Genomic DNA, 71,344 nt, shown 5'->3' on the forward strand with positions numbered 1-71,344 from the left:
CTAACGCTCAAAATTCTCTCGGTCTGAGGAAGGGGCTTGATTTTATACTTTGGTTTAGAGAGGGAAGGAGGTGCTTAACTGTAGCAATTCTACAGAAGTAAAAACATGCACAAAGTTAAAAGGATAAACGGTTCCAGGAAAAACAAACAGTTCCAGGTGCCGGGGCTCTAAATTCAATGCAAGGTGACAGGTGTGGGGGCTCTGCCCGACACACACACGGGGCTTTATGGGGCTATCTCCCGAGTGAATTCCTGGGAACTACAGACATAGCTCGCCACGGCACCTTATCAGTTAATGGGACTCTTTGATATGCGGAGAGTCAGTTTACACAAGTTAACTCCTTGAGGAAGGCGGTGGGTGAGGAGCCCTTGATGTCTTGCAAATGACAGAGCCAGATGGAGTCCGTCTGGTTTTCTCAGCTAAGGGAGAGTGGATTCATATTAAAACAAGGTTAGGTAGCTAAGGGAGAGTCTATTCATGTTAAAACAAGGTTAGGTAGCTAAGGGAGAGTCTATTCATGTTAAAACAAGGTTAGGTATTACCCTACTTACCTAGGGATGGATCTGAGGCTGAAGATGGGTCTGAGGCTGAAGACCGCTTTTTACCATCCTAGAAGCAGGAAAAACAACTTAAACTCATCTTCCCTGCTGGGAGCGAGCTCAAGCTCCCTAAAGGCGTTACCTGCCTTCCATCATCATGGAAGCAGGAAATCTTTCCTTTCTTGTTGGAAGCAAATAAAACTCCAAAAAAGGAGAGTTATTCAGGAAAATAAACTTAAGATCTTGACCAAATTTTGGGAGATCAGGGATTTTCTGGAGGAGATGCTCCCAGACCTCAGCATGTTCTATTGGTTTGAGCCATGAAGTTGGCTCATGCTGGTATCAAGCACTGATAGGAGATCTGTCAAAGGTCAGGGGCATCTCCACTCAGAATCCCCCCATGGTTACCAAAATGTGAACCCCAAATATGTGAGATAGGTCTTGGTTAATTTAGAAAGTTTATTTTGCCAAGATTGAAGACCTGCACCCGTGATACAGCCTCAGGAGGTCCTGACACGTGGCCAAGGTGGTCAGGGCACAGTTTGATCTTATGCATTTTAGAAGACGTGAGACATCAATCAGCATATGTAAAAGGAACATTGGCTTGGTCTGGGCGGGACAAAGGCAGGACAACTGGAAGCACGGAGGGGGCTTCCAGGTCATGGGTAGATAAGAGACAAATGGTTGCATTCTTTTGAGTTTGTGATGAGCATCTCCAAAGGAGGCAACCAGATATGCATTTACCACAGTGAGCAGATGAGTGACTTTCAATAGAATGGGAGGCAGGTTTGCCCTCAGCAGTTCCCAGCTTGACTTTTCTTTAGCTTAGTGATCTCAGGGCCCCAGGATTTATTTTCCTTTCACACAGGAATGCAGGGGATATTCCTGGTGTTCTACAGGACCCCCACATTCAGCCCTTCCCAGTGACCCCCAGCGCCCTCATGGGGTCTCCATCTCATACCTCGTGGAAGGGAAAGAGCAGCACCACATGCAAAGGAGTCGAGTGGAGGCATGTGGGCCTTGGGTCATCCCAAACCCTGACAGGCATTTCTTTTTTTTTAGACGGAGTCTCGCTCTGTCACCCAGGCTGGAGTGCAGTGGCCGGATCTCAGCTCACTGCAAGCTCCGCCTCCCGGGTTCACGCCATTCTCCTGCCTCAGCCTCCCGAGTAGCTGGGACTACAGGTGCCCGCCACCTCGCCCGGCTAGTTTTTTGTATTTTTAGTAGAGACGGGGTTTCACCGTGTTAGCCAGGATGGTCTCGATCTCCTGACTTCCTGATCCGCCCGTCTTGGCCTCCCGAAGTGCTGGGATTACAGGCTTGAGCCACCGCGCCCGGCCCCTGACAGGCATTTCTGCAGGGCCAGTGCCTCGGTGGGTTGCTGGGACAGGGCTGACGTGCACGTTTCTGATGCTGCCACCCGTGCAGGCACAGGCTGCGCTGCCTTTCACTCAAGAGTGTCCAAGTTGGATGAGACATTTTACAGTCACTCTGGACATGGCTTTATGTCTCATGGAAACAGATCTCTTTCCAAAATGGCAAATTCATTCGAAACCCAATGGTAGAATCACCAACTCATCTGTTCCTTTTAACTGTTTGGTTTTATTTTACTGGTTTCCTTTTATTTTCACAACAGCAATAAATCGTGTTTCACTTGCCGTACAAAGCTACTGGGGGCTTCAGCTGGAGGCAAAACGACAGAGAACCTCGGTCAGATCAGAGGGCTGAGGGGAGATGGATTGTGGGGAGAGGGGCCAGTGTAGGGAGCAGATGCTGCGGACCTAGGAAAACAGGCCTTGGTCATGCTGGTTCCAGGGATAGCAGAGCAGGCTTTACAGAATCTCCCTACAGTGCCAGCCTCCCTCTGTCCCAGCCTCCCTCTGTCCCGCCTCCCTCTGTCCCACCTCCCTCTGTCCCACCTCCCTCTGTCCCGCCTCCCTCTGTCCCAGCCTCCCTCTGTCCCGGCCTCCCTCTGTCCCGCCTCCCTCTGTCCCACCTCCCTCTGTCCCAGCCTCCCTCTGTCCCGCCTCACTCTGTCCCGCCTCCCTCTGTCCCACCTCCCTCTGTCCCAGCCTCCCTCTGTCCTGGGCTCCTTCTGTCCCAGCCTCCCTCTGTCCCAAATTCCCTCTGTCCCGGCCTCCCTCTGTCCTGCCTCCCTCTGTCCCAGCCTCCCTCTGTCCCAGCCTCCCTCTGTCCCGGCCTCCCTCTGTCCCACCTCCCTCTGTCCCAGCCTCCCTCTGTCCCAGCCTCCCTCTGTCCCGGGCTCCCTCTGTCCCGGCCTCCCTCTGTCCCAACTTCCCTCTGTCCTGGCCTCCCTCTGTCCTGCCTCCCTCTGTCCCAGCCTCCCTCTGTCCCGGCCTCCCTCTGTCCTGGCCTCCCTCTGTCCCGCCTCCCTCCGTCCCACCTCCCTCTGTCCCAGCCTCCCTCTGTCCCGCCTCACTCTGTCCCGCCTCCCTCTGTCCCACCTCCCTCTGTCCCAGCCTCCCTCTGTCCCGGGCTCCTTCTGTCCCAGCCTCCCTCTTTCCCAAATTCCCTCTGTCCCGGCCTCCCTCTGTCCTGCCTCCCTCTGTCCCAGCCTCCCTCTGTCCCAGCCTCCCTCTGTCCCGGCCTCCCTCTGTCCCACCTCCCTCTGTCCCAGCCTCCCTCTGTCCCAGCCTCCCTCTGTCCCGGGCTCCTTCTGTCCCGGCCTCCCTCTGTCCCAACTTCCCTCTGTCCCGGCCTCCCTCTGTCCTGCCTCCCTCTGTCCCAGCCTCCCTCTGTCCCAGCCTCCCTCTGTCCCGGGCTCCTTCTGTCCCGGCCTCCCTCTGTCCCAGCCTCCCTCTGTCCCAGCCTCCCTCTGTCCCGGGCTCCTTCTGTCCCGGCCTCCCTCTGTCCCAACTTCCCTCTGTCCCAGCCTCCCTCTGTCCCAGCCTCCCTCTGTCCCGCCTCCCTCTGTCCCAGCCTCCCTCTGTCCCGGCCTCCCTCTGTCCCGCCTCCCTCTGTCCCAGCCTCCCTCTGTCCCAGCCTCCCTCTGTCCCACCTCCCTCTGTCCCAGCCTCCCTCTGTCCCGGGCTCCCTCTGTCCCAACTTCCCTCTGTCCCGGCCTCCCTCTGTCCTGCCTCCCTCTGTCCCAGCCTCCCTCTGTCCCAGCCTCCCTCTGTCCCGGCCTCCCTCTGTCCCGGGCTCCCTCTGTCCCGGGCTCCCTCTGTCCCGGCCTCCCTCTGTCCCGCCTCCCTCTGTCCCACCTCCCTCTGTCCCACCTCCCTCTGTCCCAGCCTCCCTCTGTCCCGGGCTCCTTCTGTCCCGGCCTCCCTCTGTCCCAACTTCCCTCTGTCCCGGCCTCCCTCTGTCCTGCCTCCCTCTGTCCCAGCCTCCCTCTGTCCCAGCCTCCCTCTGTCCCGGCCTCCCTCTGTCCCGGGCTCCTTCTGTCCCGGCCTCCCTCTGTCCCAACTTCCCTCTGTCCCAGCCTCCCTCTGTCCCAGCCTCCCTCTGTCCCGCCTCCCTCTGTCCCAGCCTCCCTCTGTCCCGGCCTCCCTCTGTCCCGCCTCCCTCTGTCCCAGCCTCCCTCTGTCCCAGCCTCCCTCTGTCCCACCTCCCTCTGTCCCAGCCTCCCTCTGTCCCGGGCTCCTTCTGTCCCGGCCTCCCTCTGTCCCAACTTCCCTCTGTCCCAACTTCCCTCTGTCCTGCCTCCCTCTGTCCTGCCTCCCTCTGTCCCAGCCTCCCTCTGTCCCAGCCTCCCTCTGTCCCAGCCTCCCTCTGTCCCGGGCTCCCTCTGTCCCACCTCCCTCTGTCCCACCTCCCTCTGTCCCAGCCTCCCTCTGTCCCAGGCTCCTTCTGTCCCGGCCTCCCTCTGTCCCAACTTCCCTCTGTCCCAACTTCCCTCTGTCCCGGCCTCCCTCTGTCCCAGCCTCCCTCTGTCCCAGCCTCCCTCTGTCCCGGGCTCCCTCTGTCCCGGGCTCCTTCTGTCCTGGCCTCCCTCTGTCCCGGCCTCCCTCTGTCCCGGCCTCCCTCTGTCCCAGCCTCCCTCTGTCCCGGCCTCCCTCTGTCCCACCTCCCTCTGTCCCACCTCCCTCTGTCCCAGCCTCCCTCTGTCCCGGGCTCCTTCTGTCCCAGCCTCCCTCTGTCCCAACTTCCCTCTGTCCCGGCCTCCCTCTGTCCTGCCTCCCTCTGTCCCAGCCTCCCTCTGTCCCGGCCTCCCTCTGTCCCACCTCCCTCTGTCCCAGCCTCCCTCTGTCCCAGCCTCCCTCTGTCCCGGGCTCCTTCTGTCCCGGCCTCCCTCTGTCCCAACTTCCCTCTGTCCCGGCCTCCCTCTGTCCTGCCTCCCTCTGTCCCAGCCTCCCTCTGTCCCAGCCTCCCTCTGTCCCGGCCTCCCTCTGTCCCAGCCTCCCTCTGTCCCGGGCTCCTTCTGTCCCGGCCTCCCTCTGTCCCGGCCTCCCTCTGTCCCACCTCCCTCTGTCCCGGCCTCCCTCTGTCCCGGCCTCCCTCTGTCCCGGGCTCCTTCTGTCCCGGGCTCCTTCTGTCCCGGCCTCCCTCTGTCCCACCTCCCTCTGTCCCAGCCTCCCTCTGTCCCAGCCTCCCTCTGTCCCGGGCTCCTTCTGTCCCGGCCTCCCTCTGTCCCAACTTCCCTCTGTCCCGGCCTCCCTCTGTCCTGCTTCCCTCTGTCCAAGCCTCCCTCTGTCCCGCCTCCCTCTGTCCCACCTCCCTCTGTCCCGGCCTCCCTCTGTCCCACCTCCCTCTGTCCAAGCCTCCCTCTGTCCCAGCCTCCCTCTGTCCCAGCCTCCCTCTGTCCAAGCCTCCCTCTGTCCCAGCCTCCCTCTGTCCCGGCCTCCCTCTGTCCCGGCCTCCCTCTGTCCCGCCTCCCTCTGGGCTATCCCTGCACAGCCAGCTGCTCTGCCCTGGGTCTGTGCAGGGGCCTGGTGTTTCCCCTCCACACTTTCCATCAAGCTCTTCTCTCCTGGGAACTTACTTTGCTTCTCTGTCTCCTCCTACTGAAACTTAACCACTCTATAGGGAAACGTCTAAAATTCCCCTTTACTCTTCCAACCTTCCCAAGACTCCATCCACAGCCCCCTCCTCTGCTGTGAGCTCCTCCATGACAACATAGATGAGCCTGGAGGACTGTATGCTCAGTGAAATAAGCCAGGCCCAGGAGGATTCATTCCACACATCTCACTCGTATCCAGAATCTAAAACACGCTCATGGAGGCAGAGCATACAAAGGTGGATCACAGGCTGGGGCTGGGGGACTGGGGAGATTTTGGTCAAAGAGTATAAAGTTTCAGTTAGGAGGAATAAGTTTTTGAGATCGATTGCACAGCATAGTGACTATAGTTAATAATCACTATATTATGTATAATATATTGTATTATATATAATATATGTATTGTATTCTTTGAAATTGCTAAGAAAGTAGATTCCTAATGTTCTCATCATTAGCTGTGGATGTTGGCCTTAGTGTACCAGGACCCAGTTCAGTCTTCCCCCATGAACAGGCCTTTGCACACTCACAGATTCCCCAGAAACGGGAGGAAGGCACCCCATGAATGGCCACATGGGGATGTAGTAGGGTCCTCTAGGAGGCAGAGGGAGCTGGGAAACGTGGACTGAGCCTGTATTGTGGTTTCTGTGGGGAGGAATGGGCAAGGCAGGGCAAGAAGGGTTAGGACCTGCCGGTCCGTAATTTCTGTGGGCTCTGGGACATAGGGACCATTCCTCACTGTTCTGCGGGCTCTGGGACGTAGGGGCCGTTCCTCACTGTTCTGTGGGCTCTGGGACATAGGGGCCGTTCCTCACTGTTCTGTGGGCTCTGGGACATAGGGGCCGTTCCTCACTGTTCTGCGGGCTCTGGGACATGGGGCCGTTCCTCACTGTTCTGTGGGCTCTGGGACATAGGGGCCGTTCCTCACTGTTCTGTGGGCTCTGGGACGTGGGGCCATTCCTCACTGTTCTGCGGGCTCTGGGACATGGGGTCGTTCCTCACTGTTCTGCGGACTCTGGGACATAGGGGCAATTCCTCACTGTTGGTACCTGCCCTGGGGTGAGTAGGGCAGGTGGACAGAGTCCAGAGTATGAGAGCCCAGTAAGGAGGCAGCTGGGGCCTGGGCTCTGGGTTGGTTGGTCTGCAGAGGAAAGATGAGTTCGCGAGCATCTGTGACTGTGTTTAAGAATGAGCCAGCCTGGGAGGGGCAGTCCTTCCAGGGTCAGCAAGGCCCCAGTGTGTCAAAGACATGTGGGCCAAAATCTCACATTGTTATTGTGAACTTGTCTACTTCCACTTCTTTTTTTTTTTTTTTTTTTTTTTTTTTTTGAGACGGAGACTCGTTCTGTCCCCTGGGCTGGAGTGCGGTGGCACGATCTCCGCTCACTGCAAGCTCCACCTCCCGGGTTCACACCATTCTCCTGCCTCAGCCTCCCGAGTAGTTGGGACTACAGGCGCCGCCACCTCACCTGGCTAATTTTTTTTTGTATTTTTAGTAGAGACGGGGTTTCATCGTGTTAGCCAGGATGGTCCCGATCTCCTGACCTCGAGATCCGCCCGCCTCAGCCTCCCAAGTGCTGGGATTACAGGCGTGAGCCACCGTGCCCAACCCTCTTTTTTTTTTTTTTTTTTTTTTTTGAGACGGAGTTTCATTCTGTCGCACAAGCTGGGGTGAAGTGGTGTGATCTTGGCTCATTGCAACCTCCACCTCCCAGGTTAAAGCAATTCTTCTGCCTCAGCCTCTCAAGTTAAAGCAATTCTTCTACCTCAGCCTCCCGAGTAGCTGGAATTACAGGCTTGCACCGCCACACCTGGTTTATTTTTGTATTTTTAGTAGAGATGAGGTTTCACCATGTTGGCCAGGCTGGTCTCAAACTCCCGACCTCGAGTGACCTGCCCACCTCGGTGCTGGGATTACAGGCGTGAGCCCCAGTGCCTGGCCTATTTCCACTTTTAGTTCTGTCAAGTTTCCCTTTGTATATTTGAGATTATATATGTATGTGTGTATATATATATTTTTGCTATATCTTCTTGGTGGGTGATCCTTTTGTGAAATACCTTTTTTTCCAGTTTGGCTTAATGCTTTTATGTCTGCTTTGCCTGAATTTAACATTTACTTCATCACATTTGTTGTTATTATTGGCAGGGTGTGTATTAGTCCATTGTTTTGTTTTATACCTGTTAATATCCTTAATTTTAAGAGAGATTTTTGTATGCAGTTTATGCTTTTTAAAACAATTGAGCCTGATATCTTCATCTCTTATTTGACGTGTTTAGTCCATTTACATTTAATGTATATATAATGTCTGGATCAGTTCGCCAGGGCTAACTTTTCATAGTACCACAGACGAAGTGGCTTAAATAATAGAAATTTATTTTTTCACAAGGAAACAAGTCAGTTTGGATTAGGGCCCACCCTAAGAGCCTCATTTTCATTTAATCACCTCCATTACACCCATCACCAAATATAGTCATATTTGGAGGTACTGAGGGTTAGGGCTTCAACATATAAATTTTGAGGGATACAATTAAGCTCATACCAATATCTGATATATTTAGGTTTGAATCCATAATCTTACTATTTGATTTTTACTTGTCCTACTTGGCTTATCTTTCTCTCCCTGCCTTTTTTGGGGGCACTTAGGAGAAGAACTAAGAAAGTGATATTTGGCCAGGTGCTGGTGGCTCATGCCTGTAATCTCAGCACTTTGGGAGGTCAAAGCAGGAGGGTGACTTGAGGCTAGGAGCTTGAGACCAGCCTGGCTAACACGGTGAAACCCCCTCTCTACTAAAAATACAAATATTAGCTGGGTGGTGGTGCAGGCCTATAATCCCAGCTACTCAGGAAGCTGAGGCAGGAGAATTGCTTGAGTCCAGGAGGTGGAGGTTGCAGTGAGCAGAGATTGTACCACTGCACTCACTCCAGCCTGGGTGACAGAGCGAGACTCTGTCTCAAAGAAAAAAAGTGGTATTTACCATTTATTTCTTCTTTCTCTAATAACTTAGTTATTTTCTTTATTCTTTAGGTGGCGACCTGGAAATTACAACCCACATACCTCACTTACTAGTGTCTCGTATAAAGATGTATTTTTGCTACTTCCTGGCTTTCATGAGGACCTTAGAACACGTTATTTCCCCCACTGCTCTGCCTTCTTTGTCATTGTTTATATGCAGTTAGATTCTACACATACCTTAAACCCCACACAGCCTAACTAACCTGATTTGATATTGTCAATATGCAGGTGGATTCACTCACACATTTGCCCTTTCTATCGTTCTTCAGGCCTCTTTGCATGCCCATCCTGTGGGATCATTTTCCTTCTGCTTCTGTTTGTAGAATTCCTTTTAGGGTTTTGTCTTTTGCTTTTTGTTTCAGTTCCTTTTTTCATTTTTGTGGTTTTGTTTTGTTTTGATGCAAATCTTCTGAAAGAAAACACTCTAAAGTTTTTCTTTGCATGAATTCATCTTTATTTGCCTTCATTTTAGAATAATATTTCTGTTGGAAACTATAATTCTACGTGGGTGGTAATTTTAATCCTAGACTTTAAAGGTGGAATTTTAGCTTTCATCATTGTTGTGTGTGTGTGTGTGTGTGTGTGTGTTGAAAAGCCTGCTGTTAGTCTTCTTGTTGCACTTTATAATGTAATTTGTTTTTTCTTCTGGATACTGGTAAAACTTTTCTTTTTGTTTTGATTATCAGCTGTAATGCTATTGTGAGCCTAGCTTGGACTTCTTTGTATTCATCTTGCTATTGGTTAATAGTTTCTTAATCTGTGACTTGATGTCTTTCATCACTTTAAAAAAATTGCTCCACCCATATATTTTTTCTTTTCTTTTCTTTTCTTTTTTAAATTGAGACAGGGTCTCACTCTTTTGCCCAGGCTGGAGTGCAGTGACACAATCTTGGCTCACTGCAGCCTCAACCTCCTGTGCTTAAGTGATCCTCCTGCCTCAGTCTCCCAAGTAGCTGGGTCCACAGGTGCCTACCACTGCACCTGGCTTAGTTTTCAATGTTTTGTAGAGATGGGGTCTCTCTATTTTGCTCAGGCTGGTCTCCAACTCCTGGCCTCAAGTGATGCTCATGCCTTGGCCTCCCAAAGTGCTGAGATTACAGGCATGAGCCGCGAGACCTGGCTTTTACCATCCCTCGGCTTCCGTCTATATTTTTAAAAAATATTGTTTGCATCCTATTCTTTCCTGCCCCTCTACTTTTGGGACTCCAGCAACATTGAAGTGAGACCTTGCTATGCCCGTGTGTTTCTCACACTCCCTTCCATGGTTTGTGTTCTTTTTTCTCTGTGTTTCAGCCTTGGTTTTGTCTGCTGACCTCATACTCAGTTCACTAACTATCTGTGTCTAAACTACTGCCAAATTCATCTGTTGAGTCGTTGATTTAGTTTTTGATACTTTCAGTTCTAGAGTTTCACTTTATTCTTTTCAAAGGTTACAGATGTCTGGTGAAATGATTCATCTTGGTGTTTTTCTCTCGAACATCGTGATAACAGTTAATTTAAAGCTCATGAATGGCAATGCCAATCTGGATCTCCTTTAGGTTTGTTTCTTTTTTTCCTTTTGAATTTGGTCCTTTTATCCTGTCCCTGGAATGCCTGGTAATTTTTTCTTGAATGGCAGAAAATGACACAAATAATCTGAAGCTGTGGGTAATACCCTTTTCTTCTAGAGAAGATTTACCTTTCCTTATGTGGGGCAGCTAGATGAGCAGCCCGTGGCTGATCCATGTGAACCTGCGACTGATGTGCGTGAACCCGTGGCTGACCCATGTGGACCTGTGTCTGATCCACGTGGAGCTGTGGCTGATCCACGTGGAGCTGTGGCTGATCCATGTGAACCTGTGGCTGATCCGTGTGGAGCTGTGGCTGATCCACGTGGAGCTGTGACTGACGCACGTGGACCTGCGGCTGATCTGCGTGGACCTGCAGCTGATCCGCGTGGACCTGTGGCTGATCCGTGTGGACCTGTGGCTGATCCGTGTGGACCTGTGGCTGATGTGCATGAACCCGCGGCTGACGCATGTGGACCTGTGTCTGATCCGCGTGGACCTGCGGCTGATCTGCGTGGACCTGCAGCTGATCCGCGTGGACCTGTGGCTGATCCGTGTGGACCTGTGGCTGATCTGCGTGGAGCTGGGTTCAGTCTTTGTGAGAACTGTCTGTTTCTGATTAATAATTACTTTTAGTGTGTAGTGTTCCTGGGGTCCTAGCCGGATGTCTGGGTGTTTTTTGAGGTTTCTAAACCCAATCTTTCCCTCCCAGATCTGTGAGATGACAAGAGGCTTTGCTCAGCTTCCCAGCCTCTGGGCCCTGTGCTGGGGATGAGTCAGCAAATGCCTGGAGAGGAAAAGCACCATGTAGTGTCCAGCTCAGCCGAGAACATGTCCCCGGGTCTCAGACCCTTGAGTTGTGGCTATTTTGGCACCTTTATAATCTCTTATAAAATTTTTCATTTTTAGATTTTATCCAACTTCTCCAATTGTTCTTATCATGAAAGTTGTTCTCATACAAACTAGTTCACAGTGGCTGAAATTTTTTTACTTTTTGATTTAATTTTGATTTTTAATTGTACAAAACATGTACTGAAGTCCAACTATAAAATAAAGCACACTTAAAGATGTGTAGTTTTAGCCAGGAGTGGCGGCTCTTGCCTGTAATCCCAGCACTATGGGAGGCTGAAGGGGGGATGATTGCTTGAAGCCAGAAGTGTGAGACCAGCCTGGGCAACATAGCACGACTCATCTCTACAAAAAATTAAAGAATCACCCAGGTGTGGTGGCATGCTCCTGTGGTCCTAGCTAATCAGGGGCTAAGGCAGGAGGATCTCTGGAGCTCAGGAGAGTGCCCTTACCTCAGGAGTTGGATGCTGCAGTGAGCCATGATGGTACTGCTGCACTCCAGCCTGGGCCACAGAGCAAGACCCTGTCTCTTAAAAAAAAAAACTAGTTTCTGTCTCTATCTCGTACCACATTTCTTCCCTCCTCCAACATGGAACCGTATTTATTAGTTTGCAATTATCCTTTTATAGTTGATTTTGAAAATGTAAAAAAAGCCTTGTTCATAGATTTCCTCCTTTCTCACACCGGAGGCAGCAGGCTGTGTTCTGTTCTGCACCAGGCTTTTCCCCTCATTATCTCCTGAAGATCACTCCAGTGCAGAAGAAGAAACACTCGATGTCCTTTTACAGTTGTACGGCACTCTGTTATGTGGATACATTATAGTTCACTCAACCAGTGTCCAGCGACCTTCCAAGTTCTCGTTATAGAGCATTTTAGACACATCCAAAGCCTGGAAGCATCGTATAATAAACTTCTCTGCACTCACCACCCAGTGCTGGCAATTGGCAGCTCAGGGTCAACACTGTTACGTCTACACCCCACCCACCTCTCCCTCTCCCCTTCACAGCTGGATTATCTACAAACAAATTTCAGAAATTATATAATTTCCTCAGTAGATACATCAGTGGGTTTCTCTAAACTAGCAAGAATAAAACATAATAATAGGATGAGCATTTAAGAATTCTTACCGGAGAAACATCAATAATGACGTCTCCTGGATATTAATGTGACAGCTGCTGCTTTCATTTTAGTACAAAAATTAGGGGAGTTTGACAATTTGAATGTCCTAGACTATATATATATATATATATTTTTTTTTTGAGACAGGGTCTGGCTCTGTTGCCCAGGCTGAAGTGCAGGGGTGTGATCTCAGTTCACTGCAGCCTTGACCTCCTGGGCTTAAGTGATCCTCCCACCTCAGCCTCTGGAGTAGCTGGGACCACAGACATGCACCACCACGCCAGATTAAACATTTTTAAATTAAGCTACTCATATAAAAGAGAGTGCCTCTATTTATGCAAAGTAGTTCTCCAAGTAAAAGAAATCGGTTCAGACATCCTAGTAATTTATTTGAGAAAAACTGACATTTCAAAGAGTATCCCCACCTCCCTTAAAATCTGAAAGGATGCATACTATGATTGCTGTTAGCAGACTCTTCTCCCTTCCCTACTGCGGGTCTCCAAGCTCGAAGTTAGTCTTGATTTAGGCTGTGTCAAGGGGACCAACACCGAATTGAATGTGAGATTCAAATTTTGATTTTCAATGGACTGGATTTTAGAATATATAAATGAGCCTTTGTCTTACTACCCAAAGTCACCAGAAAACTCTTGATCTGCATGAGATGTTATGAAGATGTGGAGAATGAATTGTGATGTCTTATTTAAAAGCAGTGGCTGTACAAAAATAAAAGTGTTTCCTTGTTTGCATGTCATCAAAAGTTCCCCCTGAATAATACGATAAAAGGCAATACAAGAGCTGTCAGCAGGCCGTGGACATACGCTGCCAGAGGAACGGACAGGAAGCCGCGGCAGGCGGAAGTCTTGGTGGATTGAGTTCTGGAGGAATTCTGGCTGGAGGTGGGCTTGAGCTGGGTCTTGGGGAATTAGATAAGGCTGAAGAGTAACAGAGGAAGAAGAGAGAGGAAATGCTGATGGGGAGAAGTGGCTGGAGAAAAAGTGTGAGTGTGGAAAGCATTGGGTGCATAGGAGGATAGAGGAGAAGGCTGGCATGGGAGAGGAGTAGGAGATGCTCCAGGTCCAGTCCTCAAAAGCCAGCCTGCACCACACCAGCTGCGAGGTGGCCATTCCCTTCCTCCCTAGTCTACCTCTGTCTGTCCCTGGTCTTCCTGCGTCTCCCTCATGGCCTCCTTGCCTGCATGTTCCTCAGACTCCTGCCGTAGCTGGAAGCTGGATCAGGGAGACGGCACGCACCAAAAGTGTGGTAGGAAAGACACCGGGGAACTGGAGATTCAGAAGGAACAAACGCCTCTGGTGTCTGAGCCGTGTGGCAAGGGGATTTCAAGCACATTGGCCCCTGAGAAAATGACCTGCTTCCGTGCGACATAAAGCCACAGATGACCATAAAATGCATCCTCCAATGTGAAATGCTCTTGAGAGTGGAAGGCAGGGCTCCCCAGGCCTGCACGCGTGGCAGCATCAGAACCGTGGACTTCAGCCCCATCCCCAGCAGACCATGAGGACAGACCCTGCAGAAACGCCTCTCAGGGTTATGATGACCCCAGCCAGGCCCCCACGCTCCACCTGACTCTCGTGAAGGGGGGACTGTTCTTTCCCTCCCACGAGGTTGTGAACCCCTTGAGCAAGGACTGTGTCCAGAGCCCCCCACCCAGTGCCTTGCATGTCACGGGAGATGTAGGCTGACTTAATGGGGGCAGGTGAAGGACAGGTGTGGGCTGGGGGGTGCAGCAAGGGCCCAAGGGACAGCTGTGACATGGAGACCCCATGGGAGGTGCTGGAGGTCACTGGGAAGTGGACGTGTGTGTGGGGGGCAATGTGGAGCACCAAGAATGTCCTCTGCGTTTCTGTATTCCTGTGTCCTGCATCCTTCCTTCCCCAGCTGGGTTTCCTCACACTGTCCCCACTGACCCTGGTCCTGTTCCTGTCCCCAGGCCCCTCTGTGGGTCTTTTTAATTGTAATCTTGGGAGTGCCCCTTCCAGGGCTGGAGTCTGTGGGGTCCCCTGGGAGCTGAGGTCTGAAGTCAGCTTCCCCTCCTCACCCCGTGTCTGGGTTCAGTACCTGTGTGGGCAGTGGGAGGCGGTTCTGCCACCTGGGCCAGAGCCAGGGTGTCCTGTAGGGAGGTGGGCATCCTGGGTGGGCTCAGGGCACCGCCACTGGTTCTGCCCTCCTGCCCAGCACCAGCTCCTTCCCTGAGCCCATTTCTCCCTCTGAGAGGAGGCTGTGGTCTGTGTGAACCACACTCTCTGAGCCTGAGGGGCCACCAGAGGTCGGGGGTGCCATGGGCTCCGCAGCCTGACGAGGAGTTGGCCAGAGCTGAGGAAGGAGGTTGGGGCTGGGGCTCCTCCCGTCTCCTGACCCAGTGGGAGCAAACACAGGAGGATGAGTGCATGACTCTGATGCTAGGATCTCCTCTGCAGGCGTCCCTGCTGAGTATGTTTCCCTGCAGGGGACCCACCCACAGGTGAGTGAGGGTCTTGTCCTGTTGCCTCCTCTCTCTTCCCTGCAGCTCCTGCTCCTGTTGCTGGTTCACATCCCCATTTGTCTTGTTCATCAACACTTGCTCTTCCTCCTACTGTCTGCCTCCATCAGGGTGTAATTGTTTTGTCTGGGTTTTTGGAGGGGCATCTCTCTGCTGGTGTGGTGTCTCTCCTCACTCTTTCTTCTCGTCCTCTTCCTTTGACCCACGTCTCTCTCTCTCTCCTTGGTGTCTTACTCCCCTTTTCCTGTCCCCCTCCCTCTGTCTGGGTTGGAGACTGGGCTCTGGGTCCCCGGGGTGGAGAGTGGTCCACAACAGGAAGACAAGGATGGATGTGTGGGGAGAGCGAAGGTGAAGGGGTAGGAAGGAGGGGGCTGACAAGGGATGGGGTCCTCCCGTCCCGGGGAGAATATTGCAGAGACGCAGTGGCTTCTTCTGTGTTGTGGTTTCTAGGAAGAAAAGTGAAGCCGTTAACTAAACACCCAAACGAAAGGTCTGAAGTTAGAGAGCAGGAAAGTGAGCCAGTGAGATGGAAGAATAAATTCTGTTGTATTTCATAGTACATTTTCTTTTTTTTTTTTGAGACATGATATTGCTTTGCTAGCCAGGCTGGAGTGCAGCGGCATGATCACTGCTCAGTGTAGCCTCGAACTTCTGGGCTCAAGTGATCCTCCTGCCTCAGCCTCCCGAGTAGCTGGGACCACAGGTGTGAATCACCAGGCCCGGATAACTGTTTCTATTTTTACAATAGAGACGGGGACTTGCTTTGTTGCTCAGGTTGGTCTCAAACGCCTGACCTCAAGTGGTCCTTCTGCCTCGGCCTCCGAAACTGCTGGGATTACAGGCATGAACCACAGTACCCAGCCAACACGATTATTATTCATTCAACATGTATTGACTGAGTGTGGCCGGCACGGTGGCTCACGCCTATAATTCCAGCACTTTGGGAGGCGGAGGGGGCAGATCACTTGAAGCGAGGAGTTTGACACTAGCCTCACCAATGTGGCAAAACCCATCTCTACTAAAAATATAAAAATTAGCCAGGTGTGGTGGCACAGGCTTGTAATCCCAGCTAATCAGGAGGTTGAGGCACGAGAATCGCTTGAATCCAGGAGACAGAGGTTGCAGTGAGCTGAGATGGCGCCGCTCCACTCCAGCCGGGGCAACAGTGAGAATGAGCACATAACAGACGTGCCAGGCACTGTTCCGGGAGCCAGGGATCCCGCCACGAGCACCCGTGGCGCCGGGGAACATGGGTTCTAGTTGGGAAAGCAGAGAACAGACACCCACGTGAGCAGCCTGGGGCCCGCCGTGCCCCTTGACCTGCTGTGGGAACCAAGGCGGGGAAGGGAGGCAGAGGAAGGTTTCAACTCTGAACGGGTGCTGAGGGAAGGCCTTGCTGAGAAGGTGAGGAGGAGGAGGTGAGGGAGCAAGGCAGGGCCGGTCTGGGAAGAGCCTTCTGCACGGAGGTGAGAGAAAGTGTCCAGGCCCTGGGGCTGGCCTTGTCCTGCAGCGTGGGAGCAGCTCCAGGAGGCTGGGGAGACGGGCAGGGAGGGAATCCTGGGAGAGGGGAAGGAAAGGCGTGGGTGGTGGTGGAGGGCTGCTGAGGAGTCTTGCATTTCCTCTGGAAGTACTTTGGCTTTATTCTTGCAGAGATGGGTCCACCCCAGGGCTATGTGACAGATAGACCGGGACAGGCTGGGGCGTGCCAGGGTAGACTGGAAGGCAAACGCAGTCGGGATCATTGCCACCCTCCAGGGACGCTCTAGAGGTGGTGGGGCCAGGCGGGAGCTGGCAGGGGTGCGTGCTGGCCAGGGGTGTGTTTTGTAAGAGCAGCCAGCAGGGGTTTCCGATGTCTGGGACATGTGTGTGGAGGGAAGGACGGGAGTCCTGGATGACGCGAGTGTTGTGACCTGTGAACCTGGACAGATCTGCCACTCACTGAGCTGAGAGGGGAGAACAGGCACATCTCCGGGGGAGAAGCCACTTCGGGTGGAACAAGCCCGTGAGGCAGCTGAGGGGAGATGCTGAGTGCACAGCGGGTGTGAGTCTGAGAGCAGGGGAACCACGCAGGAGGGAGGGAGAAATGGCATCAGTCAACCACGTAGTACTGCAGTTTAAGAGATTTGGGGAGGGGGAGTGGGGAGTGCACATCCTGGGAGGTGCCTGTGGCTGGTGCCTCTGGACACGGTGGTAGGGCTGGGCATCCCTTCTGCTGGGGGATCTGGGGGGACCCGGTTTGTTTCACTGCTTGGTGGAACCTGTGGCTGATATGGCTGAGATGGTGCTTGGTTGCTGTGGGAACAGATCTGCTCCTGTAGAAATCCCCTTCACATCACTCCAGGGGTCATCCGTGGCAAGGACCCCTGGGCACACCCTCCTGGGCACGAACCAGGACCAGCTCCCTTACCTAGGGACACAGATCAAGCAGCCAGCTGCAGGGTCCTGGGCCTGGGCAGGCCCATCCCAGTTTAGGAAATTCCCCGGGGTCTTGGCACAGAGAGTGTGGCGTCCCGTGGAGCAGCCGCATTTAGCCTTGCAGTGAGGTAAGGTGGACGTGGATACACCAGCGTGCAGAGGCCTCACAGATAAATGGCCGCCCTTATGTGGAGCAGGTCCTCTGGTAGAAACGATTCAAACAGCAAACTCCTGTGACACTCAGACCACGGCCAGTGAAGTGGGAGCCTTTCTGCAGAAAATGGAGATTGCAGCCACAGGTCACTCCATCACGTCTGACTTTATTCAGTCACCACGTATGGGTTGAGGTCCCGCTATGAGCCAGGCACCATTCTGGGGGCTGCCAAGGTCATGGCGAATGGAAACGGTGCCTTCACTCTGGTGGATCTCACAGACGGGCACAGTCCAAATACGGGAGCGTGTGCGTGTCAGATGGCGTCGGTGCCCTGGAAAAATGGCAGCAGAAAGGGGCTTGGGAGAGCGAGACGTTCAGCTTTTTCATCCGCTGCCACAGAACAGCTCTCTATGAAGACCTGCGTCTGAGGAAAGACAGGAAGCAGGGAGGGAGGGAGACCTGGGAAAGACCTAGGAAAACAGCAAAGCACGGAGGGCATGGGCACCCAGGCCAGGAGACCCGCGGGAGCTCTGTGAGCAAGGGAGGGGCCACAGGGGACCTCAGAGGGACGTGCGGGGGACTGTGTTTCCATATGTCTGTGTATCTGTGTCTGTGTGTGTTTCCACGTGCCTATGTGTGTGTCTGTGTGTTTCTGTGTATTTCTGCATGTATATTTTCATATGTCTGTGTGTGTGTATTTCCATGTGTCTGTATATGTCTGTGTGTATATCTGTGTGTCTGTGTCTATGTGTGTGCGTGTGTATTTCCATGTGTCTGTGTGTCTATATGTATCTATGTGTGTGTGTGTCTGTGTGTGTCTCTGAGTGTGTGTGTGTGATGTAGGACTTTACTTTCCACTGTAAGACCTGGGCTTTATTTGGAGTAATTTAGGATGTCATCGACATACTTTCACTAGGAAAGTTGCACAAATGCCTTACAGTTTAGCAGACTCTCTACAAATGCTGTGACAATAGACTCAAGGGTTGAAGGTCAGAAGCTGGGAGACCGGGGAAGAGGCTCCAATAACCCATCGGAGAGAGGAGGGTGGCTGGGACTCGGGTAGTTTAGGTGGGGGTGGGAAGAGCGAATTAGATTCTGAGAAACACTGAGGGTACGGCCAAAGGGCTTTCTGATGGTTTGGACCTAGGGAATTAAAGAAATAGAGAAATTGAAAATGGTCCCAGGATTTTTGACCTGAACAAAATAAAGACTAAAGAACATCTCACATCTCCATAATCTTTCCTTTTTGTAACACATGTAAATGATCTCTTGGGCATGAAATAGTCCAAGGCCCGTTAGAGACAGTGGACCAAACCCATGTGACCCCAGCTATGTGGAAAGCCTGGGCTTTGCTGGCTGAAGGAGAATCGTCCAACAGTCCTGGGGCACATGAAATGATCCCATTTCTACCCTCTGGGTTTGGACGTGCACGAATAACCATGTGGAGTCCAATTCCAGAGCTGGCAGAGGTCCTGTCACCTGTGTCACAGGAAGACGAGCGTGTCCTCCTGCATGTCTCGGAGCATATGCTGTTGAACGGAAGAATTTGGAGCACGATAGAGACATGTCTCTCAGTCTCATAATTTCTCTGTGTTCTCAGGTGACTGTGAACGACTACGCCATGGGAAGATGGTGAACCAATCATACACAGATGGCTTCATCCTCGTGGGCATCTTTTCCCACAGCCAGACTGACCTTGTCCTCTTCTCTGCAGTGATGGTGGTCTTCACAGTGGCCCTCGGTGGGAACGTCCTCCTCATCTTCCTCATCTACATGGACCCTCAACTTCACACCCCCATGTACTTCTTCCTCAGCCAGCTCTCCCTCATGGACCTCATGTTGGTCTGTAACATTGTGCCAAAGATGGCAGCCAACTTCCTGTCTGGCAGGAAGTCCATCTCCTTTGTGGGCTGTGGGATACAAATTGGCCTCTTTGTCTCTCTCGTGGGCTCTGAGGGGCTCTTGCTGGGACTCATGGCTTATGACCGCTATGTGGCCATTAGCCACCCACTTCACTATCCCATCCTCATGAATCAGAAGGTCCGTCTCCAGATTACTGGGAGCTCCTGGGCCTTTGGGATAATCGATGGAGTGATTCAGATGGTGGCAGCCATGAGCTTACCTTACTGTGGCTCGAGGAACGTGGATCACTTCTTCTGTGAGGTTCCAGCTTTACTGAAGCTGGCCTGTGTAGACACTTCCCTTTTTGACACCCTTCACTTTGCTTGCTGTGTCTTCATGCTTCTCCTCCCCTTCTCCATCATCGTGGCCTCCTATGCTTGCATTCTAGGGACTGTGCTGCGAATGCGCTCTGCTCAGGCCTGGAAAAAGGCTCTGGCCACCTGCTCCTCTCACCTGACAGCTGTCACCCTCTTCTATGGGGCAGCCATGTTCATGTACCTGAGGCCTAGGCGCTACCGGGCCCCCAGCCATGACAAGGTGGCCTCTGTCTTCTACACGGTCCTTACTCCCATGCTCAACCCCCTCATTTACAGCTTGAGGAACCGGGAGGTGATGGGGGCACTGAGGAAGGGGCTGGACCACTGCAGGATTGGCAGCCAGCACTGAACCCAAGGCATCCAGTGCCTGGCTCTGCCATCTCTTGGCTCTGGATTGTCAGGTGAATAATTTGCTTATTTTCAGTCTTGGTTTTCTCATTAATGGTTAGGATCATGACACCTGTTTACATGATGTCTCACACCAGTTATAGCCCAGCACTAGGGTCTTAGGTGAACAACTTATAGATGGCAGAAAATAAAACTTCATCGTTCTCTTTGTAGAGTGTCCACCCCTCACACTGTGTAACTGCTTGCTTGTGTATTCAGTGGAAATCCCCCAAGCCTGCTGTCTCCTCACCACACCCTAGCAGTGCGCGCCGCTCTGTGTCAGCTCAGCCTCTGTAAGGAGAAAACTGGCTGAACTGCTTCCCCTTTGGGGAATGAAGACTGGAGCATGGTGGCAAAATTTCATCTGCTATTTGAAAACTGATTTTCAGTATTTCGGTTTGAACTATTTGCAGGACTTGTATCCATGCTTCCAAGCTCTGTACCTGTCCTTTGCATATATTTGCAGTAGAATCCTCTTTTCACGGAAAAAATTATCTCCATTGAAGGCAGAGAGAAAAAAGGCCGGAACTGGGCCTCAGGATTAGACCAAACCCCAGGGAGGTGTTTGCTGGACATTAGAGAAGCGGAGGGAGGTGGCACCCAGGGCCTACCATGGGAGATGACTTTAGATTGTCCACTCAGCTTAATTCTCACAGAAAACATTCTGTGGTGAAAATATGATGTCCATTTTACAGGAGATGAAGCTGCGGCTCAGATCGGTACGTCCCTGCCTCATCATCCGGTTTTCCTCTTCACCTCCCCATGGGAGACACGGGTTTTTTGCCGCAGCTGAGATGAGCAAACAACTTCGCAGGAGGCTCCTTCCCTTGGGCATTTAATTGCCTGAAGAGGTGTCTCCAAGGACTGGTGAAAATAGAAGTAACTTTCCTTAGTCACGGGGCTGCAAGATTTTCTGTTGTGTAAATGCATCTTGGTATATTCTGTGACCTCTTGCTGATACCACTTAGGTAATGCCCAACCTACCAAATTAATTTAAGCTGTCTGTATATATTTTTTTGAGACAGAGTTTCACTCTTGTCGCCTGGCTGGAGTGCAGTGGCATGATTTTGGCTCTGGGGTTCAAGTGATTCTCCTGCCTTAGCTTCCCAAGTAGATGGGATTACAGGTGCTCACCACCATGCCTGGCTAAATTTTGTATTTTTAGTAGAGACGGGTTTTCACCATGTTGGCCAGGTTGGTCTTTAATTCCTGGCCTCAGGTGATCTTCCTTCCTCGGCCTCCCAAAGTGCTGGGAGTACAGGCATGAGCCACTATGCCCAGCCATAAGCTCTATAATTTTAAATCTCTTTCTGTGTATTCTCATTCTCATCATATATTTTTGCCTTGTACAAATTTCAATTTGCCCCAAATTCTCCTCTTCCAGGAAGCATCCCTGATTAACCTCATGCCCACTCAGATTTCTCTAGGATTTTGCACCCCTCAAACCATAAGTATCTTGAGTATTCCAACCAGAACTGTTTATCTATAACCACTGAATCTCTAGACTGGAAGAAAATTTATAGCAAACTTAATCTAGCCCTCTTTCATGGACACAGGATTTTGGACCACAATCGCCAAAACAAAAGTTTTACCAGCCTTTGCCTTAATCATGGTGGGATAATTCCTATTTCATTTTCTTGCATTTCATTGGCATTGATTTTGTGTCCTTAATTCACTTCCTGCACAAGGACCAGGCATTCAGTTGAAAAATATCTACTGAACACCTACCAGCACCCAGAAATGTGGCAAGTTCCAGATCACAAAAAGGTTCCACAGGGTCCTCTTATGTCCAGGCACACAATTCAGTTCACTATCAATGCTCCTTATGAAACAAGCGTTGCACAACTAGTCTCAGTGTGAGCGACTGCAAACTTAGAGATTTAGAATTGTTAGAGATTTGTAAGGAAATAATATACACAGAGAAAATACGTGTGAAAGGGGGCTCGATGCCGTAGCTCACACCTGTAATCCTACCACTTTGGGAGGCCAAGGTGGGAGGATTGCTTGAGCCCAGCAGTTGGAGACTAGCCTGAGCAACGTGGCAAAACCCCATCTTTACGAAAAATACAAAAATCAGCCTGGTGTGGTGGCACACATCCGTGATCGTGCCACTGCACTCCAGCCTGGGAGACAGAGCAGGAGCCTGTCTCAAAAAAATAAAATAAAATAAACAAAAAGTAAAAAGAAAATAGACGTGAGAGCACAGGAGAGTAGAAGCAGCAAGAATCTCGCCAGGGGTCGTGGGAGTTTTTGTTACTTGCTTCACTTTTGTGTATACCTGACATTTTTTATAACTGATAGTTTAAAATGCTCAAGGCCAGTTTTTTTTGCCTACTGCCTTACCAAATCCTTTCCCATCAAGTTGTCCGTTCATTGTATTGGGTAGTTTGGGGGCATAGACGTGAAAAATCTTCATGGCAATCAGTTAGGTCCATGTTCTGTGTGTGTGAATATAAAAATTGCTTGAAGCCAGGCGTGGCAGCTCATTCCTATAATCCCAGCTGAAGATGGGAGGCTGAGGCGCAAGGATCCCTTGAGTCCGGGAGTCAGACATTGCAGTGTCACTGCACGCCAGCCAGGGCAGCTCAGACAGAGCCTATCTCTACAAATTAGAAATATTCCATTTCAGCTGGGCAGGGTTTCTCATGTCTGCAGTCCCAGCACTTTGGGAGGCCGAGGCAGGAGGATCACTTGAGCCCAGGAGTTTGAGACCAGCCTGGGCAACATGGCGAAACCCCATCTCTAGAACAAATAAACATAAAACATGAATTTTAAATTTAAAAATTGCTCTACACCTCCATTTGGAACGACTGTGTATGTGTTTGTGACACGTATGAAAGCTAAGCTGGCCTCTCCATAACCGCGGGCTCAGATCTGTCCTGATCACGTTGCGCGCCAAGGTCTGACCCTGGAGGAATCAGTATCCGCTGCTGTCCGAGGCCAGCGCCCGTCCCCACCCAGGACAACCAACGGCCACAGGAGGGCAGCAGAGAGCCACGATCCCAATCAGAGGAGCGCACGGACAGCAAGGGATAGGCGCAGGTGTTTACATTTGTTTGTTTTCTTTTTTATTTAAGTGACCTGTGCCATCGTGTTGGTCTGAAATAGCCCGGGATGTGGCCATAGAGACAGATCTAGTGCCGGTGAACGAGAGAGCGGAGTGGGGTCCAGGCTACTCCAGCCTCCCTCCTGCTGCCCTTGGCAAGGCTGCCAGCCTCTCTGTGCCTCGGTGTCCGCATCTGTCACGTTGGGATAATAACAGCATGGACTGCAGGGGGCTGGTGACAGTAAAGAGAGTGAGGTGCGTGGCGGCAGCGAGGGCCGGCCCAGGAGGACCCGGTGGGAGCTCCTACTGACTGTGGAGAGGATTAGCAGAGGCCCCGCTGAGGACAGCACTGGGGACGTTCAGGGGAAGGGGCTCGTGGGAGGGTGGTGGGAAACACCTGCAGGCAGAGGGTGGGTGCGATTCTGGGGACCTCAAAAGCCACACCCAGGTGCCCTCCAGGGAGCACTGCAGTGGGAAAGTGTCCAAGGCCTGATGTTCCCGTGGGCAAGGCCCTCCCCTCTAACCCACAGCCACTCCCAGGGCCGAGTTTCTGGGGTGCTGGGAGGTCGACCTGTCTCCTCAAGATCCACCGTGGTCACTGTCAGATGTCTGCATTGTGGGACCTGCATGAGGGTGACCCGGGCAGGCAGGGCCTTCCTGGAGCTGTCCCAGGGCCTGTGTGGTCCTGAGCTGACACCTGAGGATGACACCCCACCCTCCACACGTCCGAGTGAAATGGTAGCACCCTGGCCGTGGCAGCACGCTCGCAGCCCCATCAGCACAGAACTGCAGGGAGCAGGGGGCAGCCTCGGGGGTGGCCAAGGCTTTGGCCCGTGCAGGCCCTGAGCTTAGAAGGATACAGGGGCTTTGTCCAAACCCACGCTAGGTGCAGGCTGGAGAGACTGTTTCAGAAGGAGGAAGGGCCCCGGGCGGATGAGGGGAGAGGCTGGCTCCGAATGTGTGGGAGACGCAGCCGGAGCCTGATGACTGAAAAGTGAGCAGGGACTGGGGCTTCCTAGGAGGCAGTGAGGAGGGGGCAGCCCAGACCCAGTGAGATCACACCTAGGATGTCCCCAAGAAACCCCCAGGGGTGGGGGGCCAGGACGTGCATCGTCGTTGGGGCTGGGGCCAGGGCGTGCATCGTCATTGGGGGTGGGGCCAGGGCATCCATTGTCATTGGGGGTGGGCAGCCATGTGGATGAGCCCAGTGGGGAAAAGGGAGATGCAGCTGAGTTTGATGGTCTAGAGGTGCCCGCACCCTCACAGACCCAGGTGCCCTGGCATGCACAGCCCTGCTAAGATGGCAGACATGGCGGGAGTGGTGGTGGCATGACTGAGTGTGTGCATAGCAGAGAACAGATAAATGAGCTTAATGACATGAATAAGTTTAAAGACCAAAGAAGGGTCTTGTCCAGGCCAATCCTGGGTGGAAATGAAGGCAGGAGTCTTGTTAGCCTCTGCCGGGATGGGAAAACTGTCAAACTCAGGGCCTAGAGTCCGGTGATCAGAAGGAAAGAGGTTCCAGACAGGACCCAGATTAGGAACCTCCTCACCCCACCCCACCCCCCAAGAGACTAGAGCAGAGGGGGAGACCCACAGGCAGCACAGCCTTCAACTCCTGGTTTCCCCAGAAGACGCTGTGGGCATTTGACCAAGTGACCTCAGAGGCCCCCTCCAGGACATTGTGACAATTTACACCAATCTGCACTTTTGCTCCTTGAGCTCTTGTCTTTGAGGGCCAGCTCAAATGATGACAATGGCTTTTCTGGCCAACTTACCCAGACTCTGTCCTGAGACGAGTAAGCAGGGCCCAGTCTACACAAGGCCCGCCCTGTCTTCTGGGACAATCTGTGGGTCCTTCTGAGACAGTGACTAGCTTTGCCCAGCCCTGAGCAGCTGAACCAGAGGCAGAACGACTCTAATGACAGACAACTATGAACTCCTTCACCCGTCTGAGCTCAGGGCCTGCCGTAGGCCAAAGCCTTGGTCCACTCCAACCGCTCCCTGCTCTCAGTTCTGTCCTGGTGGGACTGTGAGCATGTGCTGCCATGTCCAGGGTGCTGTCATTTCTCTGCTTACTCTAGCCTCAATCTCCCAGGCTCGACCGATACTCACGCCTTAGCCTCCCAAGTAGCTACAGGAACTACAGGTGTGCGCCACCACTCGTGGCTAATTTTGGGAGTTTCTGTAGACATGGTAACCATTGTAGGAATATATTACAGCTTATCTATTCTTCAGTGATAGGCTATTTTAAAAATATTTGGCTATTAAGAAGAAAGTTGTTATGAATACTTATATTCAGGCCTTTGTGTCAACAGATTTTCATTTCTCTTGGTTAAAAACACAGAAGGAATTTTTTTTTAAGTTATGGATTTTTAAATGATTGTCAGTTGTCAGTTACTTTAAAAAAATGTAAATTCTTAAATTTAAAAGTTTAGGATGTCTGACTACCCTGACAAAAACAAGCAATGAGGAAAGGATTTCCTATTTAATAAATGGTGTTGGGAAAACTGGCTAGCCATATGCAGAAAACTGAAACTAGATCCCTTCCTTACACCTTATACAAAAATTAACTCAAGATGGATTAAAGACTTAAACGTAAGACCTAAAACCATAAAAACCCTAGAAAAAAACCTAGGCAATATCATTCAGGACATAGGTATGGCCAAAGACTTCATGACTAAAACGCCAAAAGCAACGGCAACAAAAGCCAAAATTTACAAATAGGATTTAACTGAACTAAAGAGCTTCTGCACAGCAAAAGAAACTCTCATCAGAGTGAACAGGCAACCTACAGAATGGGAGAAAATGTTTGCAATCTATCCATCTGACAAAGGGCTAATATCCAGAATCTACAAGGAACTTAAATTTACAAGGAAAAAAAAAACCATCAAGAAGTGGGTGAAGGACATGAACAGACACTTCTCAAAAGAAGGCATTTATGTGGCCAAAAAACAGATGACAAAAGCTCATTATTACTGGTCATTAGAGAAATGCAAATCAAAACCACAGTGAGATACCAACTCATGCCAGTTAAAATGGCAATCATTAAAAAGTCAGGAAACAACAGATGCTGGAGAGGATGTGGAGAAATAGGAACACTTTTACACTGTTGGTGAGAATGTAAATTAGTTCAACCATTGTGGAAGACAGTGTGGCAATTCCTCAAGGATCTGGAACCAGAAATACCACTTGACCCAGCAATCCCATTACTGGTATATTCCCAAAGGATTATAAATCATTCTACTATAAAGATACATGCACACGTATGTTTACTGCAGCACTATTCACAATAGCAAAGACTGGGAACCAACCCAAATGCCCATCAATGATAGACTGAATAAAGAAAATGTGGCACATACACACCATGGAATACTATGCAGCCATAAAAAAGAATGAGTTCATGTCTTTTGCAGGGACATGGATGAAGCTGGAAACCATCATTCTTGGCTAACACAGGAACAGAAAAGCAAACACCGCATGTTCTCACTCATGAGTGGGAGTTGAACAATGAGAACACATGGACACAGGGAGGGGAACATCACACACGGGGGCCTGTTGCAAGGTCGGGGCCTAGGGGAAGGATGGCATTAGGAGAAATACCTAACATAGATGACGGGTTGACAGGTGCAGCAAACCACCATGGCACGTGTATACCTGTGTAACAAACCTGCACGTTCTGCTCATGTATCCCAGAATTTAAAGTATAAAAAAAAATAAAAGTCACAGGATGTTTGTGATAGTATCTATTACACTGATGTTGACATCACACATGGTTGACTATGTGGAGACTCCAAGTGAAATTTCTTGCGGTTCTCAGTGTCAGGAAAATATGTATTTCTGGATAAAAACTCAAAAATTTTAGAAGAACATCCAAGTTTCATAGTCTAGAGCTCTAACACTGGAATCTTTTCCAAATTTAAGGATTAATGATTTACCTAAATCTAAAAATAGTAGGTTGCAGATGTATTTAAACATTGTGCTTAGGTAGTATGTTTATATATTAAGATTAAAATCATCTTCTAAAGTTTATTAATTCTAATATAACCTTTATTGTTTCATGTAGACATATCTTTCTGATTCCCAGGATAATTTAAACAATTAATTCAAAGCAACTATTAACTTAGATCTAGATTGGGTATCTATTTATGCATTTGAAGCTTTAGATATGTATTTCAAATCAGAAATGTGTGCTGCTCATGGAAAGTTGTGACTTAGAGCTTCAGGTAAGTTTTTTTCATGTGAACATACTGCTTCCAATTGTTGTTATGCCCAGAGCAGACAATAAATACCCTTGGAACTGAATGAGTGATTAACTGCAAATATCACAATACATCTTCTTAGTGAGCATGATAATTAGACATATTTAGTCCTTGCTGTGACCTAAGAAAGGAATTCTTTTCATTAAATGTTTAATATCTCACCCTGTTCATACAGCTGGAGTTACTGATTCAGTTTGATGTGAATTCAGTCTTATAATAAAAGGCCCATCATTATAACCTGCACTTATGCTTCCTGTAGTATTGGAACTTCCAACTGGTAGGCAAAATAGATATGCTTCATATTCTGAAAAACCACAAGAAATCTCTCTTTATTCATAATAAACACAGAATTAGGTATTCTATTAAACTGAACAATAGAACTACTGGGCATGACTGCATAAACTATATCACAAATTGTCCGAGTGTCTGGAAAAGTCAGTGGGCCATTTCGCTCCACGCTGTGCCACGGGCCAAACAGGAGGGCTGTCAGTGACTCACTGCCTGGGTCACCCAGGGCAAGTGGTGTTACCCCTAACGTCAAGCTTAACCCAAATCCTTAATCCGTAAATCTAACCTTTAACCGCACACTGGCCAAATCACAACCCCAACCCCAACTCCAAGTCTAGGGCCAGCCATAACCTTAACCTCTAACCCTAACCACTAACCCTTAAACCTAACCCCTACCCAAAACCATTCACCAATGCTAACTTTAACCCTATACCCTACCCCTACCCCTACCCCTAACCTCAAACCCAACCCTAACCCTAAACCCTAACCCCAATTCTAACCCCAACGCTCACCTTAAGCCTAATCCTTACCCCTAACCCTAACTTCAAGTTAACCCCAACCTCAACCCTAACCCTAACCCTAACCCTAGCCCAAGCCCTAGTCCTAACCCTAGCCCTAGCCCGAACCCGAACCCAAAACCCAACCCTAAACTAACCCTAACCCTAACCCTGACCCCGGACCCTGACCCGAACGCTGGACCCTGACCCGAACCCTGAACCTGAACCCAAACCCTAATCCGAACCCGAACACTAACCCGAACCCTAACTCACCCCCCAACCCACTCCCCCCTTCCGGGGCTTCTCCGGCCCCACCCATACCCTGGCCACAGTGCCCTGGGCCCTGTGGTTCCCGGCTTCCGAGGGCGGGCTGACCCAGGGCTCCTCCCGCATGAAGGGGTGGAGCCTGTGGGCCTTTATAAGGGCCGCTGGCCGGCTGGGCCGGCCTCCTGGCTGGACCTGCGCGCCGTGCACAGGCCGACTGAGGGGCTCGGGAGCCCGCCGGCCTCTCTCTGCCGGTGTCTGTCGCGAAATTCCTGCCAGGTCTCCCCGCGATGGCTCTCCCGACACCTGGACACGGCGCCCTCCCGGCGGAAGCCCGAGGAGGAGGATGGCGAAGGAGACTCCTTTGGACCCCGAGCCAGAGGGAGGCCCTGTGAGCCTGCTTCGAGCGGAACCCGTACCGGGGCATCGCCACCCGGGAAGAGCTGGCCCGGGCCATCGGCATTCCGGAGCCCAGGGTCCAGATTTGGTTTCAGAACGAGAGATCACGCCAGCTGAGGCAGCACCGGCGGGAATCTCGGCCCTGGCTGGGGAAACGTGGCCCGCAGGAAGGCAGGCGAAAGCGGACCGCCGTCACCCGGTCCCAGACCGCCCTGCTCCTGCGAGCCTTCCAGCAGGATCGCTTTCCGGGCATCGCCACCCGGGAAGAGCTGGCCAGAGAGACGGGCCTCCCGGAGTCCCGGATTCAGATTTGGTTTCAGAACCGGAGGGCCAGGCACCCAGGCCAGGGTGCCGGGGCACCGGCACACGCAGGCGGCCTGTCCGACGCGGCCCCCGGCAGGGGTCCCCCCGCTCCCTCGCCGGTGGCCTTCGCCCACACCGGGGCGTGGGGAACGGGGCTTCCCGCGCCCCACGTGCCCTGCGCGCCCTGGACTCTCCCACCGGGGGCTTTCGTGAGCCAGGGAGCAGGGGCCGTCGCCCTGCTGCAGCCCAGCCAGGCCGCGCAGGCAGCAGGGGTCCCCCATCCAGCCCCGGCAGGCGGGGATTGGGAATTTTCCTACGCTGCCCTGGCGACTCCGGAAGGAGCGCTCTCCCACCCTCAGACTCCCCGGGGGTGGCCTCCGAGCCCGAGCCAATGGCGGGGGGAGGAGGACCCGCAGCACCACAGCCTGCCGGGCCCTTGCTCGGTGGGACAGCCTGGGCCCGCCGGAGCTGAGCCGCAGGGCCAGGGTGTGGTCGCGCCGCCCACGTCCCAGGGGAGTCTGTGGTGGGGCTGGGGCCAGTGGCCCCAGGTCGCCGGGGCGGAGTGGGAGCCCCAAGTCGGGGCAGCTCCGCCTCCGGGTCCCGCGCCCCCGGAGGAGGCCTCCGCGGGGCGGGAGCAGATGCAAGCCATCCGGGCGCCCTCCCCGCCGCTCCAGGAGCCTGGGCGCTGGTCTGCACTCCCCTCCAGCCTGCTGGCTGAGCTCCTGGAGACCCCCGAGTTTCTGCAGCAGGCGCAACCTTTGCTAGAAACGGGGACCCCGACGGAGCTGCAGGACGTGGGAGAGCCCGCTTTGCTGGAACCGCCACTCCTCAGCGAGGAGGAATACCGGGCTCTGCTGGAGGAGCTTTAGGACCCGGGGTTGGGACGGGATCGGGGGCGGGGCGGTGGCCTCCCTTTGGCGGTGGGCACCGGGCTCGGTGTGGAGAGGCCTGTTTTCCCTCCGGGCTGACCAGCCTGGCATTCCTGCCTTCCGGGTCTGGGCGCGGCGGCGGCTGCGGCGGCGGCCAGAGACTCCACACCGAGGAGAGCTGAGCATCCCGGGGACTCCAGAGCCGGCCCAGGTTCCAGGAGGGGGACGGTCTACTGCGCATGCGCGGGTGTGCGGGCACACCCACACAACCACACACCCACACACCCAAACACAGCAACCCCACCCCCACCCCCACCACGACCGCCAGCACCACCACCCTGTTCTGCACTGGGCGGCTGGCTGGAGACCTCCATGACCCGAAACACCCGGCCCGGGCAGCGTCCGGGCCTGCTCTCCCTCCGGCGGCTCGCCTCCTCTGTGCCTCCGCTCCACCGTCACTCGCCCACCCGTGCCCCTGCAGCCTCCCCGCTGTCACCATGGAGCACCTGGCGGCTACATGCACACCCCAGATCCCACACGAACCCGGGATGCTGACCGCTCCAGGCGGGGGGAAGGCAGGCAGACATGGAGAGATGAGAGCCAGACCTCAGGGGATGTGCGGAGGACGGACGTTGGAAGGGAGGGAGGGAGGGAGGGACGGAGGGACGGAGAGAGGGAGGGAGTGGGGAACAGAGGGGAAGATGGAGCGATGGAGGGACGGGGGTGGGGGCGGGAGGGAGCAAGGGTCAGAGGGACTCTGGCAGGGAGGAAAAGCGGTCTCCGGCCTCCAGCAGCAACAGGACCACCCCCTCCCCCACGCCCCCCCCCCCCCCGCACCGGGAAGCAGGCGAGCGCCCAGCGCGGGCAGAGGGCTGGGCCCAAGGCCGCCGCGTCGGCCGGCGGGGCACTCATTCCCCGAGGAACGGGCCATGTCCGCAGAGGCAAAAGACCCAGGCTCGGGTGGCCGTCCGGTTTTCACCCGCATGCTTTACAGACCTCCCATCCCCAGGCTGAGCCCTGCAATGCAGCGCGAGGCGGGCAGCCCCGTCCGCACAGGAGTCACACTCAGGACGACTGAGGCACGAATCGGGATTCCACATTGTTTTGCTTTGCCATCTGCCAGGGGGCCGGTTGCTAACGTCTCTGAAGCCCCCGGAAGCCTGACCGTGTTGACGGTTTGATTCCCGAGCTCTGCGGAGACCTGGAACCTTCCAGGGAGGCGTGGAGCGCCAGCACCGTGTCTTCGCTCTACTGGCCTGTCTCCGGAGCGGGCCACAGTGGAGACTCCCCCTACGTTGCATGATGCAGGCCTCCATCGTCAGGCCGTGACGCCGGGGATGCAGTCTTTCTCCGGGCTTTCGCTCGGCCCTTCCGCGCGGAAGTGAACGCGACCTACACACCTGCGTGTGTGAGCCTATGATGGCAACGGCGACAACCACGGGCTCGGCCTCCTTCGCGGAGAGAGGGCCCGGAAACCTCAAGACTCTCACGGGGGCGGTCCAGTTCCATACTCCACTCCACCCTTCTGGGCTGGCTTCTGCCTGCTGAAAACGCCCTCGGAGCCCCGAGAGCGGCTTCCAGTCCCCGCAGAAACCCTGGAGAGGCCCAGAGAGCCAGCCCCCGAAGCCCGCTCCCCGCCCCCGGCCCCCTCCCCCCTCCCCCTCCCCCCACCCCACTCCCCACTTCCCGGGCTTCTCCGGCCCCACCCACACCCAGGCCACAGTGACCTGGGCCCTGTAGGTCCCGGCTTCCGAGGGCGGGCAGGCGCTGGGCTCCTCAGGCATTCCTGAAGGGGTGGAGCCTGTGGGCCTTTATAAGGGCCGCTGGCCGGCTGGGCCGGCCTCCTGGCTGGACCTGCTCGCCCTGCACAGGCCGACTGAGGGGCACGGGAGCCCGCCCGCCTCTCTCTGCCCGTGTCTGTCGGCGGAATTCCGGCCGGGTCTCCCCGCGATGGCTCTCCCGACACCTGGCGACGGCGCCCTCCCGGCGGAGGCCCGAGGACGAGGACGGCGAAGGAGACTCGTTTGGACCCCGAGCCAGAGGGAGGCCCTGTGAGCCTGCTTCGAGCGGAACCCGTACCCGGGCATCGCCACCCGGGAAGAGCTGGCCCGGGCCATCGGCATTCCGGAGCCCAGGGTCCAGATTTGGTTTCAGAACGAGAGATCACGCCAGCTGAGGCAGCACCGGCGGGAATCTCGGCCCTGGCCGGGGAAACGTGGCCCGCAGGAAGGCAGACAAAAGCGGACCGCTGTCACCCGGTCCCAGACCGCCCTGCTCCTGCGAGCCTTCTAGCAGGATTGCTTTCTGGGCATCGCCACCCGGGAAGAGCTGGCCAGAGAGACGGGCCTCCCGGAGTCCCGGATTCAGATTTGGTTTCAGAACCGGAGGGCCAGGCACCCAGGCCAGGGTGCCGGGGCACCGGCGCACGCAGGCGGCCTGTGTGACGCGGCCCCCTGTTGGGGTCTCCCCGCTCCCTCGCCGGTGGCCTTCGCCCACCCTGGGGCGTGGGGGACGGGGCTTCCCGCGTCCCACGTGCCCTGCGCGCCCTGGACTCTCCCACCGGGGGCTTTCGTGAGCAAGGGAGCAGGGGCCTTCGCCCTGCTGCAGCCCAGCCAGGCCACGCAGGCAACAGGGGTCCCCCATCCAGCCCCGGCAGGCGCGGATTGGGAATTTTCCTATGCTGCCCTGGTGACTCCAGAAGTGGTGCTCTCCCACCCTCAGACTCCGGTTTGATCCAGTCTGATTTGGTTTTATCCGGTTTGATCTGGTCTGATCCTTTCCGATCCCATCTGTTCCAGTTTGATGCGGTCTGGTCCGTTTGGATGCGGTCTTGTCCGTTTTTATCCGGCTTGATCCGGTCTGATCCGGTTTGATCCGTTTCGTTGCAGTCTTATCCTGTTTGATCCGGTCCAATCCGGTTTTATCCAGTGTGATTTTTTCCAATCCGGTCTGATCCGGTTAGATGCAGTCCGATCCGGTTTTATCTGGCTTGATCTTGTTTGATGCGGTCTGATCCGGTTTGATGCAGTCTGATCCGGTTTGATGTGGTCTGATCCGGTTTTATCCATTTTGATCCGGTCTGATCCAGTTTGATCCGGTTTGATCTGATCTGATCCAGTTTGTTCCGGTCCGATCCGGTTTTATCCGGTTTGATCCAGTCTGAACCGGTCTGGTCTGGTCTTGTCCGGTTTGGTCTGGTCTTGTCCGGTTTGGTCTAGTCTGATCTTGTCTCGTCTTGTCTGGTCCGGTCTAGTCTGTTATGTTCTAGTCTAGTCTGTTCTGGTTTAGTTTCGTCTGGTCCGGTTTGGTCTAGTCTGGACTGGTCCGGTTCAGTCTGGTCTGGTTTAGTCCGGTTTGGTCTGGTCTGATCTGGTTCGGTTTAGTCTGTTGTGGTCTGGTCAGCTTTAGTCTGGTCTGGTCTGTTCCGGTTTAGTGTGGTCTGGTCTAGTCCGGTTTGGTCTGATCTGGTCTCGTCTGGTCTGGTCCGGTTTGGTCTGGTCCAATCCGTTTTGGTTCGGTTTGGTCTGGTTTCCTCCTGTTTGGTCTAGTCTGCTCCGGTTTGGTTCGGTTTGGTATGGTTTCGTCCAGTTTGGTCTGTTCTGGTCCGGTTTGTCTTGGTATGGTCTGGTTTCTTCCGGTTTGGTCTGGTCTGGTCTGTTTTGGTCCGGTCTGATCTGGTCTCATCCAGTTTGGTCTAGTCTGATCTGTTCTCGTCTGGTCTGGTCCGGTTTGGTCTGATATGGTCTTGTCTCGTCTGGTCCGGTTGGTCTGGTCTGGTCTCGTCCAGTTTGTTGTGGTCTGATCCGCTTTGGTGCGGTTCGCTCTGGTTTCATCCGATTTAATCCGGTTTGGTCCGGTATGGTCCGGTTTGGTCCAATTTGGTCCAGTTTGGTCTGGTCTGGTCCGGTTTGGTGTGGTCTTATCCGGTATGGTCCAGTTGGTCTGGTCTGGTCTCGTCTGGTCTCATCTGGTCTGGTCCGCTTTGGTCATGTTCGGTCCAGTTTGTTCCGGTCTGAGCCGGTTTGATCTGGTTTGATCCGGTCTGGTTCGGTCTGGTCCAGTTTGGTCTGGGTCTGCTCCGGTCTGGTCCCATCTGTTCCTGTTTGATGTGGTTTGAATCAGTCTGGTTCGGTTTGGTGCAGTTTGGTCCAGTTTGTTCCGGTTTGGTGGAGTCTGATCTGGTCTTGTCTGGTCTGGTCCAGTTTGGTCTGGTCAGGTCTGCTTTGGTGTGGTCTGATCTGGTTTCATCTGGTCTGGTCCGGTTTGATCTGGTTTGGTCTGGTCCGGTTTGGTGTGGTCTGATCCAGTCTTGTCCGGTTTGGTCCAGTTTGGTCCGGTTTCATCGGTTTGATCCGGTTTGTTCTGGTCTGGTCCCATTCTATAGGTTGCCTGTTCACTCTGATGGTTGTTTCTTTAGCTGTGCAGAAGCTCTTTAGTTTAATTAGATCCCATTAGTCTATTTTGGCTTTTATTTTCATTACTTTTGGTGTTTTTTTCAAGAAGATTTGCCTATGTCTATGTCCTGAATGCTACTACCCAGGTTTTCTTCTAGGGTTATTATGGCTTTAGGACTAACATTTAAGTCTCTAATCCATCTTGAAATAATTTTTGTATAAGGTTTAAGGAAGGGATCCAGTTTCAGCTTTCTACATATGGCTAGCCAGTTTTCCCAGCGACATTTATTAAATAGGGAATCCTTTCCCCATTTCTTGTTTTTGTCAGGTTTCTCAAAGATCAGATGGTTGTAGATATGTGATGTTATTTCTGAGGCCTCTGTTCTGTTCCATTGGTCTATATCTCTGTTTTGGTACCAGTACCATACTATTTTGGTTACTGTAGCCTTGTAGTATAGTTTGAAGTCAGGTAGCGTGATGCCTCCAGCTTTATTCTTTTGGCTTAGGATTATCTTGGCAATGCAGGTTCTTGTTTTGGTTTCATATGAATTTTAAAATCGTTTTTCCAATTCTGTGAAGAAAATCATTGGTAGCTTGAATGGGATGGCATTGAATCTGTAAATTATCTAGGGCAGTATGGCCATCATGATATTGATTCTTCCTATCCATGATCATGGAATGTTCTTCCATTTGTTTGTGTCCTCTTTTATTTCATCAAGCAGTGGATTGTAGTTCTCCTTGAATAGGTCCATCACATCCCCTGTAAGTTGGATTCCTAGGTATTTTATTCTCTTTGTAGCAATCAGGAATGAGAGTTCACTCATTATTTGGCTCTATATTTGTCTGTTATGGATATATAAGAATGCTTGTGATTTTTACACATTGATTTTGAATCCTGAGTCTACGCTGAAGTTGCTTGTCAGCTTAAGGTGATTTTGGGCTGAGACGATGGGGTATTCTAAATATACTATCATGTCGTTTGCAAACTGGGACAATTTGATATCCTCTTTTCCTAATTGAATACCCTACCTTTTTGAGTTATCGGTCTGATAAGCTATAAACAAAGTATCTTTGATTGATCATCCCAGTAGCTCATCCCCTGAGATTATATTGACGTGTCCTACACTGTGAGGCGACAAGCATAACAACCCCTCCTCAATCAAGCTGTCCCTAGGAGTTTCTTTCTTTCTCTAGCATAATCATCATTCTCATCCAGTTACGGCAGGCACTTTGCTACATTGCCATGGGGATTACACTGAAGATAATCACTTGTGAACATTTGCAGATCCTGACAACCCACTGGGGCCTGATGTTGTTTCGCCCCCTCAATCTGAACATGCTCATTGAAGACTCATCCACTTGGCTCTTGATTTTAATCCTAATGCTGACCCTCTTCCTCACAGCTGTGAGTCTTTGAACAAATCTTTTCCAAACCTGTTTCCTCAGCTGAAAATGGGGTGGGAGAATGTGTGGTTGGTACAGACGATGGCTAACTCCAAAATTCCAGGGCCTACAATACTACTACACACATCCAAGGGACACTTCTCTATCATGACTCTATTATCAGGCACTTTAAAAAATTTGAAAGCACCTATTAAATGATGCCCAGATGCCCAGCAGTAATAAAATTACATCCCAATGCAATCGCTCGGTTTTTTAACAAGAGAATTATCAGTATACAACTCAGGTGGTGGGGTGGTATGAGGTTGAGATAGCCTACTTTCTTTTAAAATCAACCCAGAGTTTGTTTAAAACAAACAAGAACAAAACAAACGCTCCTCTAAGTGTGCGCTCATCTGAGTGTGTGCTCCTATGAGTGTGATCTCCTCTGAGTGTTCGCTACCCTGGGTGTGCGCTCGTCTGAGTGAGAGCTCCTATGAGTCTGCATTCCTCTGATTGTGAGCTCCTCTGAGTGTGTGTTCGTCTGAATGTGAGCTCCTCTGAGTGGGCGCCCCCCTGAGTGTGAGCTCCTCTGAGTGTGCACTCATCTGTGTGAGGCCCTCTGAGTGTGCGCTTATCTGAGTGTGCGCTTGTCTGAGAGGGTGCTCCTGTGAGTGTGCGCTTCTCTGAGTGTGCGCTCCTCTGAGTGTGTGCTCACCTGAGTGCATGCTCCCCTGAGTGCACACTCGCCTGTGTGTGTGCTCCCCAGAGTGTGCACTCCCCTGAGTGTGCACTCCCCTGAGTGTGCACTCCTCTGATTGCATGCTCCCCTAAATGCGTGCTCCCATGAGTGCACGCTCGTGTGCGTGTGCGCTCACCTGAGTGTGTTCTCCCCTGAGTGTGCACTCCCCTGAGTGCACGCTCGTCTGAGTGTGCGCTCCCCTGAGTGTGCACACCCCTGAGTGCACGCTCCCCTGAGTGTTCACTCCCCAGAGTGTGCACTCCTCTGAGTGTATGCTCCCATCAGTGTACCCACGTCTGAGTGTGCCCTCCCCTGAGTATTCGCTCCTCTGAGTGTGCGCTCCCCTAAGTGAGCACTGCCCTGAATGTGCGCTCCCGAGTATACGCTGACCTGTGTCCTCACTCCCCTGAGTGCACGTTTCCCTGAGTGTGCCCTCCCATTGTGCACTCCACTGAGTGAGCAGTCCCCTGAGTGCGCCCTCCCCTGAGTGCGCGCTCCCCTGAGTGTGCATTCTCCTGAGTGTGTGCTCCCCTGAGTGTGATCTCATTTGAGTGTTCGCTCCCCTGCATGTTCACTCCCCTGAGTGGGCTCTCCCCTGAGTGTGCACTCCTCTGTGCACTCCCCTGAGTGTGCACTAGTCTGAGTGTGCATTTCCCTGAGTGTGCTCTCCCCTGAATGTGCCCTCCCCTGAGTGTGTACTCCCCTGAGTGTGCACTTCCCTGAGTTTGTGCTTCCCTGAGTGTGCTCTCCCCTGAGTGGGCACTCCGCTGAGTGTGTGTTCCCCTGAGTGTGCTCTCCCCTGAATGTGGACTCCCCTGAGTGTGGACTCCTATGAGTGCATGCTCCCCTGAGTGCACACTCCCCTTAGTGTGCGCTCCCCTGAGTGTGCACGTCCCTGAGTGCGCACTCCTCTGAGTGCTTGCTCCCCTGAGTGCATGCTCGTCTGAGTGTGTGCTCCCCTGAGTGCGCACTCCCCAGAGTGTGCGCTCCTCTGAGTGTATGCTCCCCTCAGTGCACCCACGTCTGAGTGTACCCTCCCCTGAGTATTCACACCTCTGAGTGTGCACTCCCCTGAGTATTTGCTCCTCTGAGTGTGTGCTCCCATGAGTGCATGCTTGTCTGAGTGTACGCTCCCCAGAGTGTGCCCTCCCCTGAGTGTGCATTCTCCTGAGTGTGTGCTCCCTGATTGTGATCCCATTTGAGTGTGCACTCCCAGGAGTGAGTGCTCCCCTGAGCATTCTCTCCCCTGAGTGTGCACTCCACTGAGTGTGCACTCCCGTGAGTGCGTGCTCATCTGAGTGTGTGCTCCCGAATGTGCACTCCCCTGAATGAATGCTCCCCTGAGTGTGCACTCCCTTTAGTGTGCACTTCCCTGAGTGTGCTCTCCCCTTTGTGGGCACTCCTCTGAGTTTGCTCTCCCCTGAGTGTGTCCTCGCCTGAGTGTGCACTCCCCTGGGTGTGCACTGCCCTGAGTGTGGGCTCCCCTAAGTGTGCACTTCCCTGAGTGTATGCTCCCCCGAGTGTGCACTACCCTGAGTGTGCACTCCCCCGAGGGTGCGCTCCCCTGAGTGTGTTCTCCCCTGAGTGTGTGCACCCCAAGTGCGCACTCGTCTGAGTGTTCACTCCCCTGAGTATGCATGCCCCTGAGTGTGCACTGCACTGAGTGTGGGCTCCCCTGAGTGTGCACTCCCCTGAGTAAGCACTCCCCCGAGTGTGCACACCCCTGAGTGTGTTCTCCCCTGAGTGTGCGCTCACCTGGGTGTGCACTCCCCTGAGTGTGTGCTCCCCTGAGTGTGCACTCTCCTGAGTGTGCACTCCCCTGAGTGAGCACTCCCCTGAGTGTTCACTGACCTGAGTGTGCACTACCCTGAGTGAGCACACGTCTGTGTGCTCCCATGAGTGTGCACTCCCCTGAGTGGGTTCTCCCCTGTGAGTGAACTCCCCTGAGCGTGCGCTCACCTGAGTGTGCACTTCCCTGAGTGAGCACTCCCCCGAGTGTGTGCTCCCCTGAGTGTGTTCTCCCCTGAGTGTGCGCTCCCCTAAGTGTGTGCTCCCCTGAGTGTGCCCTCCCTTGAGCGTGCACTCCTCTGAGTGTGCCCTCCTATGTGTGCACGCTCATCTGAGTGTGTGCTCCCCTGAGTGTGCACTCCCCTGAATGTGTGCTCCCCTGAGTGTGCACTCCCCTGTGTGTGCGCTTCCCTGAGTGTGCACTCCTGGGTGGGCACTCCTCTGATTGTGCACTCCACTCAGTGCGTGCTCATCTGAGTGTGCGCTCCCCTGAGTGTGCACACTTCTGAGTGTGCACTGCCCTGAGTGTGTGCTCCCATGAGTGTGCAGTCCCCTGGGTGTGTTCTCCCTTGAGTGTGCACTCCCCTGAGTGTGTGCTCCTCTGAGTACGTGCTACCCCTGAGTGCACACTCATCTGAGCGTGCGCTCCCCTGATTGTGTACTCCCCAGAGTGTGCGCTCCCCTGAGTGCGTGCTCATCTGTGTGTACATTCCCCTGAGTGCGCCCTCGTCTGAGTGTGCACAACCCTGAGCATGCACTCCCGAGTGTGTGCTCCTCTGAGTGTGCACTTGCCTAAGTATTCGCTCCTCTGAGTATTTGCTCTCCTGAGTGTGCACTACAATGAGTGCGTGCTCCCCTGAGTGTGAAATCTCCCGAGGTGGCACTCCACTGTGTGTGCACTTCCCTGAGTCTGCACTCCCTTGATGTGCCCTGCACTGAGTGCATGCTTCCTTGAGTGAGCAATCCCCTGAGTGAGCACTCCCCTGAGTGCATGCTTCCCTGAGTGTTCACTCTCCTTTGTGCTCCCGAGTGTGAGCTCATTTGAGTGTGAGCTACCCTGTGTGTATGCTCTCCTGAGTGTGCTCTCCCCTGAGTGTGCACTCCTCTGAGTATGTACTCCCCTGAGTGCGTGCTTGTCTCAGTGTGCACTCCCCTGAGTGTGAACACCCCTGAATGTGCGCTCCGCTCAGTGTGCCCTCCGGAGTGTGCACTTCCCTGAGTGTGCTCTCCCCTGAGTGGGCACTCCAAGGAATGCTCACTCACCTGAGTGCACGCTCCCCTGAGTTTGTGCTCCCCTGAATGCTTGCTCTCCTGAGTGCACGCTCCCCTGACTGTGCACTCTCCTGAGTGTGTGCTTCCCTGAGTGTGCTCTCCCTTGAGTGTGCACTCCTCTGAGTGTGCACTCCCCTGAGTGGGGGCTCGTCTGAGTGTGCACTCCCCTGAGTGTGCACCTGTCTGAGTGTTTACTCTCCTGAGTGTGCACTCTGCTGATTGTGCACTGCCCTGAGTGTGAGCTCTCCTGAGTGCACACTGCATTGAGTGTGCGCTCCCCTGAGTGTGCGCTCCCCAGAGTGCGCACTCCCCTGAGTGTGCACTCCTCTGAGTGTGTGCTCCCCTGTGTGCACGCTTGTCTGACAGTGTGCTCCCCTGAGTGTCCACTCCCCGTAGTTTGCACTCCCCTGAGTGCGCGCTCATGTGAGTGTGCACTCTCCTAAACGTGCACATCCCTGTGTTTGCGTTACCCTGAGTGTGCTCTACACTGAGTGTGTGCTCCTCTGAGTGCGTGCTCCCCTGTGTTCACACTCGTCTGAGTGTGTGCTCCCCTGGGTGTACACTGTCCTGAGTGTGCACTCTCCTGAGTGTAGGCTACCCTGAGTATGATCTCATTTGAGTGTGCACTCCCCTGAGTGTGCCCTGCCCTGAGTGTGGGCTCCCCTGAGTGTGCACTCTCCTGAGTGCAAGCTCGTATGTGCGTGCTCTCCACTGAGTGTGCACTCTCCTGAGTGTGCACTCACCTGAGTGTGCACTCCCCTAAGTGAGCTCTCCCCTGAGTGTGCATTCTGCTGAGTGTGCGCATCCCTGAGTGTGAACTCTCCTGAGTGAGCACTCCTCTGATTGTGCACTCCCTCAGTGCGTGCTCCTCTGAGTGTTCGCTCCCCTGAGTGTATACTCCCCTGAGTGTGTGCTCCCCTGAGTTTGCTGTCTCCTGAGTGCCCTCTCCCCTGAATGTGGGCTCCCCTGAGAGTGCAATCCCCTGAGTGCACGCTCCCCTGAGTGAGTGCTCCCCTGAGTGCGCGCTCCCCTGAGTGTGCACTCGCCTGAGTGTGGGGTCCCCTGAGCATGATATCATCTGGGAGTGCACTCCCCTGAATGTGCGCTCCCCTGAGTGTGTGATCCCCAGAGTGAGCACTCCTCTGAGTGTGCCTTCCCTGAGTAAGCACTCCCCTGAATGTGTTTTCCGTGAGTGTGCACTCCCCTGAGTGTGCACTCGTCTGAGTATTCGCTCACCTGAGTGTGCACTCCCTTGAGTGTGCACTGCCCTCAGTGTAGGCTCCCCTGAGGGTCCACTCCCCTGAGTGCGCACTCCCCTGAGTGTGTACTGCCCTGAGTGTGGGATCCCCTTAGTGTGCACTCCCCTGAGTCCACGCTCCTATTAGTGTGCGCTCCGCTAAGTGTGCTCTCCCCTGAGTGTGCACTCCGCTGAGTGTGCACTCCCCTGAGTGATCACTTCTCTGAGTGTGCACTCACCTGAGTATGCACTCGCCTGAGTAAGCACTCCCCTGAGTGTGCACACCCTTTATTGTGCGCTCATCTGAGTGTTCACTCTCCTGAGTGCGCATTCCCCTGAGTGTGCACTTGGCTGAGTGTGCGTTTCCCTGAGTGTGTACTGCCCTGAGTGTGGGCTCCCCTGAGTGTGCACTTCTCCTGAGTGTGTGCTCCCCTTTGTGTGCACTCTCCTGAGTGAGCACTCCTCTAAGTGTACACTCTCCTGAGTGCACGCTTGTCAGAGTGTGCGCTCCCCTGAGTGTGCACTCCCCTGAGTGTGTTCTCCCCTGTGTGTGCACTCCCCTGAGTGCACGCTCATCTGAGTGTGCGCTCCCCTGAGTGTGCTCTCCCCTGAGTGTGCGCTCCCCTGAGTGAGAGCTTCCCTGAGTGTGTGCTTCCCTGAGTGTGCACTCTTCTGAGTGTGGGCTCCCCTGAGTATGATCTCATTTAAGAGTGCACTCCCCTGAGTATATGCTCACCTGCGTGTGCGCTCCCCTGAGTGTGCACTCCCCTGAGTGAGCACACCTCTGAGTGTGCACTCCCCTGAGTGTGCACTGCCCTGAGTGTGGGTTCCCCTTAGTGTGCACTCCACTGAGTGCCTGCTCGTATGAGTGTGCCTTCCACTAAGTGTGCTTTACCCTGAGTGTGCACTCCCCTGAGTGTGCGCTCACCTGAGTGTGCACTCCTCTGAGTGTGCACTCCCCTGAGAATATGCTCACCTGAGTGTGCACTCTCCTGAGTGTTCGCTCCCCTGAGTGTGCACTCCCCTAGGTGAGCACTCCTATGAGTGTGCACTCCCCCGAGTTTGATCTCATTTGAGAGTGCACTCCCCTGAGTGTGCGCTCACCTGAGTGTGCGCTCCCCTGAGTGTGCACATCCCTGAGTGTGCACTCCCCTGAGCGTATGCTGCTCTGAGTATGTGCTCGTCTGAGTTTTTGCTCGTCGGAGTGTGCACTTCCCTGAGTGAGCCCTCCTCTGAGTGTGCACTACCCTGAGTGCATGCTCGTATGAGCGTGCACTCTGCTAAGTGTACTCTCCCCTTATTGTGCACTCCGCTGAGGGTGGGCTCCCCTGAGTGTGCCCTCTCCTGAGTGTGGGCTCCCTTGAGTATGGTCTCATTTGAGAGTACACTCCCCTGAGTGTGTGCTCACCTGAGTGTGCGTTACCCTGCGTGTGCACTCCCCTTAGTGAGCACTCCTCCTAGTGCTCACTCCCCTGAGTGTGCACTGCCCTGAGTGTGCACTCGCCTCTGTGCGCGCTCCTCTGAGGGTTCACTCCCCTGAATGTGCACTCCCCTTAGTGTACACTGCCCTGATTGTGGGCTCCCCTTAGTGTGCACTCCCCTGAGTGCACGCTCATATGAGTGTGAGCTCCACTAAGTGTGCTCTCTCCTGAGTGCGCACTCCGCTGAGTGTGCACTCCACTGAGTGTGCACTCTCCTGAGTGTGCACTCCCCTGAGTGAGCACTCCTCTGAGTGTGCACTCCCCTGATTGTGCGCTCACCTGAGTGTGCACTCTCCTGAGTGTGCAATCCCCTGACTGTGCACTCACCTGAGTGTGTGCTTCCCTGAGTGTGCACTCCTCTGAGTGAGCGCTCCCTTGAGTCTGTACTCCCTGAGTGTGTGCTCCTCTAGAGTGTATGCTCCCCTCAGTACACCCTCATCTGAGTGTGCCTTCCCCTGAATATTCGCTCCTCTGTGTGCTTGCTTCCCTGTGTGCACGCTCAACTGAGTGCGCACTCCCCTGAGTGCACGCTCATCTGAGTCTGAGCTTACCTGATCGTGCGCTCCCCTGAGTGTGTGCTCTCCTGAGTGTGTGCTCCTCTGCATGTGAGCTTGTTTGAGTGTGCGCTCCGCGTTCCCCTGAGTGTGCCCTCCCCTGAGCGTGCACTCCTCTGAGTGTGCACTCCTCTGTGTGCACGCTCATCTGAGTGTGTGCTCCCCTGAGTGTACACTGCCCTGAGTGTGGGCTCCCTTTAGTGCACACTCCCTTGAATGCACGCTCTTATGAGTGTGCGCTCTGCTAAGTGTGCTCTCCCATGAGTGTACGCTTCCCTGAATGTGCAGTCCTCTGCGTGTGTGCTCCCCTGAGTAGGTTCTCCCTTGAGTGTGCACTCCCCTGAGTGCATGCTCATCTGAGTGTGTGCTCACCTGAGTGTGCACTCCCCTGAGTGCATGCTCGTCTGAGTGTGGGCTCACCTAAGTGTGCATTGCCCTGAGTGTGCACTCCCCTGAGTGTGCGCTCCCCTGAGTGTGCTCTCCCCTGAGTGTGCGCTCCCCTGAGTGTGCACTCTCCTGAGTGCGCGCACCCCTGAGTGTGCTCTTCCCTGAGTGTGCGCTCCCGTGAGTGCGCTCTCTCCTGAGTGCGCTCTCCTCAGAGTGCACGCTCCCCTGAGTGTGCACTCTTCTGAGTGTGGGCTCCCTTGAGTTTGATCTCATTTGAGTGTGCGCTCCCCTGATTGTGCACTCGTCTGGGTGTGCGCACATCTGAGTTTGCACTCCCCTGAGTGTTCGCTCCCCTGAGTGTGCACTCCCCTCACTGAGCACACTTCTGAGTGTTCACTCGCCCTAGTGCATGCTCGTCTGAGTGTGCGCTCCCCTTTGTGTGCACTCCCCTGAGTGTGCGCTCCCCTGAGAGTGTTCTCCCCTGAGTGTGCACTCCCCTGAGTGCGCGCTCATCTGAAGGTGCACTCCCCTGAGTGTGCACTTCCCTGAGGGTGCACTGTCCTGAGTGTGGGCTCCACTTAGTGTGCACTCCCCTGAGTGCACGCTCGTGTGAGTGTGCATGCCGCTAAGTGAGCTCTCCCCTGAGTGTGCACTCCGCTGGGTGTGCACTCCCCTGAGTGTGCGCTCTCCTGAGTGTGCACTCCCCTGAGCGATCACTCCCCTGCGAGTGCACTCCCCTGAGTGTGCGCTCCCCTGAGTGCGCTCACTCCTGAGTGCACTCTCCCCTGAGTGTGTGTTGCCCTGAAAGTGCACTCCCCTGAGTGCTTGCTCCGCTGATTGAGTGCTCGTGTGAGTGCGCGCTCCCTTGAGTGTGCACTCCCCTGAGTGAGCACTACTCTGAGTGTGGGCTCCCCTGAGTGTGATCTCATTTGAGGGTGCACTCCCCTAATGTGTGCTCTCTTGAGTGTGCCCTCCCCTGAGTGTGTGCTCCCCTGAGTGAGTACTCCCCTGAGTGTGCGCTTCCCTGAGTGTGCACTCCGCTGAGTGTGAACTCCCATGAGTGTGCACTTGTCTGAGTGTACGCTCCCCTGAGTGCTCATTCCCCTGAGTGCGCACTCCCTTGAGTGTGCCCTCCCCTGTGTGCAGGCTCCCCTGAGTGAGCACTACCCTGAGTTCGCGCTCCCCTGAGTGCACGCTCCCCGGAGTTAGCACTGCCCTGAGTGTGCGGTCTCCTGAGTGTGGGCTCCCCTGAGTATGATCTCATTTGAATCTGTGCTCCCCTGATTGTGCGCTTGTCTGAGTGTGCGCTCGTCTGAGTGAGCACTCCCCGGAGTGTGCACTGTCCTGAGTGTGGGCTCCCCGAGTGTGCACTCCCGAGTGCAAGCTCGTATGAGTGTGCTCTCCGCTGAGTGTGTGCTCTCCTGAGTGCGCGCTCCCCTGAGCGTGCGCTCCACTTAGTGTGCTCTCAAATGAGTGTGGGCACCGCTGAGTGTGCACTCCCCTGAGTGTGTGCACATCTAATTGAGGACTCCCCTGAGTGTGCGCTCCCCTGAGTGTGCGTTCTCCTGATTGTGCACTTGCCTGAGTGTGCACTCCCCTGTATGTGCACTGCCCTGAGTGTGGGATTCCCTGAGTGTGCGCTCCCCTAAATGTGCTCTCCCCTCAGTGTGCACTCCGCTGAGTGTGCACTCCCCTGTGTATGTGTTCTCCTGAGTGTGCACTCCCCTGAGTCAGCACTTCTCTGAGTGTGCACTCCCCTGAGTGCGCGTTCGTCTGAGTGTGCGCTCCCCTGAGTGAGTGCTCCCCTGAGTCTGCGCTCTCCTGAGTACACGCTTGTCTGGGTGTGCGCTCCCCTGAACGTGCAATCCCCCAAGTGTTCGTTCCTCTGAGTGCATGCTTCCCTGAGGGCACACTCATCTGAGTGTGCCCTCCCCTGAGTATTAGCTGATCTGAGTGTGCACTCCCCTGAGTTTGCACTCCCATGGGTGTGCGCTCCCCTGAGTGTGTGCTCCCCTGAGTGTGCGCTTCCCGGAGTGTGCTCTACCATGAGTGAGTGCTCCTCGGAGTGTGTTCTACCCTGAATGCATGCTCGTCTGAGTGTAGGCTCCCCTGATTGTGCACTCCCCTGAGTGTGCACTCCTCTGAGTGCCTGCTCCCCTGAGGACACCCTCGTCTGAGTGTGAGATCCCCTGATTGAGCACTCTCCTGCGTGAGCGCTACTCTGAGTGCCTGCTCCCATGAGTGAACTCTCCTTAAGTGTGCGCTCCCCTGAGCATGCACTGCCCTGTGTGTGCACTTCCCTGAGTGTGAGCTCGTCTGAGTGTGGGCTCCCCTGCGTGTGCGCTCCCCTGAGTGTACACTCACGTGAGTGCGCTCTCCCTTGAGAGTGCAATCCTCTGAGTGCATGCTCCCCTGAGTGCATGCTCGTCTGAGTGTGTACTCCCCTGAGTTTGCACTCCCCTGAGTGTTTACTCCCCTGAGCGTGCACTCCCCTGAGTGTGCACTCCCCTGAGCATGCGCATCCCTGAGTGTACGCTCTCCTGAGTGGGCTCTACACTGAGTGTGTGCTCCTCTGAGTACGTCCTTCTCTGATTGCACGCTCATCTGAGAGAGCGCTCCCATGAGTGTGCATTCCCCAGAGTGTGCGTTGTGCTGAGTGTATGCTCCGCTGAGTGCCCGCTTTTCCGATGTGCACTCCCCTGAGTGCACACTCCTCTGAGTGTGTGGTCCCCTGAATATGCTCCCCACTGAGTGTGTGCTCCTCTGTGTGTGAACTCTCCTGAGTGTGCACTCCCTTGAGTGGGTACTTCCCTGAGTGTGCGCTCCCCTGAGTGTGCACTACTCTGAGTGTGTACTCCCCTGAGTGTGCGCTCCCCTGAGTGTGAGCTCGTCTGAGTGTGGGCTCCCCTGAGTATGCACTCCCGAGTGTGCGCTCCTCTGAGTGCCTGCTCCCCTGGCACACACTCCTCTGAGTGTGCACTCCCCTGAGTGCACTACCCTGAGTGTGTGCTTCCCTTAGTGCGTGCTCTCTTGAGTGTGCTCTACACTGTGTGTGTGCTCCTCTGAGTGCGCGCTCCCCTGAGGGCATGCTCGTCTCAGTGTGCGCATTAAATCCTATGGTGGCAAAGAAAATATCTTCATAGAGAAACTAGAAAGAAGTTTTCTGAGAAATTTCTTTGTCATGTGTGAACTCATCTCACAGAGTTACACATTTTTTTCCATGGAGCTCTTTGCTAACACCGTTTTCGTGGAATGTGCAAACGGATATTTAGTAGTGCAGTGAGGCATATTGTGGAAAAGGAAATATCCTCAGATAATAACTAGAAAGACTTTACTGAAAAACTGCTTTGTGATGTGTGAATTCATCCAACAGAGTTAAAATGTTCTTTTCATTGTGAAGTTTGCTAACACTGTTTTCTTGGAGTCTGCAAAGGGATATTCGGGAGTGCATTGAAGCTTATGTTGACAAAGGAACCATTCTCAGACAAAAACTAGAAAGAAACTCTCTGATAAATTGCTTTGTGATTCGTGAATTCATCTCACAGAGTTACACGAATCTTCTAATGGAACAGTTTGGTAGCACCATTTTTGGGGAAACTGAGAAGGGATATTTTGGATCAGATTGAAGCCTATGGTGACAAAGGGAGTATTCTCAGATAAAAACTAGGAAGAAGCACAGTGGGAAAGTCCTTTTTGATGTGTGAATTCGTCTCACAGAGTTACACCATTCTTTATATGGAGTAGTTTGCTGACACTATTTTTGTGGAATCTGCAAAGGGATATTTTGGAGTGCATTGAAGCCTATGGTCACAAAAGAAATATCCTCAGATAAAATACAAAAAGAAGCTTACTGAGAAACTCGTATGTGATGTCTTAATTCATCTCACAGAGGTCTACAATCCTTTTCTAGGGTCACTTTTTGTTACAGTGTTTTCGGGGAATCTGAGAATGGATATTTTGAATCACATTGAAGCCTGCAGTGACAATGGAAACATCCTCAGATAAAATATATAATGTTGCATTCTGAGAATCTTCTTTGTGATGTGTGAAATCATCTCACAGAGTTACACCATTCTTTTCATGGAGAAGTTTGGTAGCACTGTTTTTGGGGAATCTGAGTGGGAATATTTTGGATTAAATTGAAGCAAGGTGACAAAGAAAATATCCCCAGAAAATACTAGAAAGAAGCTTCATGTGATACTTTTTGTGATGTGTGAATTCATCTAACAGAGTTACACGATTCTTTTCTTGGAGCTGTTTATTAACAATGTTTTCACAGATCTGCAATAGGATAATTGGGAGCGTATTGAAGCCTGTGGTGACAAACGAAATATCCTCAGATCAAAACCAAAATGAAACTGTCTGAGAAAGTTCTTTGTGATGTGTGCATTCATCTCACGGAGTTAAACCTTTCTTGTCATTCAGGAGTTTGCTAACACTCTTTTCATTTATTCTGCAAAGGATTATTTGGGAGCGTATGGAGGAATATGGTGAAAAAGGAATTATCCTCAGATTAAAACTAGAAACAAGTTAGGTGAGAAACATCTTAGTGAGATGTCAATTTATCTCACCAAGTTACAGTGTCCTTTACATTGAACATTTTCATAGTACTGTTTTTGGGGAATCTAAGAAGGGATATTTTGGGTCAAATTGAAGCCTATGGTGACAATGGAATTATCCTCAGACAAAAGACCAAAAAGAAGCTTTCTGAGAAACTGCTCTGTGATGTGTGAATTCACCTCACAGACTTACACCTTTCTTTTCATGGAAAAATTTGCTAACACTATTTTCCTGGAATCTACAAAGGGATATTCCTGAGTGCATTTAGGCAAGTGGTGAAAAGGGAAGTATCCTCAGAAGAAAACTAGAAATAAGCTTTCAGAGATACTGCTTTGTGATTTGTGTATTCATCTCACAGAGTTACACGATATTTTTCATGGAGTAGTTTGGTAGCACTCTTTTTGAGGAATCTGAGAAGTGATATTTTGGATTGAATTGAAGCTTAAGGTGACAAAGGAAATATCCTCTGATAGAAACTACAAAGGCGATTTCTGAGAAACTTCTTTTTGATATGTGAATTCCTTTCACAGAGTTACACTGATACTTTCATTGAGAGGTTTCCTAACACTTTTTTCGTGAAATCTGCAATGGGATATTCCAGAGCACATTGAGGAAAATGGTGAAAAGGGAAATAACCTAAGATAAAAACTAGAAACAAATTTTATGAGAAACAGCTTTGTTATGTGTGATTTCATCTTATAGACTTACACTGTGCTTTGCATTGAGCAGCTTACGTACACTGTTTTCTTGGAATCTGCATTCTGATATTTCAGAGCGCATTGAAGCTTATGGAAACAAAAGAAATATCCTTATATAAGGGTAGAAAGAAGCTTTTGGAGAGACTGCTTTCTGATATGTGATTTCATCTTGCAGAGTTACACTGTTCTTTTCACTGAGCAGTTTGCTAACACTGTTTTCTTGGAATCTGCAAAAAGATCTTTGGGAGTGCATTGAGGCCTATGGTGAAAAAGGAAACACCCTCAGATAAAAACTAGAAAGAAGCTTTCTAATAAACTACTTTGCAATGTGTGAATTCATCTCACTGTGTTACACCATTCTTTTCATTGATCAGTTTGCTAACACTGTTTTCTTGGAATGTTAAATGGGATAGAGCGGAGTGCAGTGAAGCTTATGGTGACAATGGAAACATCCTCATACAAAAACCAGAAAGAAGAATTCTGAGAAACTGCTTTGTGATTTGTACATTCATCTTACAGAGTTACATGGTTGTTTTCACAGATCAGTTTGGTAGCACTGTTTTTTGGGGAATTTGAGAAGGGATATTTGGATCCCATTGAAGCTAATGGTGACAAAGGAAATATCATCAGATAAAAACTAGAAAGAAGATTTCTGAGAATGTTCTTTGTGATATGATTTTTCATTTCACAGGGTTACACCTTTCTTTTCATTGAGCAGTTTATTAACACTGTGTTCGTGGAATCTGCATAGGTATATTTGGGAGCACATTGAGGCCTATAGTGAAAAGAGAAATATTCTCAGATAAAACTAGAAAGAAGCTTTCTGAGAAACTTCTTTGTGATGTGTCAATTCATCTCTCAGTTACACTGTTCTTCTCATTGAGCAGTGTGCTAACATTGATTTCTTGGAATCTGCAGTGGAATATTTCAAAGCACATTGAAGCTTACGGTGACAAAGGAAATAACGTGAGACAAAAAGTAGAAAGAAGCTTTCTCAGAAACTGCTTTGTGATGTGTGAATTCATCTCAGAGAATTACATTGTTCATTTTATTGAGTAGTTTGCTAACACAGTTTCCTTGGAATCTGCAATGTGATATTTCAGAACGCTTTGAAGCTTATGGTGACAAAGGAAATATTCTCAGACAAAAACCAGAAAGAAACTTTCTGAGAAACTACTTAGTGATTTGTGACTTTGTCTCACAGAGTTACATGATGCTTTTCATGGAGCAGTTTGGTTGTACTGTTTTTGGAGAATCTGATAAGGGATATTTTGGATCACGTTGAATCTTATGGAGACAAGGGAAATATCCTGTTAAAAACTAGAAACAAGCTTCTGAGAAACTGTTTTGTGATGTGTTAATTCATCTCACAGAGATACAAGATTTTTTTCATGTGTCAGTTTTATAGCACTGTTTTTGGGGAATCTGAGGAAGCATATTTTGGATCACATTGAAATCAATGGTGACAAAGAAAACATCCTTAGATAGAAACTAGAAAGAAGCTTTCTGGGAAAATTCTTTATGATGTGTGAATTTATCTCACATAATCTGGAATGGGACATTTTGGAGTACAATGATTCCTATAGTGAAAAGGAAATCACGCTCAGATAAAAACTAAAAGGAAGCTTTCTGGGAAACTTCTTTGTGATGCCTGAACTCATCTCAGAGAGTTACACCTTTCCTTTCATGGAGCAGTTTGCTAACACTGTTTTCGTTGGATGTGCAAAGGGATATTTGGGAGCACATTGAGGATTATAATGAAAAAGGAAATATCCTCAGGTAAAATCTAGAAGGAAGCTTTCTGAGAAACTGCTATGTGATGTGTGAATTCATCTCACAGATTTACACTCTTCTTTTCATTGAGCAGTTTGCTAACACTGTTTTCGTTGGATCTGCAAAGGGATATTTGGGAGCACATTGAGGATTGTGGTGAAAAAGGAAATATCCTCAGTTAAAATCTAGAAGAAAACTTTCTGAGAGACTACTATGTGATGTGTGAATTCATCTCACAGATTTACACTCTTCTTTTCATTGAACTGTTTGCTAACACTGTTATCTTGGAATGTTCAATGTGATAGTTCAGAGTGCCTGAAGTTTATGGCAACAACGGAAACATCCTCATATAAAAAACTAGAAAGAAGCTTTCTGAGAAACCGCTTTGTGATTTGTAAAATCATCTCACAGAATTACACGATTCTTTTCACAGATCAGTTTGGTAGCAATGTGTCTGGGGAACTTGGGAAGGGATATTTTAGATCGCATTGAAGCCTATATTGACAAAGGTAACATCCTCAAATAAAAACTAGACAGAAGCTTCCTGAGAAAGTCCTCTGTGATGTCTTTTTTCATCTCACAGGGTTACACCTTTCTTTTCATAGAGTAGTTTGCTAACAGTTTTTGTGAAATCTGCATAGGTATATTTTGGATCACATTGAATCCTTTGGTGACAAAGGAAATATCCCCGGATAAAAACTAGGAAAACGCTTTCTGAGAAACCACTTTGTGATGTGTTTGTTCATCTCACAGAATTACACGATTCTTTTCATGGATCAGTTTGGTAGCACTCTTTTTGGAGAATCTGAGGAAGGATATTTTGATTGCATTGAAATCACTGGTGACAAAGGAAATACCTCAGATAAAAACTAGAAAGGACCTTTCTGGGAAAGTTATTTGTGATGTGTGAGTTCATCTCACCAAGTTACACCTTTCTTGCTTTGGAGCAGTTGCTTACACTGTCTTCTTGGAATCTGCAAAGGGGTATTTAGGAGAGCATTGAGGCCTGTTTTGAAAAAGGAAATACCCTCAGATAAAAACTAGAAAGCAGCTTTCTGAGAAACTGCTTTGTGATGTGTGAATTCATCTCACAGAGTTACACTGCCCTTTTCATTGAGCAGTTAGGTAACACTGCATTCATTGGACCTGCAATAGGTTATGTCAGAGCGGGTTGAAACTTAGGGTGACAAGTGAAATATCTTCACACATAAGCAATAAGAAGCTTTCTGGGAAACTGCTTTGTGAATTGTGAATTCATCTCACAAATTTATATGATTCTTTTCATGGAACACTGGATAGCACCATTTTTGTATAATCTGAGAAGGGATAATTTGGATCACATTGAAGCCTTTGGTGACAAAGTAAATATCCTCAGATAAAAACTAGAAAGAAGCTTCCTGTGAAACTACTTTGTGATGTGTGAATTCACCTCACAGAGGTAAACCATTCTTTTCACTGAACTGCTTGATAACACTGTTTTAGTGGAATCTGCAAAGGGATATATGGGAGCGCATTGAAGCCTATAGTGAAAAAGGAGATATCCTCAGATAAAAACTATAGAGAAGCTTTTTGAGAAACTGTTTTGTGATGTGTTTTCATCTCATAGATTTCACCATTCTTTACATTGAGCAGTTGTTAGCATTCTTTTCGTGCAATCTGCAATGGGATATTTCGGAGTACATTGAAGCTTATAGTGACAAAGTAAATATCCTCAGACAAAAACTAAAAAGAAGCTCTCTAAGAAACTGCGTTGTGAATTGTGAATTCATCTGACAGACTTACACAATTCTTTTCATGGAGGAATTTGATAGCACTGTTTTTGGGGAATCTGAGAAGGGATATTTTGGATCACATTGAAGCCTATGGTGACAAAGGAATTATCCTCACATAAAAACTAGGAAGAAGCTTTATGAGAAACTACTTTGAGATTTGTGAATTCACCTCACACAGTTACACCTTTCTATTCGTGGTGTAGTGTGCTAACACTGTTTTCCTGGAATCTGCAAAGGGATATTTGGGAATGCATTGAGGCCTAGAGTGAAAAATGAAATATCCTCAGAGAAATCCTAGAAAGATGCTTTCTGAGAAACTGTTTTGGGATGTGTGAATTCATCTCAGAGAGTTACATTGTACTTTTTATTGAGCCGTTTTCTAACATTGTTTTTGTGGAATCTGCAATAGGATATTTTAGAGTGCATTGAAGCCTGTAGTGATAAAGGAAATATTCTCAGGTAGAAATCAATAAGAGGCTTTCAGAGAAACTGCTTTGTGATGTGTGAATTCATCTCACAGAGTTACACTGTTCTTTTCATTGAACAGTTTGCTAACACTGTTTTCTTGGAATCTGCAACAGGATGCTTCAGAGTGCATCAAAGTCTACAGTGACTAAGGAAATATCCTCAGATAAAAACTAGAAAGAAGCTTTTTGAGAAAATTCCTTTGATTTGGGAATTTATCTCACAGATTTTTACCTTTCTTTTTCATGCAGCAGTTTGCTAACACCGTTTTTGTGGAATCTGCAAAGGGATATTTAGGAATGCATTTAGGCCTATGTTGAAAAAGCAAATATCCTCAGATAATGACTAGAAAGAAACTTACTGTGAAACTGCTTTGTGATGTGTGAATTCATCTCACAGAGTTAAAATTTTCCTTTCATTGAGAAGTTTGCTAACACTGCTTTCTTGGGGTCTGCAAAGGGATATTTTGGAATGCATTGCATCCTCAGACAAAAACTTGAAAGAATCCTTCTGAGAAAATGCTTTGTGACTGTGAATTCATCTCACAGAGTTACACGAATCTTCTCTTGGAACAGTTTATTAGCATTGTTTTTGGGGAATCTGAGAAGGGATATTTTGGATCAGATTGAAGCCTACGGTCACAAAAGGAGTATCCTCAGATAAAAAGTGGAAAGAAGGTTTGTGAGAAAGTCCTTTGTGATGTGTGAATTCATCTCACACAGTTGTACCTTTCTTTTCATGGAGCACTTTACTAACACTTTCCGTGGAATCTGCAAAGGGATATTTGGGAGTGCATTGAGGCCTACAGTGAAAAAAGGAAATATCGTGAGATAAAAACTAGAGACTCTTTCTGAGAAATTGCTTTGTGGTGTGTGATTTCAGCTCACAGAGTTAAACTGTTCTTTTCATTGAGCAGTTTGCTCACACGGTTTTTGTGGAATCTACAAAGGCATATTTGGGAGTGCATTGAAGTCTATGTTCACAAAGGAAATATCCTCAGATAAAAAACAAAAATAAATCTTCTGAGAATCTCCTTTGTGATTTGTTAATTCATCTCACAGAGTTGCACAATTGTTTTCTAGGATCAGTTTGGTTGCAGTGTTTTTGGTGATTCGGGGAAGGGATATTTTGAATTGCATTGAAGCCTACGGTGACAAAGGAAATACCCTCAGATAAAATCTATAAAGTTACATTCTGAGAATCTTCTTGTGATGTGTGAATTCATCTCACAGAGTTACACCATTATTTTCATGGATAAGTTTGGTAGCACTCTTTTTGGGGAATCTGAGAGGGCATATTTTGGATCGCATTGAAGCCAAGGGTGTCAAGGAAAACATCCCCAGAAAATACTAGAAAGTTTTATGTGATACTTTTTGAGATGTGTGAATTCATCTTACAGAGTTACACGATTCCTTTCTTGGAGCCGTTTGCTAACAATGTTTTTGTGGAATCTGCAATAGGATATTTGGGAGCGTATTGAAGCCTGTGGTGACAAAGGAAATATCCTCAGATCAAAGCCAAAAAGAAACTTTCTGAGAAAGTTCTTTGTGATGTGTGAATTCATCTCACAGAGTTACACTGTACTTTTCAATGAGCAGTTAGATAACCCTGTTTTCTTGTAATCTATATTTCGGAGTGCATTGAATTGTATGGTGACCAAAGAAATATCCTCATATAAAAAGTAGGAAGAATCTTTCTGGGAAACCGCTTTGTGATGTCCTAATTCATCTCATTGAGTTATACAAATCTTTTCATGGATCAGTTTGGTAGGACTGTTTTTGGGGAATCTGAGAAGAGATAGTTTGGATCACATTGAAGAAATGGTGAAAAAGGAAATATCTTCAGATAAAAACTAGAAAGGACCTTTCTGGGAAAGTTATTTGCGATGTGTGAATTCATCTCACTGTGTTACACCTTTCTTGTTTTGGAGTTGTTGCTTACACTGTTTTTGTGGAATCTGCAAAAGGATATTTGGCAGAGCATTGAGGCCTATTCTGAGAAAGGAAATATCCTCAGATTAAAATTAGAAAGCAGCTTACTGAGAAACTGCTTTGTGATGTGTGAATTCATCTCTCAGAGTTACACTGTCCTTTTCATTAAGCAGTTTGCTAACAGTGTTTTCATAGAATCTGGAATAGGTTATGTCAGAGCAGATTGAAGCTTAGGGTGACAAATGAAATATCTTCAGACATAAGCAAAAAGAAGTTTTCTGAGAAACTACTTTCTGATTTGTGAATTCATCTCACAGATTTACACGATTCTTTTCATGGAGCACTATGTAGCAACTTTTTTGTGGAATCTGAGAAGGGATATTTTGGATTGCATTGAAGCCTTTGGTGACAAAGGAAATACCCTCAGATAAAAACTAGAAAGAAGCTTCCTGAGAAACTGCTTCATGATGTGTTAATTCATCTCAGAGATTAACACAGTTTCTTCCATTGAGCTGTTTGATAACACTGTTTTAGTGGAATCTGCAAAGGGATATAAAGGAGCTCACTGACACCTAAGGTGAAAAAGGAAATATTCTCAGATAAAAACTATAGAGAAGCTTTTTGAGAAATTGCTTTGTGATGTGTTTTCATCTCACAGAATTACACTATTCTTTTCATTGTTCAGTTTTCTAACAGTGTTTTCGTGCAATCTGCAATGGGATATTTCGGAGTCCATTGAAGTTTACAGTGACAAAGGAAATAACATAAGACAAAAACAAGAAAGAAGCTTTCTAAGAAATTGCTTTGTGAATTGTGAATCCGTCTGACAGACTTACACGATTCTTTTTATGGAGGAGTTTCGGTAGCACTGTTTTTGGGGAATCTGAGAAGGGATATTTTGGATCATATTGAAGCCTACAGTGGCAAAGGAATTATCCTCAGATAAAAACTAGAAGGAAGCTTTATGAGACACTACTTTGTGAGTTGTGAATTCACCTCACAGGGTTACACTTTCTATTCATGGCACAGTGTACTAATACTGTTTTAGCGGAAATTGAAAATGGATATTTGGGAGCATACTGAGGCCTATGGTGAGAAAGGAATTATCCACAGATAAAAAAGAGAAAGAAGTTTTCTGAGAAAATGGTTTATGGTGTGTTAACTCAACTCATGGAGTTACATGATTCCTTTCATAGATCAGTTTGATAGCACTGTTTTTTGGGAATATGAGAAGGGATATTTTGGATCGCATTGAAGCCTATCTTGGCAAAGGAAATATCCTCAGATGAAAACTAGAAAGAAGCTTTCTGAGAAAGTTCTTTGTGATGTGTTTATTCATCTCTCAGACTTACACTTTTCTTTTCATGGAGCAGCTTCCTAACACTGTTTTCATGGAAACTTCAAAGGGATATTTGGGAGCATTGAGGCCTTGGGTGACAATGGAAATATCCTCATAGAAAAACCAAAAAGATGCTTTCTGAGGAACTACTTTGTGATATTTGAAATCAACACAGAGAATTTCACTGTTCTTTTCATTGAGCAGTTTGCTTACACTGTTTTCTTGGAATCTGCAATGGGCTATTTCGGAGAGCATTGAATCTTTTGGTGACAAATGAGATATCCTCATATAAAAACTGGAAAGAAGCTTTCTGAGAAACCATTTTGGGATGTCCTACTTCCTCTCACAGACTGCTAGTGATTTGTGAATTCATCTCACAGAGTTACACGATTTCTTTCAGGGAGCAGTTTGGTAGCACTGTATGGAATATTCAAAGGGATATTCTGCAGCTCATAGAGGCCTATGATGGAAAAGGAAATAACCTCAGACAAAAGCTGGAGAGAAGGTATTCGACAAACAGTTTTCTGATGTCTGTATTCGTATCATAGAGTTTAACTTTTTTGTTGATTGAGCAGTTCGGCATCACAGCTTTTCTGGTATCTGAGAGGAGATATTTGGGAGCACATTGAAGCCTATGGTGAAAAAAGAAATACCCTCAAAGAAAAAATAGAAAAAAGCTTTCTGAGAAACCACTTTTTGATGTCTTAATTCATCCCAGAGTTACAGATTTAATCTCATGGAGCAGTTCGCTACCACCTGTTTGATAGAATCTGCAATGGGATATTTGGGAGATCCTGGTAGCCTACGGTGAAAAAAGACATAACCTCAGATAAAAACTGGAGAGAATCTATCTCAGAAATGGTTTTGTGAGGTGTGTATTTATCACAAACAGTTTAACTTTTTCTTTGATTGAACAGTTTGGCGTCACAGTTTTGTGAGCACATTGGAGCCTAAGGTGAAAAAGGAAATATCCTCAGATTGGAACTACAGAGAAGATTTTGAGAAACTGCTTTGTGATGGGTGAATTCATCTCACAGATTTACACCTTTCCTTTTATTTAGCAGTTTGTTAACACAGTTTTCTTGGAATCTGCAATGGGATATTGTGGAGCACATTCAACTTTTGGGTGACAAAGGAAATATCCAAAGACAAAAACTAGAAAGAAGCGTTCTGAAAAACTGCTTTGTGATTTGTGAATTCATCTCACAGAGTTACATGATTCTTTACATGGAGTAGTTTGGTAGCACCTTTTTTATGGAATCTGCAAAGGGATATTCGGGAGCTCCTAGAGGCCTATGGTGAAAAAGGAAATAACTTCAGATAAAAACTGGAGAGAAACATTTCGAGAAAAGGTTTTTGATGTGTTTATTCATCTCATGGAGTTTAATCTTTTTGTTGATTGAGCAGTTCGGCATCACTGTTTTTGTGGTGTCTAAGAGGATATATTTGGGAGCACACTGAAGGCTATGGTGAAAAAGGAAATATCCTCAAATTTAAACTAGAAAGAAGCATTCTGAGAAACTGCTTTGTGATAGGTGAATTCATCTCTCCGAGTTACACCTTTCCTTTCATGGAGTAGTTTCCTAACTCTATTTTTGGGGTAACTGTGAAGGACATTTTTGAGCACTTTGAAGCTTATAGTGACAAATTAAATGCCCTCATATTATAACTAGAAAGAAGCTTTCTGAGAAACCGCTTTGTGACTTGTTAATTAACCTTACAGAGTTACAAGGCACTTTTCATGGATCAATGTGATAGCACTGTTTTTTGGGGAATCAGAGGAGGGATATATTGTTTCACATTGAAGCTTATGGAGAAAAGGAAATATCCTCCGATAAAAACTAGAAAGAAGGTTTACGAGAAAGTTATATGTGGTGTTTACATTTATCTCACAATTTTGCACCATTCTTTTCATAGAGCAGTTTGCTAACACTGTTTTCGTGTAATCTGTGAAGGGATATTTGGGATTGCATTGAGGACTATAGTGAAAAAAGAAATATCTTCAGATAAAAACTAGAAAGAAGCTTCCTGAGAAGCTGCTTTGTGATGTATGAATTCTTCTTACAGAGTTACACCATTCTTTTCTTTGAGTATATTGATAACCCTGGTTTTGTGGAATCTACAGTAGGATATTTGGGAGCACATTGAAGCCAATGGTGAGAAAGGAAATATCTTCAGATTTAAATTTGAAAGAATATTTCTGAGAAACTGCATTGTGATGTGTGAATTCATCTCACAGAGTTACATGATTCTTTTCTTGCAGCAGTTTATTAACACAGTTTGTTTGTCATCTGCAATAAGATATTTTAGTGCGTGTTGAAGCCTACGGTGACAAAGGAAATGTCCTCTGATAAAAACTAGGAAATAAACTTTCTGAAAAAGTTCTTTGTGATGTGTGAATTCTTCTCAAAGAATTACCCGTTTTTTTCATTTAGCAGTTTGCTGACACTGTTTTAGAGGAATTTGCAAAGGGATATTATTGAGCATATTGAGGCCTATGGTGAAATAGGAAATATCCTCATAAAAACAGGAAAGCATCTTTCTGAGAAACTGTTTTGTGATGTGTGAATACATCTTGCAGGCTTACACCATCATTTTCATTGAGCAGTTTGATAACACTGTTTTCATGGAGTCTGCAATGGGATATTTTGGAGCGCATTAAAGCCTCTGGTGACAAAGCAAATATCCTCAGATAAAAACCAAAAACAATTATTCTGGGAAATTGTTTTTTGATGTGTGAATTCATCTCACAATATTACCCCATTGCTTTCAATGTGAAGTCTGCTAACACTTTTTTCTTGGAATCTGCATTGGGATATTAATGAGCACATAGAGCAATAAAGTGAAAAACGGAATATTCTCACATAAAAACTAGTAAGAAGCTTAGTTATAAACAGCTTTCTGAAGTTTGAATTCATTTTGGAGAGTTACAACATTTTTTTCATGCAGCAATACGGTAGCACTGTTGTTCGGGAATCTGCAATAGGATATTTGGAAGTGCATTGAAGCCTATGGTGACAACGGAAATATCCTCAGACAAAAACCAAAAAGAAGCTTTCTGAGAAACTGCTTTGTGATGTGTGAATTCATCTCACATATTACACCTTTCTTTTCATGATGCAGTTTTCTACTACTATTTTTGTGGAATCTGCAAAAGGATATTAGTGAGCGCATTGTAGCCTATGGTGAAAAAGAAAATATTCTCCGACAAAAACAAGAAAGAAGTTTTCTGAGAAACTGCTTTGTGATTTGTGAATTCATCTCACAGAGTTACATGATACTTTAAATGGAACAGTTAGGTAGCCCTGTCTTTGGAGAATCTGAGGAGGGGTATTGTGGACAGCAATGAAGCCTATGGTGACAAAGGAAATATCCTCAGGAAAAAACTAGAAAGAAGTTTTCTGAGAAAACACTTTGTGATGTGTGAATTCATCTCAAAGAGGTACACCTTTATTTTCATTGAGTAGTTTGATAACACTTTTTTTGTGGAATCTGCAATGGTATATTAGGGAGCACATTGAGTAATATGGTGAAAAAGGAAATATCCTCAGATAAAAACTAGTGAGAAGCTTTCTGATAAACAGCTTTGTGTTATGTGAATTCATTTCACAGAGTTACACTGTTCTTTTCAAGGAACAGTATGGTAGCAATAGGATATTTGGGAGTGCATTGAAGCCTATGGTGACCAAGGAAATAGCCTCAGACAAAAAAACAGAAAGAAACTTTCTGAGAAACTTCTTTGTGATGGGTGAATTCATCTCACAAATTTACACCTTTCTTTTCATGGAGCAGATTGCTAACATTATTTTCATGGAATCTTCAAAGGCATATTCAGGAGTGCATTGAGGCCTATGGTGAAAAGGAAATATCCTCAGATAAAAACTAGAAAGAAGCTTTCTGAGAAATTGTTTTGTGATATGTCAATTTACCACACAGAGTTACACTGTTCTTTTCATTGAGCAGTTTGCTAATACTGTTTTCGTGAAATTGCAAGGGGATGTTTGGAAGCACATTAAGGCCTATAGCAAAAAAGGATATATCCCCAGATAAAAACTGGAAAGAAGCTTTCTCAGAAACTGATTCATGATGTGTGAATTCATGTCACAGAGTTACACCATTCTTTTCATGGAGCAGTTTGATAACACTGTTTTCATGGAATCTGCAATAGGATATTTGGGAGCGTATTGAAGCCTTTGGTGAAAAAGGATATATCCTCAGATAAAAACCAAAAGGAAGCCTTCTGAGAAACTGCTTTCTGATGTGTGAATTCATCTCACAGAGCTACACTGTTCTTTTCACTGGGCAGCTTAATAGCACTGTTTTCTTGGAATCTGCAATGGGATGTTTCAGAGCACATTGAAGCTTATATTAACAAAGAAAATATTGTCAGACAAAAACTAGAACGAAGTTTTCTGAGAAACTATTTTCTGATTTCTGAATTCATTTCACAGAGTTACACCTTTCTTTTCATGGAGCAGTTTGGTAGCACTGTTTTTGGGGAATCTGAGATGGGATATTTCAGATCGCCTTGAAGCCTACGGTGACAAAAGAAATGTCCTCAGATAAAAACTAGAAAGAAGCTTTCTAAGAAAATTCTTTGTGATGTGTGAATTCATCTCCCAAAGTTACACTGTTCTTTTCATTGATCAGTTTGCTAACATTTTTTTGGAATCCACAGTGGGATATTTTGGAGTGCGTTTTGAGCATATGGTAACAAAGCAAAATACCCTCATACAAAAACTAGAAAGAAGATTTCTGAGAAACCATATTGTGATGTGTTAATTCATCTCACAGAGTTACATGATTTCCTCCATGGATCAGTTCGGTAGCACTGTTTTTGGGGAATCTGAGAAGGGATATTTTGGATTACATGGAAGCGTATGGTGATATAGGAAATATACTCAGACAAAAACTAGAAAGAAGCTTTCTGAGAAACTTCTTTGTGATGTGTGAATTTGTCTCACAGCATTACACGATTCTTTTCATGGTGCAGTTTGGTAACACTATTTTTGGGGAATCTGAGAAGGGACATTTTGGATCACAATGAAGACTATCGTAAAAAGGAAATATCCTCAGATAAAAGTTAGAAAAAACTTTATGAGAAACTTCTTTGTGATGTACAAATTCATGTCACAGGATTATACCATTATTTCCATTCTGCTGTTTGATAACACTGTTTTTGTGAAATCCGCAAAGGGATATATTGGAGTGTTTAGAGGTCTACAGTGCAAAAGAAAATATCCTTAGATAAAAACTAGAAAGAACCTTTCTGAGAAACTGCTTTCTGTTGGGTGAATACACCTCACAGATTTACACTGTTCTTTTCATTCAGCAGTTTGCTAACCATGTTTTGTTGGAATCTGCAATGGGATATTTTGGCGTGCATTGAAGATTAAAATGACAATGGAAATATCCTGAGATAAACTAGAAAGATGCTTTCTGAGAAACTGCTTTGTGATTTGTGAATTCATCTCAAAGAGTTACATGATTCTTTTCATGGAGCAGATTGGTTTCACTCTTTTTTGGGAATCTGAGAAGGGATATTTTGGATCGCATTGAATCCCATGGTGACAAAGAAAATATATTCAGAACAAAACTAGAAAGAAGCTTTTTGCGAAAGTGCTTTTTGATGTGTGAATTCCCCTCACCGAGTTACAGCTTTCTTTTCATTGAGCTGATTGTTAACACTGTTTTTGTGGAATCTACAAAGGGATATATGGAGCGCCAAGAGGCCCATGGTAAAAAAGGACATATCATCAGATAAAAACTAGAAAGATTGTTTCTAGGAAACTGCTTTGGTGTGTGAATTCACCTCACAGTGTTACACTGTCCTTTTCATTGACAAGTTTCCTAAAACTGTTTTCTTGGGATCTGCAAAGGGATATTTCAGAGTGCATTGAAGCTTAGGGTGACAAAGGAAAGATGCTCATATAAAAATTAGAAAGAAGCTTTCTGAGAAAGTCCTTTGTGGTATGTGAACTCATCTCACCAAGTCACACCATTCTTTTCATGGAGCAGTTTGATAACACTGTTTTTGTGGAATCTGCAATAGGATATTTGGGAGCTCATTTATGCAAATGGTGACCAAGGAATTATCCTCAGATAAAAAGCAAAAAGAAGCTTTCTGTGATACTGCTTTGTGATTTCTGAATTCACCTCATTGAATTACCCTGTCCTTTTCATTGAGCAGTTTGCTAATACTCTTTTCTTGGAATCTGCATTGGGATATTTTGGAGAGCATTAAACTTTATGCTGACAAAGGAAATATCCTAAAACAAAAACTAGAAACAAGCATTCTGAGAAACTGCATTGTGTTGCTTTGTTTCACCTCACAGAGTTATACCTTTCTTTTCATGAGGCAATTGAATAACACTGTTTTTGTGGAATCTGCAAGGGATACTTGGGAGCATATTGAAGCCTGTGGTGAAAAAGGAAATATCCTCAGATAAAAACTAGAAGGAAGCTTTCCGGGACACTGCTTTGTGATGTGTGAATTCATCTCACACAGTTACATTGTTCTTTTCACTGAGCAGTATGCTAACACTGTTTTCTTGGAATATGCAATGGGATATTTTGGAGCACATTGAAGTTTATGGTAACAAAGGAAATATCCTCATGTAAAAATTAGAAAGAAGCTTTCTGAGAAACTGCTTTGTGGTTTGTGAATTCATCTCACTGAGTTACACGAAAATTTTCATGGAGCAGTTTGGTAGCACTGTTTCTGGGGATCTGAGAAGGGATAATTTGGATCGTCTTGAAGCTTATGATGACAAAGGAATTATCCTGAGATAAAAACTAGAAATAAGTTTTCTGAGAAAGTTCTTTGTGACGTGTGATTTCACCTCACAGAGTTACACCTTTCTTTTCAAAGAGCAGTTTGCTAACCCTGTTTTTCTGGTATCTGCAAAGGCATATTTGAGAGCGCATTGTGGCCTATGGTGAATAGGAAAGTATTCTCAGAGAAAAACTAGAAAGAAAGTTTCTGAGAAACTGCATTGCATTCCGTGAATTCATCTCAAAGAGTTACACTGTTCTTTTCGTTGAGTAGTTTGCTAACACTGTTTTTGTGGAATCTGCAAGGAGATATATGGAAGTTCATGAGGCCTATGGTGAAAAACTGAATATCTTCATATAAACACTAGAAAGAAGTTTTCAGATGAAATAATTTGTGATGAGTGAATTCATCTCACAGTGTTACACTGCTCTTTTCATTGAGCAGTTAACTAAAACTCTTTTCTTGGGATCTTCATTGTGATATTTTGGAGAGCATTGAAGTCTATGGTGCCAAAGGAAATATCCTCAGACAAAAACTAGAAAGAACCTTTCTGAGAAACTGTTTCATGGTGTGTTAATTCATCTCCCAGAGTTACATGATTCTTTTCAAGGGGCAATATGGTAGCACTGTTTTTGGTGAATCTGAGAGAGGATATTTTGTAATGCATCAAAGTCTATGGTGACAAAGGAAATATTCTCAGAGAAAAACAACATAGAAACTTTCGGAGAAAGTTTTTGAGATGTGTAAATTCATCACACAGAGGTACTTCTTTCCTTTTCCGGAGAAGTTTGTGTATACTGTTTTCGTGGAATCTGCAAAGAGATATTTGGGAGCGCTTTGATACCTGTGTTGACAAAGGAAAGATCCTCGTATAAAAAGTAGAAAGATGCTTTCCGAGAAACTGCTTTGTGATGTGTGAATTCATCTCTCAGGGTTACACCATTCTTTTCAGTGAGCAGTTTGCTAACACTGTTTTTGTGGACCCTGCACAGGGACATTTTGGACCTCAATCAGACCTATAGTGAAAAAGAGGATATCCTCATATAAGAAGTAGAAAGAAGCTTTCTGAGAAACTGCATGGTGATGTGTGGATGCTGTCTGAGAAACTGCTTTGTGAAGTGTTAACTCATCTCACAGAGTCACATAATTCTTTTCATGGATCAGTTTGGTAGCAATGTTTTTTGGAAATCTGTGAAGGTATAATTTGGATGGCATTAAAGTCTATGGTGGCAAATAAAATATCCTCCGTTAAAAACTAGATAGAAGCTTTCTGAGAAATTGCTATGTGATTTGTGAATTCATCTCACAAAGTTACATGATTGTTTTCGTGGATCAGTTAGGTGGCACTGTTTATGGGGAATCTGAGAAGGGATATTTTGGATCACATTGAGGCCTATGGTGACAAAGGGAATATCCTGAGATAAAAACTACAAAGAAACATTCTGAGAAAGTTTTTTGTGATATGTGTTTTCATCTCACTGAGTTACACCTTGCTTTTCATGGAGCAGCTTGCTAACACAGTTTTCGTGGAATCTGCAAAGTGATATTTGGGAGTGCATTCAGGCCAATGATGAAAAAGGAAATATCCTCAGATAAAAACTAGACAGAAACTTTCTGAGAAACTGCTTTGTATGTGATTTCATCTCACAGAGTTTCACCATTCTTTTCATTGAGCAGTGTGCTAACACTGTTTTTGTGGAATCTCCAAAGGGATATTTTGGAGTGCATTGAAGTCTATGGTGAGAAAGGAAATATCCTCAGATAAAAACTGGAAAGATTTTCGAGAAACTGCTTTGTGATGTGAATTTTTCTCAAGGAGTTACAACGTTCTTTTCATTGAGCATTTTGCTCACTCTCTTTTCATGGAGTATGCAATAGGATATTTTGGAGCACTTTGAAGCATATGGTGACAAAGGAAATATCCTAAGACAAAAACTAGAAAGAAACTTTCTCAGAAACCACTTTCTTATTTGTGAATTCGTCTCACAGATTTACAATTTCCTTTCATGGAGCAGCTTGATAGCACTGTTTTTGGGGAATCTGCAAAGGGATATTTTGGAGTCCATTGAGGTCTATGGTGAGAAAGGAAATATCCTCTGATTAAGATAAAACAGAAATTTTCTGAGAAAGTGGTAGGTGATGTGCGAATTCATCTCAGAGAGTTACACTGTTCTTTTCCTTGAGCAGTTTTCTAGCACAGTTTTCTTGGAATCTGCAATGGGATATTTCAGAGCACATTGGACGTTTTGGTGACAAACGCAATAACATAATATAAAAACTAGATGGAAGATTTCTCAGAAACTGCTTCATGCTGTGTTAATTCATCTCACTGAGTTACATGGCTCTTTTCTTGGATCTGTTTTGTAGCACTGTTTTTGGTTAATTTTAGAAGGGATATTTTGGATAGCATTGAAAGCTAGAGTGACAAAGGCAATATCTCCAGAAAAAAAAATAGATAGAAGCTTTCTGAGAAAGTTCCTTGTGATGTTTGAATTCATCTCACCACTCTTTCCATGGTGCAGTTTGCTAACACTGTTTCCACAGAATTTGCAAAGGGATATTTGGGAGTGCATTCAGGCCTGTAGTGAAAAAGAAAATATCCTCAACATTATATATTATATTATATATAATACATGATATATAATATATGAATATATAATATGTGATATAGTATATATAATAAATAAGTGATATTGAATATCTCATAGATAAGACATTAATATTCCTAATATAAAAACAAACTTTTACAAATTAAAGGAAAAAAATATCCTATAGACATATGGGCAAAAAATATAAGTAGACAACTCACAAAAAGATGTTTTAAATGGTCCTCAAGCATTTGAAAAGATGTTTCGCTTCACTAATAATAGTAGACACAAACTGAAACTACAATGAGATACCACTTCTCACCTGTCCCATTGGGAAAAATCCAAAGCGTAACAATACAGTTCATTGCTGAGGCTGTGAGGAAACAGGCACTTTCATACATTGCTGTTGGGGATCCAAAATGATTCAAACTCCATAGAAGAGGATTGGACAATAGCAACCAAAATTACATATGCATTTGTCCTTAAACCCAACCATCCCATTTCTAGGAATTTATTCTAAAGATAGTCTTACAACTATAAAATACATATGCAGAAATTCATTCATTGTGGCAGTAGTTTGTAATTGCAATGTTATCCAAAATATCCCTTCTCAGACTCCTGAAAAACAGTACTACAATACTGCGCCATGAAAAGAATGGTGTAACTCTGTGAGATGAATTGACACATATCAAAGCGCTTTCTCAGAAAGCTTCTTTCTAGTTTTTATATGAGGATATTTCCTTTTATACCATATTCCTCAATGAGCTCTGGAATATTCCATTGCAGATTCCAGGGAAAAAGTGTTAGCAAACTTCTCAATTAAAGGAACTTTGTGACTCCGTGAGATGAATTGAAATATCACAAAGCAATTTCACAGAAAACTTCTTTTTTGTTTTTATCTGAGGATATTTCCTTTGTCACAATAGACGTCAATGTGATCCAAATTATCCCTTCTCAAATTCCCCAAAAACGGTGCTACCAAACTGCTCCATGAAAAGAATCGTTCAACCCTGTGAGATGAGTTCACACAACACCAATCAGTTTCTCAGGGAGTTTCTTTCTATTTTTTTCTGAGGTTATTTCCTTTTCCACCATAGCCTTCAATGCACTCCCAAATACCCTTCTCAGACAGCACAAAAACAGTGATATCAAAGTGCTCCCTCAACAGAAACATTTAGCTCTGTGAGATGAATGCAAAAATCACAAAGGAGATTCTCAGAAAGCTTCTCTCCACTTTTTATCTCTGCAGATACAAACTGGAGAGAAGGTTTTTGAGAAACTATTTTCTGATGTGTGTATTCACCTCAGAGAGATAAACCATTCTGCTGATTGAGCAGTTTGGCATCACTCTTTTTGTGGTGTCTGAGAAGGGACATTTGGGAACACATTGAAGTTGATGGTACAAAAGCAAATTTGCTGCACAGATGAAAGCTAGAAAGGAGCTTTCAGAGACATTTATTTGTGATGGGTGAATTCATCTCCCAGATGTAACTACTCTTTTCATGGAGCAGTTTGTTAACCCTGATTCTGAGGAATCTACAAAGGGATATTCAGTGCACAGAGAAGCCTATGGTGAAAAAGGAAATACCGTCAGATGAAAACTAGAAAGAAGCTTTCTGACAGACTGTTTTGAGTTGGGTGGGTCCATCTCACAGAGTTGAATCTTTCTTTTCATTGAGCAGTTTGGTAACACTGTTTTTGTTGAATCTGCAATGGGATATTTTGGAGCACATAAAGGCCTAAGGTGAAAAAAGAAAATTCTCCAGGTGAAAACTGGAGAGAAGCTTTCAGAGAAAATTCTTTTTAATTTGGGCATTCATCTCATAGAGCTAAACGTTTCTGTTGAGGGAGTGCTTTGACCTCACTGTTTTTATGGTGTCTGAGATGGGATATTTGGGAATACATTGAAGCCTATGGTTCAAAAGGAAATATCCGCATATAAAAACTAGAAAGAAACTTTCTGAGAAACTGCTTTTTGATTCATCTCACAGAGTTACACTTTTCTTTGCATTGAGCAGTTTGGTAACACTGTTTATGTAGAATCTGCAAAGAGATATTCGGGAGTGCCCAGACTCCAGTGGTGAAAAAGGAAATATTTTCAGGTTAAAAAGTGCAAATATTAAAACTGCCTATTTGTCTAATCATAGGACATTGTTGAAAAAACTGGTACAAACACACAATAGATACTATGTCATGGTAAACATAGAATGAGAAAACTCTCTATGGGCTGATGTGGAATGATGGTCGAAAGATCTTGTAAAATGAAAAATCAAAGCACCAGAGACTGTATATAATACCACTAACTTTGTTTGGAAAGAAGGAAAAATAAGAAAACATACATATATCTTATATTTACCAAAAATTCACCAGAATGAAAAGCCAGAAACAATTATTAATACCTTGGTTGCCTACAAATGGTGAAGGAAACGAGAGTGCCATGGCTGTAGAAGGGAGGAACACTTTTCTGAGTATACCTTTCTGTAAGTTTTGACTTTTGAAAGCATTTTAATGCTTGACGTATTCAAAACAATTAAGTCGGCAAGGATAGGAAAGGGAGAAACTGAAACAATGAACCCAACTGTATTCAAATGAATACTATAATTACAATGGAGGGCAAAAAATAACTAATTTGAGGAACTTACAACAGTTTTGACTGTACATCCTATAGCCCTCACTCTTGGGCAGGGTAGGGAAATGGAAAAACTGGAAACTAGGGATCCTGAACTCTTTTGAGTAGCTTTGCATTTTTGTAGGTATGGGTGAAGTCATTCTGAAACTACTTTGGATGTATTATGAGATTGAGCAAATGAGTAAATCTATTGATTTTAGAAGCCAAGACTTTCACTGTGAAAGAAGGTACATGCAAATATGGAATGGGGGAAGGTAAAAAAGATGAATTTAAATTGGAAGTATTGGTGCTCACTTATGATATCTAAAATATGCACATGTATGTGTATAAACATGTATATGTGCATATCGTGTGTGTATGTGCATTTACATGTATGTAAGTATATGTATATGCATGCATATATCTCCTGGCTCCATTCACTTAAAAAGGTATAGAAGCAGAGATATTCCAGGAGCAAACAGCACAGCTAGTGCATGGATTTTTATCTCTAACACTATTCCCCACCAAAAGGAACAAGGGGTTCTTGGAGAAGTGACTCAAAGCAGGGCTGGGGAAGCGTGATAAACCTGGAACATTTTGTTATACCAGAGGTAAGGATGTGCTCCAAAGAATAATGGACATATGGCACAGGCACACCTAGTCAGCTTGAAAGGATCCAACTGGCCAAATCTGGAATAATCCATCACCAGGCTAAAAAAGGATAATAATTATACACCACTTGGGGGAAAGCGGGGTAGAAAACAGAAATCCATGAGTTCATACAGATAATACACACTGCTATGGTGTGAACATGTGTATCGCCCCAAAATTTATGTGTTGAAACCTAACCTCTAGAGTAATGATATCAAGAGATGAGATCTTTGGGAGGTGATTAGAAATTAATATCCTTATAAAAGGGGCCTGAGGAAGTTCATTCACTCTTTCCACCACTTGAGGATAGAGAGAAAGCACCATGTATAAGGTAAGAGCCCTTACAAGACACCAAATCTGCTGGTGCCTTGACCTTTAAATTCCCAGCCTCCAGAACTGTGACTAATAAATTTCCACTATATATAGACTACCCAGTCTAAGATATTTCGTTACAGCAGCTGGGACAGACTAAGACACATTCATCCATACATGAGGAAAAGACAGGGTCCTTGGTTAAACTACAATGTCACATGCTGACTGGTAAACATGGAGGGAGTGCTGAAGTGATCCTCATCATTTTGTTACCATCACAGCAAAGACTGGTTCAGGCAAGAATCCCAATAGATGCTAAATCTGAGGGGAAATTGTAATGAGGAGCAGGATATTTGCATGGTCTTAAAGCGTCTCTCCTCAAACTCATTATTTGCAAGGGAGAAAATGGTAACTTTTTACTGTTGGAGAAATAGGACAACACTCCTACTGTGTGAGGAAAACTAGTGTCACCAGGGAGGGGCAGATAGACATTGTGTGCCTCCAGATATGGCTGCCTGAGAAGCATGCAATGTCACATATGCAATATTCTGGTCAGGAATGTAGAACCTGAATCCACTGATGAGGAAACATCAGACAAATTCAGAATACAGAAACTCCTGTATATAGAAAGTAGGGGGACTCTGTCTTCAAATCTGTCACTGTCACAAAAGGAAAAAAAAAACATTTAAAAAGGCTGTGGCAATGTTTCAGAGATTAAAGAAACATGACAACTAAGTGCAGTATCTGTCCCGAGACTGGATCTAGTACTGGAGGAAAAGGAAGCCATAAAAAACATTGGGCCAATGAGACAATTGAAATACAAATTAAAGTATTAATGTTATATTTACCGAAATTGAGGACTTCCCTGTGGTTATTTATGAGAATATACCTATATATAAAAAATACTATTTAGGGATAAAAGACCATGCTACGTAAAACTTACTCTCAAATTCTTTAGTAAAAACAAAATATTTTATGGTATATACACAATATTATACATGTATGTATATATGTGTGTGTAGATATACATTATGCACATATATATGCATATGTGGAGAAAGAAAGAAACAGAACGGAGAGTGTGCAAATGATTAGGCAAATGGACTAACATGTTGACAATAGAAGCTGGGTAAAAGGTTAACTTATGTTCTTTCTACTATTCCTATTCGAGTAACTTCTATAAGTTTGAAACTGTTTCCAATAAAAAGTCAAAAATATACATAGGCCTTTCTATTAGTCCGTTTTCACACTGCTATAAAGAATACCTGAGACTGTGTAATTTATAAACTGACTGACAGCTCTGCATGTCTGGGGAGGCCTCAGGAAACTTACAGTCATGGCAGAAGGCAAAGGGGAAGCAAGCAACTTCTTCACAAGGTGACAGAAGAGAGAAAAGAGCAGGGGAAACCACCATTTATAAAACCATCAGATCTCATGAGAACTCACTCACTATCATGAGAACAGCATAGGGGAAACTGCCCCCATGATCCAATCACCTCCCACCTGGTCCCTCCCTTGACACATGGGGATTTCAATTCAAGATGTGATTTGGAGTAGGGACACAGAGCCAGACCATATCAGCCTTCAAGAAATGTTTGATGTCTTACTAGTAAATTTCATGATATATAAAGTATAAAGAAAAAAAAACAGTGTATGGCAAAATACGTATTTATGCATTTTAAATGTTCATCTCTCAGTTGACTCATCTAAAGGTAGATAGAATGAACAGAAGGAAAAGATTTGAATATGTAATTGGATTAGAAGATAAAGGTCACACTATCAGGAGTAGTAAAATTAAAGTTGATGGAAAGTGTTGTCTTACTAACCTATAGGGAGGAAAAGAAATAGTGCTTATGTCTCAGAAGCATTCATTCAACTTCAGAGGACCAAGTCCACCAGTAAGAGTCACTTTTCCAAAGGATTACATTCATACATTCGGTTTTTTTCTTACATTTCAAACTGTTGACAAGTAAAACCCAAGATAATGATGCACCTTTGAGCCCTCTCGTAATCTCTTTTTTATTGTCAGTATTTTACTTCTGCGAAGAGAGTCACAAATATATGATAAACACATTCTGAAGGAGATCATAAATACAGATAGCACTGGGGTCTCTTTACAATTTCTTAATGACTCCTCTGGACATTAGTGTGATACATCAAGAGAAAAATTAAGAGACTAAATTCAAATTTCATGACAAAATGAGAACATTCTCAATGGGAATTTGAAACTAAGCATTGACACTCAAAGCATAAATAAATGGAAAACAATCAGAAGAAAATCTCCTCCAAACTGCCTTGCTTATCCCCAGGTGACGTGGTAAGAACACTTTCCCTGAGATTTGGTAGTTGCTAAAAAATTGTATCCTTTTTCTCCCTGCCCTACTATCTTTTAGAAAGGATATGACTGAACAATAACATTTATCTTATATAAAATGCTCGGAGTTAAATATGCATTAAGTCCACTTAAGACCTCTTAAGAAACTATCAACACTTTTAAGTGACCATGACTATAAGAAGTCTTTCTTTTTCTGGTAGATATTAAAAAACAAAAACAAACACAAAAGGAACTAAAAAGGAACAGGTAAACGAAACCCAGAGAAACAGGATGAAAGAATGACCAGCAGAGATGAAAGCTAATAGCAGTATAAAGAAGAAAACCCTTTAAAAGGTCAGAGAGTGAAATGAAAAAAGGAAAAAAAAAAAAAAAAACAAGTGTTAGTTCAAGACAGGCCAGCTGGAAGCAAATGTTTTTGGATTTTTATGTTACAGACTTACAAAACAGACCAGTCAATGCATGATGGAAGCTGCTAATTTTAAAGCCAATATATTTTGTTTAGGAGATGCTGTGAGAACCCAGTGTCCAACAAAGGAAATATTTGCATGGCCAATTTGAGTATACCTAAAGGGACGTCACTTAGTTTAAACCTCCCACTGTGAGGTTCAACAAATTGACTGGAGGCGTATCTGAATTAAAAATGGAGAGTTATGAGAATACCCCATCAGTGGCATTGT

General features: G+C 47.6%; 1 protein-coding gene and 1 pseudogene across 1 annotated transcript; both read left to right on the forward strand.

The window, feature by feature from the left end:
- Window positions 1-18,487: 18,487 nt before the first annotated feature.
- LOC140710971 (olfactory receptor 2V1-like) lies at window positions 18,488-19,872 on the forward strand. Its single transcript, XM_073013958.1, has one exon. It carries the CDS (start codon window positions 18,721-18,723, stop codon window positions 19,657-19,659), a length of 939 nt encoding a protein of 312 aa, XP_072870059.1. The 5' UTR covers window positions 18,488-18,720; the 3' UTR covers window positions 19,660-19,872.
- Window positions 19,873-30,334: 10,462 nt separating this feature from the next.
- LOC140710983 (uncharacterized) lies at window positions 30,335-38,679 on the forward strand (annotated as a pseudogene).
- Window positions 38,680-71,344: the final 32,665 nt, after the last annotated feature.

Source organism: Chlorocebus sabaeus, unplaced genomic scaffold, assembly GCF_047675955.1.
Source record: "Chlorocebus sabaeus isolate Y175 unplaced genomic scaffold, mChlSab1.0.hap1 unalloc_scaffold_114, whole genome shotgun sequence".
NCBI classification, from domain to species: domain Eukaryota; kingdom Metazoa; phylum Chordata; class Mammalia; order Primates; family Cercopithecidae; genus Chlorocebus; species Chlorocebus sabaeus.

What these genes read in the sequence shown, in the direction of transcription:
- LOC140710971 (XM_073013958.1), top strand. Translation starts at nt 18,721, where the DNA reads ATGGTGAACCAATCATACACAGATGGCTTCATCCTCGTGGGCATCTTT.